Genomic DNA, 60,982 nt, shown 5'->3' with positions numbered 1-60,982 from the left:
ATATGAGAAAATAACTAATAATATCTAACTAATCTCAGTCACTCAGTCATGTCCGACTGTTTGCAACTCCATGGACTGCAGCACACCAGGCTCCCCTGTCCATCACCATCTCCTGGAGCTTGCTCAAATTCATGTCCATTGAGTCGGTGATGTCATCCAACCATCTCATCCTCTGTTGCCCCCTTCTCCTTTTGCCCTCAATCTTTCCCAGCATCAGGGTCTTTTCCAATGAGTCGGCTCTTCAGAGGCTTCAGCTTCAGCATCAGTCCTTCCAATGAATATTCAGGATTGGACCCAGAATATACCAACAATCTGGAGAAGGCACTGGCAACCCACTCTGGTACTCTTGCCTGGAAAATCCCATGGATGGAAGAGCCTGGTAGGCTGTAGTCCATGGGGTTGCTAAGAGTCGGACACGACTGAAGCAACTTAGCAGCAGCAGCACACCAACAATCGTCAGGAATCTTTTGAAACAAGGGAAACTGAGAAGAGTTGCTACCTACCGGTGTTTCCCAAGGTTCTGGCCTGCCTGGCTTCACATTCCAGCTTCTCTGACTTTCTGGCCGTTTGGCTTGGGCAAGTTACTTCACCTCTGTGCCTCTAGGGTTGTTCCTTGCTGTACCTTGAGAGAGAATTGCTGTGCAGATGGGATGAGGTCGGTAGGCCAGGTAAGTGCTAATAGTTGATTGCCAAAATAAATGAACGTAGGACGCTGAGAGGTGGGAGCCCGGGCCCAGCAGGACCTGTCCCTCTCCTCTAGGCTGCCTCCCGCCCAGTGTCCTGCCACACCCCGGGAGAAGGGAGGGGCTCCGGCCTCACCTGTCACGGCCACTCACCCGCCCGCCACCCCGCCTCCCAGAGCCTCCGGAAGGCAGAGTAAATCCTGGGCGGGGTTTTCGGCCACAGGTACTGGAAGGTTCGGGGCGATTCTGATAGAGGCGCCGACCCCGAGGGAAGGGTGTGCGCTGAGCTGCTGAGACAGCCACCTTACGTCCAGCCACGACCAGGTAAGAGATGGAGTCGGGGAGTTCTCTCCGCGCGCGCGCGCGCGCGCACACACCCACCCACTCGAGACTTGATCCCAGGGATCCAGCGGCAAGTGGAGACTCGGGCTCTCCACTCCTTGACCTCTGATCCCCTCTGGGCTGCACCCCCACCTCAGGGCCTCGGCAAACCGGGCATCCACCCCCGACAGCCCAGGCACCCACCACCCCTGCCCCAGCACGCCGGCTGCCTGATCTTTCCGTCAGTCCCCAAGCCGGCCGCCCTCCTCAGCTCCCTTCACCTCCCTTGCTGGCAGATCTGATACTTGACCCTGTAAGGTGTAGTTCGGGCGGAGGCAAAAAGGAGAGACGACCTCAACGGAAGTGGGTTACCTTTATTCAGGCAAGGAGGGGCGACAGTCGGCCTAACGACCAGGCAGAGCGCAAGAGGGATCCGGGAGGCTTCATATTTAAGGGGAGGTTTGTGGAAGCGATAAGGGAAACGTTGGTCAGGTGGGATGTTTTGGGTATTCTTTAGTTGAGATGGCATTAGTTGGGCAGGGGGTGATAAGTCTCTGGCAGATGGTTTCTGAACACGGAGTGGTAAGCCCCAGATAGATACAACCGGCCTGGAGCATCAGGGCGGGACCTAAAGTTCAGTTTTGTTTTCTCCGATTCAGTAAGGGTCTTTGTTGTTTTCTTTTCTAGGCCCAAAGACTCCTTCAGAGCCCCCATACCCTCCATCACCCCCGCTCTCCCTTCCCCACCCAAGGCTACCTGCCGCTTCCCTCCCTCCCTCCCGTCACCTGTTTTCCAGAAAGCAGCCCGAGAATGAACGGCCAGGACGGGCCGCAGTGACTGCTCCCCCACCTCCGGGAGGCACAGAGGGCAAGACCCTGGTCGGAGACCCCGGGTTGCGGCCCCGCCCCGGCCCGGGAGGTGGCCGTATCCCCGGCTCCCTAGCTCTATCCTGAGTCCGCGCTTCCATTCTAGGCTGGACCTAAAGTCGGGGATATCAAAACGGTAGCCCCACATGTTTGTCTTAAGCTCTTTCCCAGCGCTGTGATCATGGGGTGAATTTCAGGGAGAGGTTTGGCGAAGCTGCAGGAATGCGGCGAAGCTGCCCACGCCCAGCGTAAGTGTGGAGGGCGTCCTGCGGCTGAGCGGGCACAGAGGTGGGTACCCAAGCCGACCTGGGGGAGGAGGCAGGAAGGGGCGGGGCTTTCGGAGCTGACGGAGCCGGACATGCAAATTACAGGGTGAGCTCTGGTGTGAGGACAGATGCAGGCGAGGAGGGGAGGCTGCGGCCAGACTCCCAGAGCGGAGTGGATGAGGCCAGGCCTGGGACAGAGAGGCGTGGACGAGAACGAGAACATTTAAAAGGAGTCATGGGCAGATTTTGGCGATCTCGCTTTTCTGAGAGACCTGGAGGCTGGATTCCCCCTGCAAAGTTGGGGTTCCGTTCAGTTCCTATCCTACTGCAACCCCCAAAGGGATGACCGCTCCCAGGGGTCCCCCCTCTCATCCCTCCCTGAAGGGTGTGATGCAGCTGTAAGGACGGAGGGCAGATAAGGAGATAGACTTCCTGACCTCAGAGGGCTGGAGGAAAAGGCAGGCTCCTCCCACTTGCCTTGGATCATGACTTTGCCCAGGACTCCAGCTGCCAGGTTTTTCCCTTCGGAAGCGCACCCCCGAGGACCCGAAGACATGCGGAAGGGGTACGTGGCGGGCCTTCTTTCCGAGTCTCCTCCGCTCCCCACGGCTTTTTTGTTTTTGGTTGCCGCTGGGTCTTCCTTGATGCTCCTCGGCTTTCTCTAGTTGCCGTAAGCAGAGGCTACATTTCACTGGGGTGTAAGGCTTCTCATTGGTTGGCTTCTCTTGTTTCGGTTCCTGGGCTCTACAGCAACGCCTCAGTAGTTGTGGTGCACAAGCTGAGTTGCACGTGGCATGTGAAATCTACCCTGACACAGGATCAAACCCGTGTCCTCTGCACTGGCAGGTGGATTCTTAACCATTGGACCCCCAGGGAAGTCCTCAACTCTTATTTTTTTTTTTTTTAATCAAACTTCAATCATGGCAGGTGAATCACAGACACACTCACTCAGTCTCTGGAATAACAGCCCCCAGAGCCAGCTCCATCCATTGTCTCTGTATCTGACCAATGCAGCTACTTTGTTGGTCTCAGAATTCCTAGCCTCTGATGAAACTGATTCCTCCCCTAGGGCTGTCCTCATCACAGTCATGTCTGACTTCTCCCAATGCTGTGTGTGATCTGTGGTCTAAATGCTAGATTTGACCATGACTCCTGCATCCAAAGGGGCTTCCCAGGTGGTGCTAGTGGTAAAGAACCCGCCTGCCAGTGCAAGAGATGCAAGAGACGTGGGTTCGATCCCTGGATTCAGATGATCCCCTGGGGGAGGGCATGGCAACCCGCTCCAGTAGTCTTGCCTGGAGAATCCCATGGACAGAGGAGCCTGGCAGGTTACAGTCCATAAGGTTGCAAAGAGTTGGACACAACTGAAGCGACTTACTATGCAAACATACACACAACCAATAGGAAAGGTGGAAACCTTTCTGGGTCGCTTGCCCAGAATCCATACAGAACAGCACGTTTTGCTTCATATGTGATCATATAAAAAATGTACCACATGTGTATATGTGCCAGGGACTGTTTTCATCCTCAGAGAAGTGAAGCCACTTGTCCAGAATCACAGCTAATGACTTTAGGAGCCTGAGATCAATAGCCTGCAGCTGGAGGGTGTACAGCTAACCACAGAGAGATGTGGTTACCGAGTCAAGTACGTTGACTGAAGGCTTCAGGTTCAGTGGCCTTATCTGGAGCTTGTGGGCAATAAGGCTGAGACTCTCATGAGCAAAAGCTGAACTTTGAAATGAACCTTTTAAAACATTTTATCTCATTTTTGATAGTGCTGGATCCTTGTTGCTGCACACTGGCTTTCTCTAGTTGCAGCAAGGGCAGAGGGAGCTACTCTTCGCTGTGGCACATGGGCTTCTCATTGCAGTGGCTTCTCTTGTTACAGAGCATTGCTTCTAGAACACCAGCTCAGTGGTTGCAGTGCATGGGCTCCATATGTGGAATCTTCCCGGACCAGGAATCGAACCTGTGTTCCCTGCATTGGTAGGTGGATTCTTATCCACTGTACCACCAGGGAAGTCCTTTGAAATGAACCTTACTCAGTAAACCTAGGCTCCCTAGCTCCTCTGTTTCAATGCAAAAGGGGCTAGAGGAGGTTGTACCACTCAGACATCTATTTCTGGCTGCGTTCAACACCTGGGGATTCCCAAAGAGCCCACACCCCCAGCCGAGTTGGTTTGATTCAAATCCAGGCATCTAGTTGACAAGCCTGAGTCTCTTCTGGAAAGTGAACCCTCCAGCAATCTTACTGGACTCAGAGGGTTTCAGTGCCATGAATCAGAAGCAAGGCTGTGGCTTCATTAGGTCCTGTGATAATTTTTCTCAGCCATAATAAACCCCAAAGGACAAAGTCTGCTTGGCTTCTGGCAGCTTCCCAGCGTCAATCAGGCCACACCTAACTTGATTTAACCCCAGTGTTCTCTTCTTAGTGGCCGTTTTAAAAATATTAATTTATTTATGGCTGCACTGAATCTTGTTGCTGTGTGCAGGCTTTCTCTAGTTGCAGCGAGCAAAGGCTACTCCCTAGTTGAGGTGCGTGGACTTCTCCCTCCAGTGGCTTCACTTGTAGTGGGGCACAGGCTCTAGAGCTCAGGCTCAGTAGTTACGGCACACGGGCTTAGTTGCTCCTTGGCACATGGGATCTTCCTGAACCAGGGATCAAACCCATGTCCCCCACATTGGCAGCAAGATTCTTATCCACCGAGCCACCAGGGGAAGCCCCCTTAATGGCCACTTGATTCAGCAGTTGGCCCAGGAACACAAGCCCTAGACCAAATCAAATAGAAACTTCTATCTCTAAGCTACTGTGGTGCACAGCCTCCGGGATATGCTGTGGTTAAAGCTTGCTCAGGAGAAAGAGATGTACTTTAATCTGGGTGGGAACTCCGTGTTCACAGAGAAGGAAGAAGGAAGTCTTTGAAAGAGAACAGAAAGCTGTCGTTCCCAGGACTCTTCCCAGACACTGGCATTCCCGTTCACTCAGAGTCCACACCTGCTCAAACAGTGGTCAGACCCGGATTTTCCCTGGGGCAATGTGTGTTGGCCCAGCCTAGACTGTGGAAGGACAAAGTCCATCAGTCTTTCTAGATGTGATCTTAGCAATGATAAGGTGTTCACTGTGAAGACATTACTTAATTACATCCTTACTGGCTTCTAGCCACAAAATGGGGAGTCGGAATCAAGTCCTTTCCTTGGTCTTCTTTCCTTACAGCTGCTTTTTCAAATGTTCAGCAGCCATACCTTCAAAGTCGCATCCTTTGGGGGAGGCATCTTTGATTTGTTTGAAATAATCTCAGCCAACAGCTTAATTAACTGCTTCTCTTTACAAACCACCGAGTCAAGGTGTATGATCCAGGATGGGGAATTCTCAGTGCCCTGGAACTCCTCGAATGAGGTTGCAGGAGCATGTGGCATGAGAGGATAGTCATGTCCCAGGTCTCCAGTGGTTCCCTGGGACTGGCCACCAACTGAGGGTCTTTGGCTTTCCACGGGAAGGAATTCAAGAGCGAAGCACAGAAAAGTGAAAGCAAGTTTATTCAGAGAGATACACAGTTCATGAGCTTCCCAGGTGGGATGAATGGTAAAGAACCCACCTGCCAATGCAGGAGACGTAAGACATGGGTTCATTCCCTGGGTTGGGAAGATCCCCTGGAGGAGGGCATGGCAACCCACTCCAGGATTCTTGTCCAGGAGAATCCCTTGGACAGAGGAGCCTGGCGGGCTACAGTCCATAGGGTCACAAAGAGTTGGATACGTCTGAAGCAAGTTAGCACGCACACACACATCCTTTAGGCAGAATATGGACCATCTCAGAAAGTGAGAGCCACCCAGAGATATGGGGTGGTTAGTTTTTACAAGCTGGGATGTTTCACAGGCTAAGAAGTGGAAAGATTATTCCAACTATCTTGGAGAAGGGAGAGAGAGTTCCAGGAACTGGGTCATTGCCCACTTTTTGACTGTATATAGTCAGTCTCAGAACTGTCATGGCGCCCATGGGTGTGTCATTTAGCATATGTTTCCCTGGTGGCTCAGACAGTAAGCGTATGCCTGTAATGAGGGGGACCCAGGTTCAATCCCTGGGTCGGGAAGATTCCCTGGAGAAGGAAATGGCAACCCACTCCAGTATTCTTGCCTGGAGAATTCCATGGATTGAGGAGCCTGGTAGGCTGCAGTCCACGGGGTCGCAAAGAGTCGGACAGAACTGAGCGACTTCACTTCACTTCATTATTCCAATGAGCATATAATGAGGCTCAAGGTCTACTGGAAGTCGAATCTTCTGCCATCTTGGACCTAATTGGTTCTCACCAGTTCTTGTTGCATCCTGTTTTTCTCAAAGTCTGTGTCATTCTTCAAGGGTGTGTCCTGCCCTCTTCCCTCCTATCTCAATACCAGAGTGAGTCCCGTGTATTTTCAGAAGGTCCGTCTGACGCAACCACCCTACTCCTGGAACTAACTTCTGTTGTAACCAGGATTGAAAAGAACAGGTTGTATAGTTGTTCAAATATTAGCAAATTTTCTAGAATTTCTTTTTTTTTAATTTATTTACTTTTTAATTTTTGGCTCTGCTGGGTCTTTGTTGCTGCATGCAAGATTTCTCTTGTTGCAACAAGCACGGACTGCTCTCCAGTTGTTATGCGTGGGCTTCTCATCGTGCTGGCTTCTCTTGTTTCAGAGCATGGGCTCAGGTAGTTGTGGGACACAGGCTTAGTTGCCCCACGGCATGTGGGATCTTCCTGAACTAGGGATCAAACCCATGCCCTCTGCATTGCAAGACAGATTCTTAACCACTGGACCACCAGGGAAGTCCTTTCTGGGATCTCTTGACCAGTAGTTGAAGTTCCTTTGAGATGCCTGCATGTCTCTTCAGCTATCCTCTGGTTACTGGCTCCTTGTGCCCCAGCCTGCATCTGATAAGTCCAGCCACACCAATCCGTACTCTCCCTTTCCAAACCGCCTGCTGTGGTTTCATAGTATGAACATTGGGTCTTTGTTCCCATTTCCTAGCCTGGCGGGCTGCAGTCCAAGGGGTCACAAAGAGTCAGACATGACTGAGCATGCACACACACTTGTATACTCACAGTCAATAAACATCCACATTTCAACATACAATTTGTATAGGCATAGTGTATGCATATGCTCACACATACACATGTGGTATTTGTTCATAACCACCCTCACACTGCATATATAATACACACTCAGTATGTACACAATACAAATATCACTCAGATATCTTGAGTTTGGTACCAGAACCACAACAATAAAGCAAATATTGCAACAACATAAGTTGTTGGTGTGGTTTTGCTTTCCCGGTGCATATGAAAGTTGAATTTACCCTATACTGTAGTCTACTAGTGTGCAATAGCTTTATGTCTTAAAAAACAAACCCAGTGTACGTAACTTAATTAAAAAACAGGTGATTGCTAAAAAAATGCTCACCATCATCTGACAATCTGGGGTTGCTGCAAACCTTCAATTTGTAAAAAAAATACAGTAATCATGAAGCGCAATAGAATCAACTGTGCCTCTATATATACAGCCATACAATACAATACAACATACGTTCGTATGCACACAATTTCACAGACCATAAGTACACAGTGTAAAGATACCATATACACTCATGAAACGCACATGCCATGGGTGTATATACACACAATGCAAATACATGTGTAAACATGCACCTGTGAGTCCAATGGAAACACAATCATGTAACACACACTCCAGAGATATATCTGCATACATGTACATGAGCACTCACACTTACGTCCATGCACACGTAGAGCCAATCCACAAGCACATATTGCCCACAATGTCTGCAAACACAGCTGTGCCGCCAGCTTCATGTACAACCCCAGGGCCTCCCTCCCCGCAGCTAACCGGTTCCCTGCTCTCCCTCCCCAGACAGCCATGCTCAGCACGCAGACATTTTTCTTCTTCCCCACGGCCCCCTTCGTCCTCTTTGTCTTCACGGCTTCCACCATATTTCACCTCCATCAGAGGCTAGAGAAGATGCAACCCACGTGGGAGTTAGAGGCACTGGAGCCAGCAACTACGGAGACCCCCTGGCGTCCCCAGCCGAGGCCCCAGCTGAAGGGCATGTTCACCATCAACGCCATAGGCCGCCTGGGCAACCAGATGGGGGAGTACGCCACCCTGTACGCCCTGGCCAAGATGAACGGGCGCGCCGCCTTCATCCCACCCCAGATGCACAGCACGCTGGCCCCCATCTTCCGAATCACACTCCCGGTCCTGCACGACGCCACGGCCAGGAGCGTCCCCTGGAAGAACTACCACCTGAACGACTGGATGGAGGAGCAGTACCGCCACATCCCAGGGGAGTACGTGCGCCTCACCGGCTACCCCTGCTCCTGGACCTTCTACCACCACCTCCGCGCCGAGATCCTCCAGGAGTTCACCCTGCACGCCCACGTGCGTGAGGAGGCCCAGAACTTCCTGCGGGGTCTGCGGGTGAATGGCAGCCGGCCGAGCACATACGTGGGCGTCCACGTGCGCCGAGGGGACTACGTCCACGTCATGCCCAACGTGTGGAAGGGCGTGGTGGCTGACCGGCGATACCTAGAGCAGGCCCTGGACTGGTTCCGAGCTCGCTACAGCGCCCCCATCTTTGTGGTCTCCAGCAACGGCATGGCCTGGTGTCGGGAAAACATCAACGCCTCCCGTGGCGACGTGGTCTTTGCCGGCAATGGCAACGAGGGCTCGCCCGCCAAGGATTTTGCCTTGCTCACGCAGTGTAATCACACCATCATGACCATTGGGACGTTCGGGATCTGGGCCGCCTACCTCGCAGGTGGAGAGACCATCTACCTAGCCAATTATACCCTCCCAGACTCTCCCTTCCTCAAAGTCTTTAAGCCAGAGGCAGCCTTCCTGCCAGAGTGGATTGGGATCCCTGCTGACCTGTCCCCGCTCCTCAAGCACTGATGTTGGCTGGTTCTTGGCACCCCATTCTCCATTTTGGACTCCTCCAAGTTCAGTTCTGGGGTGTGAGGGGCACATTGTTACATGTTCCAGGGGGGCTTCCCTCTTGTACCATAATGCTTCAGGCTGCAAGCTTGAAGTCCCAACTAACTTGTTTAAATAACATATTCACAAGTCTTACACAGCATGAGCAGAGACGGCAGGTCTCCAGGGTTAATTCAGCAGCTCAACAGGTCATCAGCAACCCCAGTACCATCCATCTTGTTGAGCTTCCATAATGTCTTAAATCAGCTCCCATATGGTCCTTTTGGTCCCAAGAGGGCTGTCACATACCCAGGTGTTGTACAGATATCCTCTTTCCAAGGCAGTAAAAAGAAGTTTGTTTTTATCTTGTGTCCCCTTTGAATAGTGTGGGAAACATTCCAAATCTCCCTGCAACTGGTCCCAGGTCTCATTGACCAGAAGGGTGTCACATGCCCTCTGACCCCTTATAAGGCATGGTGAATTAGACCCTGGGTTGACTTAGCTTCAGATCAATAAATCATTACTCCCTGCAGCTGTGGAATCAATGGTCCTCCTCTGAAGGACATTGTGGCTTGCAGTAAGAAAATTGGGGTGCTCTTACCAAGGAAGAAGGAAGGAATGTCTGCAGGGTGCAAAACAGGGAAGCCTTGAATAATTGTACAGCTTGGTCACTGCACAAAGGCATTTGTCCAAGGAGGCAGGTGGGGCTTGCATAGAGCCCGTGGTCTGCTCTCCAAGCCACGTGTCGCTGGGACCATGTCCACCCAGCAGGCTCACTTTTTTCTAGAAGTTAGTCTCCTCAGAGTGGGGACCTTTCGTCCAATTTTCATAAGAGGGCTGTATTGGCTAGTAGTTGGAATCCAAGCCCACATGCCCCACCTCTGCAACCCTGGCTTCCAGTGCTTACCATCCCTATTGTTAAGAACTCATAGACCAGTGTGGCTCAATGAAGTTGACGAGAGTCCATTCATCCTTTTAGTAAATGCCTGTCGTGATGAACCCAACAGGATCCCTGCTCTCAAGGGCTGTGTTGACAAAACATGATGGCTTAAAGTGACAGCGGTTAATTCTTTTCCACCGGTCAGTGGGTCAGCTGGGTGAGTCTCTGTTGCATGCAACACTGGCTGAGGTCTCTTATGAAGCTGCATTTCTGTGGTGCTCATTCGGAGTATCCTGCAGGACAGGATAGCTCAGACTCCCTCGCAACATGGCTTTCAAGTTGTTTGCTGACACATTTGCTGTGGGAGTCCTCAGGTATCCTCATCATGTAGAAAGTAGAGCTATCTGAAGCTGCCATGCCGTGAGGAAGTCCAAACACAATGGGAGGCCCCACAGAGATGCTCCTATTAACAGTCATAGCTGAGCCAAGCTTCATCCCAGCCCAGGCATCAGAAATGTGAGTGTAGAAGCCACCAGTTGTTCCAGTCAACCTCACATTTCCGGCAAGCCAGCTCAGTCTCCTGACAACCTGTTGCAGAGTCAGGCCATATCTGAATTCCTGATTCACAGATTCTATGAGTGTAATAATATTCTGATTGTATGCCAGTGAAGTATTAGGATGATCTGTTGGGCAGTCATAAGTAACTGAGTAACAAACTAAGTAGATCATTCTCTGTATTTGCAAAATCTTTTATGACTTGGCATGAAATAGGCCAACATGAACTTCTCCACCTGACTGGAGAGCCCACATGCAAAGGTCCTGTGGCAGAGGGGAGTCTAGTGAAATGAGACTGGTGTGACTGGAGTGCATGGAGACAGATATAAATGGAGAAGTTAGCAGGGTGGGACTGTGAAATGCCTCATCGACCAGGATAATAAGGACTCTGAGTTTTATTCCAAGACCAATGGGAAGCCATCAAAGGGCTTTCATTAGAGGCATGATATGATCTGATTTGGGGCTTCCCAGGTGCCTTAGTGGTAAAAGAATCCGCTTGCCAATCCAGGAATAGAAAGAGATGCAGGTTCAATCCCTGGGTCAGGAAAATCCTCTAAAGGAGGAAATGGCAACCCACTCCAGTATTCTTGCCTGGAGAATCCCATGGTCAGAGGAGCCTGGTAGGTTACAGCCCATAGGGTCACAAAGAGCTGGACAGCACTGAGCACATGCACTCGTGCACACATACGATCTGATTTGCTGTGTGGACATATCTGTCCTCTGTGTGGAGGTAAGAATATAGGGGCAAGGGTGGAGAAAAAAGAGACCAGTCAGAAGGTTACTGTAACAGTCCCAGCACCCTAAGATGGTGGACCAAGGAGGCAATGTGACATAGAAGTCTCATTTCAAGACTCCTAGTGTCTCTCTGCCACAGTCTGACATTCCCGAGAAAGATGATCCGATAGCTCAATCGGATTGATATTTGAGTCAGGCATCCGCCATGAGTCAATTACCTGAGGCCGGCCACTGTGTTCGTAAGGGGGTTGGTTCAAAAAAAGGTAATGAAGGAATACCCTAAGAACTGGGAATATGCTCCCAAAATGGATACATAGGGAAGAAAAGGTTTGCCACTCACATTTTGGTGACGAAGCAAGTTATGTAGTCATACCCAGTTTCAAAGAGGTGTTGAGAAAAGATTAATCAGTGGATCTAAGAAAGAAATGAAAAATCGTATTCAAGACAAATTTGAGGATTATCCCAGGTGGTTCTGCTGCTGCTGCTGCTAAGTCGCTTCCGTTGTGTCCGACTCTGTGCGACCCCATGGACTGCAGCCTACCAGGCTCCTCCTTCCATGGGATTTTCAGGTAAGAGCACTGGAGTGGATTGCCACTGCCTTCTCCCCAGGTGGCTTTAGTGGTAAAGAACCCACCTGCTAATGCAGGAGACATAAGAGACGAGGGTTTGATCCCTGGGTCAGGAAGATCCCCTGCAGGAGGGCGTGGCAACCCACTCCTGTATTCTTGCCTGGAGAATCCCATGGACAGAGGAGCCTGGTGGGCTACAGTCCACAGAGCCAGACACGACTGAAGTGATTCAGTACTTAACCCAAGAAGAGCATCTCAGAAAAGTCTGAGAACTGTTTCATTGGTTAGAAATCAGGCATAGTTATATAAGCTGATTTTTGGTTCTTTTTTTTTTTTTTTTGAGTCAGTGGATTGTACACCAGATGACATGTTATTGACAGTTTATATAATCCAGATCTAAGAGTCATTCCTGGGTCATCCAGGGTCATGTGACCCCTTATAAGATCAAGAAGGAATGTTATCTTTCAAAGAGTTGTCTCGACGTTGCTGGGAGAACGTGGCCCCTCATGGTTGAGCAGGTATTCCTGCCCACTGGGGAGGTTTGGTCGATGGGTAATAGACACATGATGCACAGTGTGGGGAGAGGGGAGGTCAAAGGGCAGAGAAGCATCTTTCTGTTTAAATTTTTCTTGTCTTGCCATAAAACATGTGTTTTATGTGGCCAGAGGGTGAGCTAGAGCAACCTGCCCACATGCCTCAGGTTCATGCACGGCTCCAATGGACGACTACCTCACATCCCCTTGCAGGCCCCTGCGGTCTCTCTGGGTGGTGCTCTTGGGACCCCTTTCTTGTGGCTTGGTACCCATGGAATGGAAGGCCACACTACTTTACTCAGCTGATAAGTTTCTTGATCATTCTATTGAAGGAGTCCCCTTTCAAATTTCCAGCCTTATTTTATACAGCTTGAGTGGGTGGTGATCACTAGACCACGGTTTGCTATTTAAAAAAAAATAAATTCAATGTTCATTTATTAATTTTGCATTCTCTATTTTCTTCACAGACATCTAAAAATGAATTTGTGGGGGGTCATATTTTACCTGCTTCTAAATTAAAACAACATCGCAGTGGGTCATCGTTTCCAAAAACAGCCATGACCACGTCTCCCCCTGAATTTCAGCTGCCCCCAAAGCCTTGCCCTGCCTGTCCCCACCTCAGTAAATGGCACTGTCTGTTTACTTTAACCAAACACTTAAACTTACTCTTGATTTTTTTCTTTCACAGTTAATAGAACAGCAAGTTGTCAGTTTTCCCTTGAAAATGTACCCTGAATCTGATCTTCTTTTTTTTCTTAATCATCACCATTCCATCTTGGTGGAAGTCACCACCATCTCCACCTGAACATGTGTAGAAGTCTCTCTAAAAACAAGCTAAACAGGGACTTCCCTGGTAGTCCAGTGGTTACAACTCTGGCACTTAAAAAAAAAGATTTATTTTCACGTTTGCAATATCCACATTTCACAAGGCTCACATGCAGAGTATGTAAACAGTGCCTATAAGTCAGTAAGAAAAAGACAATTACTTCATTAGAAAACATGGGCCAAAAAAATTGAAGAGATGGTTTGAAAACGATGATTAACAAGTGTCAGTTAGCACATGAAGATATGTGTTCAAGTTGCTTATTTTCTTTCCACCTCAGTTACTGTCCCGAGGTCTGCCCTCGACTGCTTCATTTTACAGTTCATCCTCTCCACCCCATAGCCTGCTCCGCTCACTTCAGATCCTGGAGGGAGACTGTATGGGGCAGGATATTAGGACGGGAGGTATTTCTCCTGGGATGTTTCCTCACTGCTACATCTTCTATCATTACCTATGAAATTATTCTGACCCCCCTAATTCTACATTTCTGCTTTTTAACCCACTCAGTTTGTGGTACTTTGCTACAGCAACCCTAGGAGACTAATTCAGTATCGTGCTGGAGAAGACTCTTGAGAGTCCCTTGGACTGCAAGGAGATCAAACCAGTCAATCCTAAAGGAAATCAACCCTGAACACTCATTGGAAGGAGTGGTGCTGAAGCTCCAATATGTTGGCTACCTGATTCGAAGAACTGACTCATTGGAAAAGACCCTGATGCTGGGAAAGATTGAGGGCAGGAGGAGAAGGGGGTGACAGAGGATGAGATAGTTGGATGGCATCAGCGACTCAATGGACATGAGTTTGAGCAAACTCTGGGAGATGGTAGAGGACAGGGAAATCTGGTATGCTGCAGCCCATGGGGGTGGCAAAGAATTGGACACGACTTGGCGACTGAACAACAGCAAGATAGTAGGGAGGGGAGAGAGTTGTTTCTAGTGGTTTTATGGAGTTTCTTCAGTTAACCAAGCTTCAGTAAAAGGTTGGTTTTGCCCTATCTGTTCAATTTAATTAATTATGTTCATGGTTATGGGGTATTTTTTTCTAAGAATTAGCATTCCCTGGGGGTTCTATCCATGGCTCATTTTTCTCCCTGGGTGATTTCATAGTTTCATAGCTGTATTTTGATGACTCTCACATTTTTATTTTAGGGCCAGAAACATCCCTTTAGACCAAAAGAAAACAAAGTTTAATAATAGAATTACTTTAAGAATTCCAGGGAATTCCCTGGGTGTCCGCTGGTTAACTGCAGGGGGCATGGGTTCGATCTCTTGTCAAGGAACTAAAACTCCACATATGCCTCACAGCACAGCCAAAGGAAAAAAAAATGGAAAAATTCCAAAAGCAGAGCGCTGAGAAAAGGAGGCTCTGCTGCTGCTGCTAAGTCGCTTCAGTCGTGTCCGACTCTGTGCGACCCCAGAGACGGCAGCCCTCCAGGCTCCCCCATCCCTGGGATTCTCCAGGCAAGAACACTGGAGTGGATTGCCATTTCCTTCTCCAATGCAGGGAAGTAAAAAGTGAAGTCGCTCAGTCGTGTCCGACTCCTAGCGACCCCATGGACTGCTCTACCAGATGTTAAAAACTAACGTCACGCCTCAATAAATAAAACAGTGTGATCCCAGTGCATGGAAAACAGATGAAAGGAACTGCTTGGAAAGGTCAGAGATGGATAGAAATCCACTGGGGAATTTAATGCAGGTTGAGAATAGCATTACAAATTAGTGACTGAAAAATGGCTTCTTAACAAACAATGACGACACATAAAGAGGAGAAAAAGCAAGCTCATAAAAAGAAAACTTACAAAATATAGAATTTAAAAATGAAAGTATAAAATGTAAAAAGATCATGTGTCATTTTTTATTCAAATATGGAATCATATGAACTTGAGCAACTTGCTGTTCTTTATAAATCTGCTATGTAAAGGGGGCTTCCCTGGGGGCTCAGTGGTAAAAGAATCTGCTTGTCAGTCCAGGAGTGAAAGGAGATGTGGATTCTATCCCTGGGTTGGGAAGATCCCTTGGAGAAGGAAATGGCAACCTGCTCCAGTATTGTTGCCTGGAAAATCCCATGGACAGAGAAGCCGGGCGGGCTACAGTCCATGGGGTCGCCAAGAGTCGGGCACAACTGAGCGACTGAACGCACGTTTTCCACTGTGTGGAAGCAGCATTTTTCCAGTCCCTTTGGTACTTGCAGAAAATGCTATTGTATTCATCAACTGTGGCACATCCATACTCTTACTGAAGGTTTTAAGGGTGTTTGTTATTTTTTGCTTTTACAAATAATGCTGGGGAGAATATCCTTGTCATTTGCCATTTTTGGCTGTAGTGTGAAAAATCTTCATGCATGTGTATTAATACTTCTTTTTAGGGATATATTTTTAGAATTGAAATTTCTGGGTCGTGGAGTGTGCATTTAAAATCAATTGTGCTGCATAACTTGTAGGAAAAAAAAAAGTTCTGTCCCAGCCCAATCTCCCACAGTCTTGCCAAAGTTGGATATTACTATCTTTTAAATCTTTCTCTGATTTTTTTTTTTTTTTTTTCCTTTGCTGAATATTTGCTTTGCAGCTTGGAGGCTTTCCCTAGTTGCTGTCCATGGGCTTTAGAGCACATGGGCTCAGAGCAAGCATGCAAGTTGTTGCGGCTGCTTAGCTGCCCAGCAGCAGGAGAGATCCTAGTTTGTTGATCAGGGATCAAACCCACATTCTCTGTATTGGAAGGCAGATTCTTAATCACAGGACCACTAGGGGAGTCCCTCTTCAGTTTCTTTGGCAGGGATGGGGGGCAGGGCACGGAAATGGCATCTTTTTCAATTATATTTCTCTTTGAGTGAGATCTCTTTTAGTCTTTTTATCACTTCTCCTGAGCTTTGAAGTCAGTCTACTAAGCAAGATTCTCAGATTCTCAAACTCAATAGGCCAAGGTGAATTCAGTAATTCTTCATTTTGCTCCCCTTAAGCTATTTTTCTTTCTTATCTTTTCTCATCAGCTACCCCAAGCCCTCTGCGTCAACCCAACCCTGGGTTGTAATTCTTTTCTTTTCTTTATTTGCCACCTTCTGTCAGTTACAAAGTCCTGATGGTTATTTTTTTAATTCTAACATCGTACATGTGAAACATTCATAAAATGTATAGTTTAAAGAATAACAGAGCAGAAACCTCTATCCAGCTTAAGGCCAGATGTTTCTGGGGACCCCACGACCACTCTCAGGTTCGATGATTTGCTGGAATGACTCATAGGACTCAGCAAAGCCATTAGACTCATGTTTCTGTTTTATTACTGTGAAAAGATGGGGCTTTCCAGATGGTGCTGCTGCTGCTGCTAAGTCGCTTCAGTCATGTCCGACTCTGTGCGACCCCATAGATGGAAGCCCACCAGGCTCCCTGGTCCCTGGGATTCTCCAGGCAAGAATACTGGAGTGGGTTGGCATTTCCTTCTCCAATGCAGGAAAGTGAAAAGGGAAAGGGAAGTCGCTCAGTCGTGTCTGACTCTTAGGGACCCCATGGACCACAGCCTACCAGGCTCCTCCATCCATGGGATTTTCCAGGCAAGAGTACTGGAGTGGGGTGCCATTGCCTTCTCCGCCAGATGGTGCTAGTTAGTGGTAAAGGACCCTCCTGCCAGTGCAGGAGACACAGGAGATGCGGGTTTGATTCCTCGGCCAGTAAGATTCCCCTGGAGAAGGGCCTGGCAACCCACTCCGGTATTCTTCCCTGAAGAATCCCATGGAGAGAGGAGTCTGGCAGGCTATAGTCTATGGGGTCTCAAAGAATTGTGCATGGCAAGTGACCTTGTATGCATGCATGCACAGTGAAAAGATACAAATTAAAATCAGCAGAGGCAAAAGGGACACAGAGTAGAGTCCAGGAGAGACCAGGTGGAAGATTCTAGGGGTCTCTCCCAGTGGTGTCATATGAACAGCACTTAATTCTTCTGGCAACCACATGTGATAACACACAGTGCTAAGCATTGCCAAACAGAGAAGCTCCTGCAAGCCTCGGTGTCCAGGATTTTTACCGTGGGTCGGTCACGTAGGCATGTCTGGATGCTTGTGTGACTGACCTCAGCTACTCAGTCTCCCAGCACCACCAGAAGTCAAGCTGATGCAGTGCAGTCCAAGCCCCCAAGTAAACAAAGGCACTCTTGTTAGGTAGGACAAGCCAAGGGCTTTGAGGTTATGTGCCAGGAGCCAGTCATGGGTCAGTCCTCTCTTTGGAATACACGGGGTTTGAGCATCCCAAGACTGCTGAGTTCACCCTTTAACGCACAGCTGGGATGCTATCAGAAAGCCTCTCTCCCCTACTGCAGCTAATGGTGATTCTCAGTTTTGCTGGCATATTTCTATCTTTCTTTATCCTTTTACCATCTCTAGGTGGATCTGTAAACACAATCATTTTGTTCTACTTGGTTTGTGTTTTTTTTTTTTCGCCGTGCCACTTGGCATGTGAGATCTCCATTCCCCAACCAGGGATCAATATCCCCTGCATAGGAAGTGTGGAGTCTTAACCACTGTCCCTGGCTTGGTCTTTATTTCCCAGTTTTAGTGAAACACAGTTTATAGACCATAATAGTCACTCACTTGATAGCAGCATTATTCATTATACCCAAAAAGTAAAAACAACTAAAATGTCCATCAACTCCTGAAGGGATAAACAAAATACAGTGGTTCCTTAAAATGGCATATTATTCATTCATAAAAAGGAGCGAAATTCTGTAGCCAAAAGTGGGGGTCTGGCTGCTTACTGCTCAAAAGCTAAGAGGCAAAGTTTGTGGAAAGGAAAGTCAGCGTTATTTTGGATGATGGTAACTGGGCAGGGAGGGTGGACTTCTGTTCAAAGGCTGATCCCCACCACCACCCACTCCACCATGCCTTCGCAACCAGTGGGAAAGAGGTTTTATAGACCGAAGGAGGAGGCTACATGCAGAAATGTCACAGACAGCTCTGGCAGTCATCTTGAAATTGGTCATGTGGTGATATGATCAGCGTCATCCTGATTGTTTTAAATACAGTTAATCTTCAGTTCCAGGGTCAGTTTTTTCCCATTTCCTTGAGGCCAGTTCTCAGAATTGTAGCAGCTCATGTCCTGGCTACTGTCTGGTCATCATTTAGTTAATTTCTTCAACCCAGTGCAGATTTCAATATCTACAAGACAGTTCACAAGACATGGCTCAGAATATTATCTATTGCATAGCCCTTGAAGAGGAACTAAGGGTCCTTGACTCTGCTTACTAACTAAATTGTTATTTTTTCATCCTGTGGGACCGTTTTTCTTTGCTTCTGCATTTTCTCCCTTCTCTGATTAAATTAATTCTTTGATTAAAGTTTTTCCTGAAGACACGGTGGGGAAGAACCATGGGATCCTGCTCTGTTTTTCTTTGCTTCTGCATTTTCTCCCTTCTCTGATTAAATTAATTCTTTGCTTAAAGTTTTTCCTGAAGACATGGTGGGGAAGAACCATGGGATCCTGCTCTGTTTCAATACTGTACCTGCTAAAACATGTGCCAGCCTTGGAAACATTATGCTGAGTGAACGAAGCTGAACACATGCACCACTAATGATTCCATGCATATGAAATGTCCAGAACAGGCAAATCCAGAGAGACAAAAAGTAGATTAGGAGTTGCCTAGTGGGAGGAGGCTTCCCCTGTGGCTCAGATGGTAAAGAGCCTGCCTGCAATGCAGAAGACCCAGGTTCGATCCCTGGGTCAGGAGGATTCCCTGGAGGAGGGCACGTCTACCCACTCCAGTGTTCTTGCCTGGAGAATTCCATGGACAGAGGAGCCTGGTGGGCTGCAGTCCATGGGATCCCAAAGAGTCAGGTGCTACTGAGTGACTAACTTCACACACACACACACACACACACAGTGGGGGTAAGTTTGGGAGGAAATGGGCAGTGACTGCTAACGGGTATACGGTTTTCTTTGCGGTGATGACAACATTCTGATATTGACTGTGGTGCTGGATCGGCAACTCTGTGAATATCCTAAAAAGCAACCACTGATCTGCTTCTGTGACCGATCCAAACTTGGGTCTGCTTGCCCATGTGCAGTAAAGACATTCTGCTGACACTGGGTTGTGGTGAAGGAAAGCACAGCATTTACTGCAGGCGCCAAGCAAGGAGTCCAGGCAGCTGGTGCTTAAAAGACCCAAACGTCCCCGGGGCTTTTAGGGGAAGATTTTTAAAGATCGGACCAGAAGGGTGGTTGTGGGGTGTGTAATCAGCTCTTGGACATTCTTCTGATTGGTGGGTGGTAAGGTAATCAGAAGTCAACATCATCAGCTTTCTGGTTCCAACCAGTCTGTGGTCTGCAAACTTGTGGGCAGCATATAATTAACGTCTTTCACCTGGTGGGGGTTTCAGTATCTGCAAAACGGCTCAAAGGATGACTCAGAATATTATATACAGCCCTTGCGGAGGAACTAAAGGTCTTTGACTTAAATTATTTATTTTGTTTTTTGGCTATACTAGATATTTGTTGCTGTGCGTGGGCTTTCTCTAGTTGAGAGCAGGGGCTATTCATTGTGGTGGGCAGGCTTCTTGTTGCAGAGCACGGTCTCTGGAACTTCAGTAGTGGAAGCACGTGGGCTCAGTTGTTGTGGTGTACAGGACTAGTTGCCCCCTGGCATGTGGGATCCTCTCGGCCCAGGGATGGAACCTGTGTCCTCTGCATTGGCAGGTGGATTCTTAACTACTGGACCACCAGGGAAGTCCAACAATCGCTGACACTTAATGAGCACTTATTGTATGCCAGCCTTGTTCTAAGCACTTTACACAAGTTAACTTGGTTATTCCTCACACCAACCCCACAAAGTACTATTGTCTTTGTTCCCATTATATGGATGAAGAAACTGAGGCACGGAGAGTTTGAATGGCTTGCTCTAGGCCATGAAGTTAGTGATGGAGAGATAAGTCCACTCAGGTGGATTTGATCTCAGAGATGAGACTCTCAACCACCATGGCACCTGCCGCTGTGTCAACCCACTCCTGGGTGTGTTTCCCAGAGAAATTCTCCCACGGGTCCCTAAGGGGCTGTGCTTGACGATGACGATGAGGGAGATGACGATGAGGGAGAGGAGGATGAGTGATGGAGATGGAGAGGGTGAGGGTGAGGATGACGGTCTCGGGTGGTTGGTGGAGCTGGAAGCTGGGGGGTGGCCACCACTGGTGCAACAGAAAGAAAAAATAAGGTGGAGGTAAAAGGCAGTCTAGAAGTCAGCATTGGAAGCAGCCAACTAGATATGTGGTAACAGAGAGGGGAGGGAAAAAGAGACAGGGAGAAAGGGGTGGGGTGGAAAGAGAAGAAGAAGAATTTATTTTTTAAAGGAATTCCCTGGTGGTCCTGTGGTTAGGACTCTGGACTTTCAAAGCCAAGGGAGTGGGTCTAATCCCTGATTAGGCAACTATGATCCCACAAGCTGCACCACCAGAAGAAAAGAAAGAAGAGAGAGAGAGAAATACATACCTATATATATGTATATTCTTCTCCAGTCTACCCAATGAATATGCATGTACCCTTCTGGGGAATATGTCTATAAGCTAAATTGGTAATTTGGGTAGTTTGTCAAACATTGGGCTTCCCTGGTAGCTCAGACAGTAAAGAATCTTCCTGCAATGCAGGAGATCTGGGTTTGATCCCTGGGTTGAGAAGATCCCCTGGAGAAGGGAATGGCTACCCCAAGTATATTCTTGGTCTTTTTCATGCTTCCATTGAGATCATGAAAAGGCAGCATGGTGGGATACCCCTCCCCCTAATCTGACCTCATCCTCCCCCCAGCTCCCCCATAGGTCCAGCCCTCATTTCTCCCGCCCCCTTGGGGGAGGCCTAGTACTCTCTTCAGGGGCAGGAAGAAGCGGCTGAAACTGTTGGGGGAGGTACATCTTCACTGGGCAGGCACCATAGTAACCATCTGGTGAGTTATTTTATGACAGGCGGTCCTGGTAAGGAACACGGAACTAATAAACCACTGCCAACCAGAAGAGTTTGGGAGAGGTCAAAAGGAAACCCCATGTGTACTACCGCCTGGCAGAATCCTTCTTGCTGACATCCATCTTGGTTGAGCAATGCGCGCACCACCAGGAAGGACTCTATGAGTTGGAATGATCAGACAAAGAGAACCCAGAGACTAATCCCATCACCATAAAACCCTGAGACTGCAAGTCACATGGCAGAGCAGTTCTCACCCTTTCCAATAAAATCTCTTGTTTTGTCAACACAAATTGTCCGTGTGTTTCCTTGGACAATTCATTTCTCAGTGTCAGACAAGAGCCCACTCTCGAGCCCTGGAAGGGGTCCCCCTTCCTGCAACAAAATTTCTGGAGAAGGGCTGGGGGACAGGCAGAGGAGAAGACAGGACCCAAGCCCGTCCCTCCGGTTCTGGATTCACACCTGCACACCCCACCCATTCCTGGGTCTGTCTGTCCCATCTTCACCTTCCAGACAGTTGCTTAGCTAGCTGCCCCTAGCCTCGGCTCTTCTCTGGGACTGCACACAGGACCTGCAGGGTCTCAGCCCAGTGCTGCCCTCCTCTGGACGTAGGAGAGATGGGGACAGGGTGAAGAGGACCCAGGGGCAGGCAGAGGTGGGAACAGAGGCACAGAAGTGTCAGAAGGGAAACAGAAACAAAGGAAGACCCCTTCCCCAGGGCTGACTCTATCCCTTTCCCAGCAACATTCAGCCTGACATAAAGGATCCTGCAAGACCCAGCCGCCACCCACATCTGTAGTCCCAGATTCTGCCATAGCACAGACATCCACTTTTTATTCCAGGAACCCTGACCTCACATGTTTCCCCAGGTAACAGCACCCTTCGCACCTTCAAGCCTTAGTGTGTTCTTCACCCTCAACAAGGATGCTGTCCTCCAAGGGATTCCTATCTCTTCCTCAATCCTCTTAGTCTTAGCAAAAAATGTTTCCTCTGACCACCCTGTCCCATTCCCCTGTAAATTCTGGTACTTTCTAGGATTCATGCCCCTCCTACCCCATTGTCATGAAAATACTTATCACCCTGCACTGGGACTCTCTCTTTTCAAATGTCTGAGCTTCACCAGAGCAGAGATTGAGGCGCTTTGATTTTTCAACCCTGAGGGCACAGGCTGTGAATTTCTGAATCCAATTTCAAACCCCACTCCAACACCTCCTGTCTGTGTGATCCTGGGCAGGTCACTCTCCTTCTCTGATATTTAATTATTTCCTCTGGAAAGTGAGGTGAAAATTCCACCTGATGGGTTTGGAAGACACCAAAGATTCCCTTTCCCTCATGGTAATGAGCATTTGTTCCCTTCCATTTTTATCTTGAATCTTCAATATTCGCTGGAGTTTACACACTTTGAGGCACTAGAATTGTTGATCAGCAACTAGTTAATGGTGGTTAACATTTATCAGTGTATGTCACTTGCCAGGTCTGGTTTCTCGACAGTCTCAGTGAACTCTCTCAGTCACACTGGGCTGTAGGAACGAATAAAGAAACTTACATAACAGTGACAAGGGAAGTCACGACTCTAGGCACTGTAACACATAACCAATCCACAGCATATTCTCACTTGTAGTGGGTGGACACTGTTGTTGGCCTGCCCAAGTTCCCTCAGATTCCTCTTACCAGTTCTGTGCACCCAAGACTCAGCCTCTGAGTGTTTTATGCATTAATCTTGCCTTTTTATTTTCTGTATTTCTGGAGCTTTGACATCTGGGGCTTTGCTGATGGAGGGACTGCCCTCCCAGGGCTGGCCAATCCCTAGAGGTAAGAAAGGACTTACACCTAAGCATGCTGTTCACATGCAAACCAACCAACCCAGTGCCTGTACCTCAAACCACTTCTTGTATGGATCTCTATATTTCAGGCCACTATTCATTTGCCCCTCCAAGGCCAAGTTCCAGGTAACTGGGGACAACTCTTACACCCCAAAGCCTGCTGATGTTATTCAAACTAGACAATCCTGAGCTTACAGATCCGTGGCACATCTGTTATTTCCTAAGGAAACCACAATAAAGACTCTCGGGTCCAAGTTTCTCCTCTTCTTCTCTACCTCCTGACTGACCCTGGTGTTTCTCCATATAGCCCTGCATAGCTTGGCAATGCCCCCTGCCTTTGGGACCTATGAAAATAACATGTTTCTTCACTGACAATTGTCTCCTGATCTATTGGCCTCACCATACCTGAATAATAATAAAACCTATATTTTAAAACAGTTTGCTGCTAACAGCTTACCCTGCAACTTTGTTTCCAGGACTGCTGGTGTGCTCAAGGTGCCTGGGAGTTTATCTCATGCCCCCTTCTTGTGACCTGTGGCCCACGATTGCCTTAGAGGCATATAGTGGCAAGTCTCCAAAGATAGCTCCCAATGACCATGCCCCTGAAATTCACACATTTGTGTAGTATTATTTCATATTAAGCCTGGCCTGCCCCGACTTACATTAAGGAGTAGAATGTGGTGGAAGCGACACTGTGCCAGTTCCAAGTTTAGTCTTTAAAAAATTGGAAGTTTCTGTTTCCTTCCCTAAGGAATGCTCACTTTGGAGAGCTCTGAGCTACCAAGGAAGGGGTCCAGCTCCCTGTTGGAGAAAGAAACCACGTGGAGAGGGAGAGCAGTGAAGCTACAAGGAGACTGTGAGAAGTCCGGATATCCCACGGTCCAGTAGAGTCATGCCTCCTAGCCATCCCTACCAAGGGGGCAGACGCAGCTGAGTGCGCCATCTCAGATGTTATGGCCCAGCTGGGCCCTAAGATGACTGTGGCTTTAGTTGATGCTGTATGGCACCAAAGAACCATGTCACTGAGCCCAGTCAATCCATGGAATTGTGAACAATTACAGACTAGTTCCAGGTGGCGCTAGTGGTAAAGAACCCACCTGCCAATGCAGGAGACACAAGAGAAGCAGTTTCCATCCCTGGGTCAGGAAGATCCCCTGGAGAAGGAAATGGCAGCCCACTCTAGTATTCTTGCCTGGAAAACCCCTTGGCCAGAGGAACCTGGTGGGCCACAGGCCATGGAGTTGCAGAGTTGGACAAGACTGAAGAGGCTTAACACACATGGAATTGAGAACAATCTAAATCTTGGGGTGGTTTGTTAGTCAGCAATAATAAACCCAAGCAGGAATTTCCATTTGCCTCAGAGGCCCAGTTCCCTTTGCTTCAAGGTGGGAACAGTTCTACAACTTGATTTATCCTCCAGAGCTCCCCACGGGATCAGGCTGAGGTTGGGACTTCACCTGACATCATACCCTTGCTAGTCTTCTTCCCCATCCCTGTTCTGTTTCGTCTATTCCTTTATTGTTTTCTCCTGGGAGCATGTCTTTACTAAATCATGGACACAAGGATCTTGTCTCAGATTCTGCTTCTAAGAGAATCTGACCTCAGATTCATGATACATCTGATTTTTCTCATCTCCAGTCAGAAGCCAAGGGTCTGGCAGACTATTCTCTCTCCCCACTCATCCCTGTATCCCTGTTGCATCCAAAAAAGCAGAGACCACCTTCCAGGCTCCCCAGCAACAGGCAGCCATCTAGTCGGTGAGATGTGGGGGTGATAATGTGGAACAAAAACATCCATGAGGTCTCTGAAGGAAGCATCAAGCAGCTTGTTTGTCCCAGTCAGCAGCAAATGAAACCTCTTTGCTCCCAACAACACAAGCACAGAGGGGATCATATGGAGGTCAGGCAGAAGTTAGGAGGTTGGCATGTCCGAAACAGTGGAGGGGCCAGGTGTAGACGAGAGTTATGTCTGTGGTGGGAGAGGCTCTGCTAGTTGTTCCAACCGCCTCTGCACCCCGGGGGGGGGGGCGCCCCCCCCCCCACCCCACCCCCTCCCCTGCCAACACACAGAGCCTATCTCTGTGATCTCTCCATCCCCACCAGTTCACAGTCCCTGGAAACCCCAAAATCCATCACCATGGATCCTCCAGCAGGTCCCACAGCCTGGTGCCACTGGAATCAGATAAGTCAGCAGAGAAAATGCTGGCGGCTGGGGGGCCACAGCCCAGCGAGGGACCCCCACTCAGAGCCTCCAGCCAATCCAAGGAGTCCGTTGGGCCCCTGAGAGAGGGGGACGGGGAATTCGTGGGGGACGGAAGTGAGGAAGAGAAGACAGAAGAGAGGCCTTCAGAGTCCGGGGAGGGGGACAACATGTCGAAGGAGCCGGGGAAGTCCAAGGGGATGGCGGGCAGCGGGTCTGCAGGGGAAGAAATGCAGCGTGAGCTTAGGAAGGCAGAGGTGCGGACCCTAGCTCCCTATTTGTCCTTTCCAGGAGTCTAGGTCCCCAGACCACTCCTCCCTAAGACCCAGGAATCCAGAACCTTGGACCCCGTCCCCCTTTTCCTCAAATCTAGGAGTTCGGCTCTTACCCTCAGATTCCACCTGATCCTCCAGGATGTCATCAATGCCCCGGTTCGGAAGCAGCTGCGGACAGGGAGCAGCAGCGTGAACCTGGGACTCCAGCCTGATCCTGTCTGAGACCCTAGGCCCGCTCTCTCTCACCTGCGCTCTGCGGATCGCTTCCTGCAGCTCCTCCTCCAGGGTCAGGGATGTTGAGGCCGGTGCTGAGGAAGGGACTGGCACTGGAGCTGGAGTTGGAGCCTGAGCCGTCGTCGCAACCGGAACCGGAGCCGAAGCCGAAGCAGTCACCAGGGTTTCCGAGGCACGTGGAGGAGGCGGCGAACGAGATGTTGGACTGAGCTTGAACTGGAACCGCAAAGGGTAGTTTCTATAAGCCGCGCCCACTAGGGGATCAACCCCACACACTCGCCACCTGTGGTTCCACCCCCTGGCCTGCGCCCCGCCCCTCACCCATTGACCCACCCATCTTCCACGCCCCTTCTTTCATTGGCTTCCCTTCTCCTAAGATCCTCCCCCTTGGCTCTTAACCACGCCCCCACACTTTATTGGCTGTTCTTTTCTGGGCTTGCCGTCCCATCACGCTTTGACTTCTCTTCACTGGTCCACGCACGCAGCCCCGCCCTTACCGAGCACGCACTCCGGGCGGCTCCCAAAGTCTTGGGCCTGAAGCGAGGCCAGGGGGCGCCCGCTGCACTGTCCTCGCGCCGAGCCTTCGGCCGTTCGCGGGGCGGGGCGCCGCCGCGCATGCGCTCCAGAAGCATTGACTTGGTCCCCGACACTGGGAGGCCACGCAGCCGCAGTTGCTGCCGGAGCTCTGAGACCTAGGGTGGGAGGCGGGGAGAGGACGTGCTAGGCGGGCTCCGGACGCAGCTGGCGGTTTACTGGGGCTGAACATTTGGAACCAGAGAGAGGACAAACTGGGGACCCGGATCTCCAACGGCTGTAGGGTTAGACTTCTGAACCTCAGAACTGCCCAAACTCACCGTCAGCTCCTCCAGTTTGAGGGTCTGAAGTTCCAACTTATGTGGCAGGGTCGAGGGGCTGGGGACTCCTGGTGAGGAGGGAGTGAGAGGTGTGGGCTTCATCCTGGCGATAGTTTTGAGGGGGAAACAGAGATTAGAAGGAGCAGAGAGAGAAAAGGCATTCTGGAGTCCTCAAAGACATGGATTCATGAAGATGCGGGAAAGTGAGAGACCCGAGTTATGGGTCTCTGAGCGGGAAAGCATGGGAGGCTATTTCCCATGCATGGGAGAAGAGGAACTGAGGGGAGAGGGTCAGACTCTTGGGTAGAAGGTCAGGATTCCCGAGAACTGAAGGAAGAGGGGGCTGAGGACCTGAACTCTTGGGTCCTGGGGGAGGAGAAAGCTGGGGGCCTGAACTTCCCGGAGAACAAGAATGGGGGTCATACCTAGGAGGTGGCGGCTGTGAGGTTGTCCCTTCCCACAGAGGCGGTCCAGGGGGATCCAAGGGCGACCCTTCAACCTGGGAGTCTGCCCTGCACCCTTGTCTTGGCTCTGGGGGTATGTATTGGTGGTATGTCAAGTTCCCCTTGGGCTTGGGCTCCCTCCAGTGTTGGGAGGTCTTGGGAGACTCCTGAAAGAGCAGGTATGATGTCATATGCTTCTGCTCCGTTCCTGCTCTCCTGTCCCAGAGCCCCATCCAAAGTATGGGGTCAGCTTGTTACCATCACAGAGAAGCACAATGGACAGCAGCAAGGAGGACCAAGGCTAGACTCTCAGGGGGACTTCCTTTCACTCTGATAGAGACTCACCTTCTTCAGGGACCTCCAAGGGCAGGCTTTCGGCTCAGGAAGAAGGACTTCAGGGTTGAAGAGGAAAGGGGCTGGGCCCAATGCGGAGGCAGGGGCCAGAGCCAGAGCCGGATCTGGAGCTGAGATCCATGGATCAGGATCCAAGACTGGAGAGGCGGTGAAGGACCCTGAGAGGGCTGCAGGCAGCAAGCCAGGCAGGGAGAAACAAGGCTGTGTGGGAAGGAGGGCCCTGGAGGCCCCAGCCCCCAACTGCAGAAGGACATGTGAGGAGTGAAAACCAAGTGGTGGGAGCTAAGTGCCAGGATTCCTGGATCGAAGGGCAGAAGCACAAGGGATCCAGACTTTTACATTCTCAAGAAAGGCAAGAATCTCATCCTCAGCCATCAAGGGGTGTGGTAAGAGGATCCCAGATTTCTGAGGTTTTGCTGAGAGAAGGGTGGAGCCAGCACTCTGGGTTCTTGGGGAGAGAGAGAAGCTGAAAGTCACATCCTGAGATTTGCATGTGTGCCAAGTGTGGAGTCTGGGATGCCTGTATTCTCCCAAGAAACAGGATCTGGATTCATGCATTTCACTGGAGTGGGAAAAGCCCAAGGGCAGGAAGAGAAGCTCCTAGCCAGTGGAGCAGCTGGGGATCTGTACCCGTGGGTCCTGGGGAAGGACAGGAGGGGACCACAGTGAATCCTGGGGCGTAGAGACTGGGCTCAGGAACCAAAGCAAGATATGTGGCAGCTGCCCCCCCAGGGTGCCCTAAGGGAAGTGGGGCCACCATTCCCTCCCTTGCAGGGCCCACACTTACTTGGGTCCTGATACCGCCTGTGGATCCGAAGTTGAAGGACTGTGGAAGGAGTGGGAGGAGAGAGGCGGGAAGGGAGTGTCCAAGAGCCTGGCCTGGCAGGCGAGTGTGAGCTGCAGTTGTTGGCGGGACATATGTGTCCAGCCCCCATACACACCCCATGCAGGCGGGTGGGCAGGCAGCCTGCTCCCTTCCCGGGCCTCCTGCCTGCTCCCTGCCAGCACGGCAGCGAAGGCCAGGGCTGTTCTAGGGCGGGGAGCCAGCCAGCATGCAGGCAGGAGGCAGCCTGCCCCCTAACCTGCCCCCTTCGCAAGCCTGCACCAACCCTATCCTCTGCCCAACTGCCATCTTAGTATCTGTGCTTCGTTGCCTCCTTTTATCTGCGCATCCCGCTTTGCACATGCCCACTCCCTACTTCTCAGCCTCCCTTCAGTCACCCCTTTTGCACACCAACCTCTAAACACGTATTTACCTGGGTTCCAGTCTTGCACTTACACCACTTTTATACACTAGTGCCCTTTGCTACTCTTCACCCTTGCCTCACCATACTGGCACACACCCCGCCACATTAACACACTTGGTTGTCCACTAGGGATTTCACCCCCAGTTTTGGAACCAGGATCTCTCTTTGCACGTTTCTTTGTGCACATGTACTCTTGCACACTCCTTGCTCTCTGGTTCCTGGTGTCTTTGTATCCACCCAATCACAGAAGCAGATTCCTCTGCACCCTCAAACATGCTCTGTTTACCCCGGACTTGGCCTGCAGGTGTACACCCACTTGCACACTTTCCACCTGAGCTGGGACCGAAATGCCACCTTTGACACTTTCAAGGCTAGAGAGTTCACTATCCCCTCGCCCGCGGTTCCACTCTGAAGTCCCCACTGTGGACACTTGTCTGCTTTGAGCACTTGTCACTTTAAGCCCCTGTTCCTCTGCAGTCCTAGGTCCTCTGCACACCCACCCCTGGCCGCCCACTCCCAACTCTTCACGTGAGCATTGCATCAGCTATTTGCACACTCACTGTCGACCATAACTCCACCCCTTTGCTGGGGCCTCCCTTCTACACAAATAATGTTTTGCATGGAAAACACATGCCTCTTGGGGATCACCTCCGCACATCGCCCCGCGGTGCATACTCCCAGGTTGAGAATATATGCCCAGGACCAGGAGGCTCCCTTCCCAACGTGCACAAAAAGAAATCTCTCACCAGATCGGAACTTGGACCGAATGATTTGGGAGCGCTGGGAGGAAGCCGCCAGGGTCATTGCCAAGGCTGGGATGGGGACCTGGACTGGGTTGGGGGGCGGGGGAGGCAGGGTCAGAGTGGAGGTCAGGAGGCGTCCCCTGTGTGTGAACGCAGGGAAAGGGCCTGAGGGATCTAGAGAAGGAAGCGGCCTCGGGCCACAGCTTCTGGGTCCTGGGGGTGGAGGGGACTGGGGGCCCAGACTCCTGAGTGTGAAAGAGGACACGCCGAGGGCCCAAATTCCTGGAGCCTGGGGAAAGAAGCACCTGAGGCCTGGGACTCCTGGGTCCTAAGAAGGAGGGCCCTGGTGGCCTGGACTCCGGGTCTATGAAAGGAGATGGAGAGAAAAGGGGAAGAAGGGCAGGAACTCTAAGGGGCCTAGAATCCAATAGCCTTGATCAAGGGGAAGCGAGGATCCGACAGGTTCCTAGGGAGTGGAAGGGTCTCTGACACTTGCATTTGAGAAGGGTGCGGAGGCGTGGGTGGGCGTCAGCCATCACGGTTTGTGGGGAAGGGACTGGGATCACAGAGGTGACAGAAGAGTTAAGACCGGTTCCCCTCCCAGCCCCTATCCCAGGGGCCTCTCACCAGGTGGACTCGGCGCAGCGGTGCTCTGGTGTGGGTCGAGTCCGGTGGTCAAGGCTGGAGGCCGCAGGCTCCGCCCTACCAGTCTGGGACCGCCTCGGACCCCACCCTTTTGGGGGCGTGTCGGGAGCGGTGCAGGCGGGGGGTTAGGGGCGGGGTAGACAGGAGCCCTTCCTGGCATCCTGAGAAGGGGAGGGAGCATGGGCTGGGAGGGGCTGGGGCGGGGCGGACCTCGGGGTTCCCGGCTCGCTCCTCCTCTGCGTCCTGGGGCTGCGGGGTCGGACTGGGCAGCGGCAGGCAGACTGACAGCGGCAGGTGCCAAGAGAGGAGCTCGGGGTGAGCAGCAGCGGCAGGTGGTCTTGTCCCGGCACTGCAGACAGGTGCCACCTGTCGCTTACTTTTTCCCTGACGCAGCAGCAGGAGTCGGATTCGGGGGTTGGGGGGGGGGAGTTCAAACTGGAGCCCCAACCTGCTGGGTCTGAGGGAGGAGGGGACTGCATAGCTAAATTCCTGGGTTTGAAGGAAAAGAGGCAGAGGCTTGAACTCCTGGGCCCAAGAGAAGAGTGGGTTGGGGGCCCAGATTTTCGGATGTGAGGGAGGAGGGACTCAAGAACAGGGACAAGAGGGATTGAGACTCATCAGGGTGCCCGACAGGCACAAAGGTCCAAAAGGGGCTTGGAAACCCAGACTCCTGGGTCGGAGGGAAGAGGCTGGAGTATGGGCTATGGGGGTCGAAGGGAGCGTTGGCTGTTTCCCACTGGCAGGACTGATCTTTAGCTGAACAAGTTTAGCGCTCCGTCCTGAGGTGTGTGGGAGGTCCCAGCACCTGGATTGGATTACAGGAAAGAGGGCAAGCTGAGGCCGTGGCTATAAATACCTCGTGGATTGGGCAGGAGCCCAATGCTCCAGGCAAGGGCCCTGGTGACTTATGTCACAAAAAATCATCACCACTACCAATCCGGAGTCTTAACAAGCGAGGCGTTGCCAATACCACAGATGCCTTTATTGTTCCTGGCACTCAAATCCCAAACCCATCTTCCCACTGTCCCATCCTCTGCTACCCCCAAATTCAAACTCCTAGCATTCCACGCGGAGAAAAACTACAACTCCCAGAAAGCTCTGCGCTCAGGCGGGCTCTAGAGGTTAGAAGCCGATGAATTTTCAAGGTTCGCGCGCTCATTTGCTATTGGTTCTCAAGGAGGCGTGGCCACTGGAGGTCCATGGCGATGATTGGCCGGTAGTTCCTGCTGCTCAAGATCCCAGAGAAGGCGGCGGAGTCTGCGAAGTTCACGGTGCAGAGCATCATCTGTCACAGGTCCCGTGAGGCTGAGGCGCGAGCTACCCAAGGGCAGGATGAGGGGAGGATGGGAAGAGAAGCTTTCGAAGATGTCCCCTAAGAGATGGAAGAACACAGAGTTAAATTCTGAAAATGGGCATGAGGCAGCAATGTCAGGGAGGGCCGAGGCTGCCTCACGCCGGAAGGAAAAACTTAACACCCAGCAACTCCTGGGAGCAGGGTCCCCTCGAAAGAGACTCTTGGAGTCCCCAAGCATCATGGGAATTATAATTCAGACTGAAAGGCCACCAAGGGCCATGTACTTGGGTTCTTGAATCCACGAGGATGAAAGGAGAAAGGGCTGGGAACCTTGTTTCACGGATTCCTTAGAGTTGAGGGGCCTGGAGCCTGGCCTCTTAGGTGACGGAAGTAGTCTATGGGGGCAAAGAGGCTGGAGGCCTGATCCCTAGGAAAAATAAGGAGCTGGGGGCTTGATCTCCTGTATCCTGTGGGAGAATCCTATATCCTGGAATCCAGCACTTAAATCCTTAGATCCAGGGGGAGGAGAGAGCTAGGAAGGAGGGCTTGGGGCTATGGACTCCTAGGTCCTGAGGACAGAAGAAAGCTGACCACCCTGATGCCTCTGTCCATTTTTCTCCTCACCTGTGTCCACAGCATCTCGCTCTGCAGGGGGAGGATCCCAGGCAGGTGGAGGCCCGCGGCCAGGTCCCAGCTGGTAGTGGCTGAGCAGATGGTGCAGCTGAGCAGGGGTCAGTGTAGGGTGGTCAGTTCGTAGGCTGCTCCATGAAGCCTGGTAGGAAGACAAGGTGAGAAACCTACAGTCATTATGGGACAGCTGAGAAATCCTAAGTGGAAGGCCCTCCACAGGGGGTGTGGATGTACTGGGTAGAAACTGGTATCTCTGCAATGTCTTCCAAGACACTGTGAGGCCTGGCTATCACCAAAGTGAAGGTGGGAAAGGGCCTACTCTCGACTTTAAAAAAGAAAAATGTGATTTGCTTCAGAATACACAAGGAAGTAGAAGTAGGCAGTTGTGGAGAAGAAACAAATCGACCATTAGTTTATGTTATTGTGTGCATATATGTTCATTCGACTGTGGCTACTTTTTGAATCTGTTTGAAAATTTTGTGTACCTAACCTAGATCTAGGCAACAGAATCATCAATGTGATTAAAAACAGAGACTGAACCCAGATTGCCTGGCAACTTATTACCTTCTGGCAAACCATGGTGCCTCAGTTTCCTCACCTGTAAATTAGAGAACAGGAACTACCCAACAGGGTTGTTATGAGGATTCAAAAAGGCAAGATTGTAAAGTACTCAGAACTCTGACTGGTACTTATTAAGTACTCTATAAAAGTTTGATAAAGTAAATGAAATTAAGCGACCTAGCCTGCCTGATTCTATTTTTGTCTGAACAAAATTGTCAGTTAAAAACCTTTCACAAGGCTTAATTAGCATTCAATGAGAAGGGCTAAACACAGTATCGCACATTTAATTTATGTTCAATGAATGCTTTAAATGTCACATTTCTTGGTTCCATACCAGACTTCCTGAATCAGCATGTCTAAGGGAGGGGACCCTGGAAACTATTAATGACTCCCACTGGGATTCAGATGTAGCCAAATTCAGACACTGGTGTGGGTGGCTTCCTTCTAGCTGCCAATGCAGCATCCACGGTGTCTGAGCTGGGACAGGGAAGAACACAGAACCCAAGGGGAAGCTGAATGCAGAGAATGGGTGAGTGGGGTTGGGGACTCAGAGATCAGGGGTCAGGAGTCACCTTGAGCAGGGAGGTGCGAGGCACACAAAGCAGGTTCACAGCTATGGAGAGTTTCCGGAAGAACTCAGTGGCAATGTCACCCAGCCCAGCCCCCTGAAGCCAGTCCAAGACAAGATCCAGGTTGGTTCGGATTTGGACAGCTCGGGACCACTGATAGAAAGGTCGGCCTTGACCTGTGGGGGAAGGGTATGAGAAGCAATGGGTGCATGGACCTTGCCCTCCTGCCTCCCAGACCTTTCCTGTCCTTCAGTTTGGGATCTGGAGCACGCTCTCCAGAGTCCCTAAGGATGAGGCCTGAGCATGTGATGTCTCAGTGGTTCCTGTCTCTGCCTCCCAGCCCCTTTCCAGTCCATCCCTCACCTCGTTCCATCAGCGAGTTGAGAAGGGATGCATTGGAGAAGAAGAACAAGTAGCCAAAAGTCTGAGATACAAGGTCTGGGTGCAACTCGCACTGGCTGGTCAGTTCCAGGGCTGCTTGAAACACACCCAGGGTAGGTCTCAACCCTGGAGGCATGGCCCCCAACTCAGCACCAGGCCCCGGCAACTCGGCTCCAGCTGTGAACGGGTTACTATCCAGCAGAGCAGGCAGCGTTGAATACAGAGTCTGAGGAGATAGATGCAAGCAAGAGATTGGACTACAACTCCCTGGAAGCTTCAGGGTAGTGGAGCATGAAGATACCAGGGAGCTCCACCAAAGGCTTCTGGGAATTGTAGTCCATTCTACTTTCAACATGCTAAAGGTCTCCAATAAGCAAATTCCTCCTTTCCAAATGCGTTCCTAGCATTCATCAGGCCTGGGATACCTCAAGTTTAAGAAAGGCTTTCCAGAAGTGTCTTGGGTATTTTAAGACCACCTCTGGTACCTTACAGGACCTGTAGTTGTCAACAGAGACAGCTCAAGGAGAACAAAGGACATCGAACAAAGAGGCTCCCTTCAGTCAAAGATTTATTTATCCAGAATTCCCGAAGGAAAGGAAAAGAATGGAGAGTCAGGAAGTGGGAGCGGGGTGGCAGTTAGCCAGTGGAAAGTGAGATCAGGCCAAGGACAGGAAATGAGGTCAGAGCCAAAGAAGAAAGAAACCCACACTTGGCAGGGATGTACAGGAAGTAAAGCCTTGGAGGAAAGAGCTTCACAAATCAAGGCTTCTCAAGAAATACGGAGATTATCTGTCCCAAAAGATCTCCTTTCATTTCACAGATAAGGAATCAGGCTTATCATAAGTCAGAAACCCTGAGAATTACAACAAGCAGTGTTAAGTTCAAGAGTGGTGGCAGGGGACTGGGGCAGAAAGCAGGTCCTGCAGGACGGGCACTCCAGGGAGAAAAAGGTTTGTGACTCAGAGAAGGGAGTGAAGGGAATCCCCTGGTAGTCCAATGACTAGGACTCTGCGCTTTCACTGCTGAGGGTATGGGTTCAGTCCATGGTTGGGGAACTAAGATCCCACAAGCTAAACATTATGGGAAAAAAAAAAAAACTATTAAAAAAGTTTTCAAGGAAAAGAAAAAACATTTTTTTTCTTTTTTAAAGAAAAGGGAATGAACTCAAAGCTATAGAAAGTGAGGTTAGCAAACACAGAAAGGCCTGCTTAAAGAGGTTTAGTTTAAATGACAGTGCCTATTCTATTTAATATCTATCTATCATCTATCAAACTTATCAATGACTTAAGAGTGGACTTAGAAAATAGGAGCTTGAGAAAGCAGTAATGGTGATATAGCCAGACAGCAAAGTCAGCCGATCAAGAGAGGGTAGTGGCAGAGACAAGAAGTCAGAAAGGCAGGAAGTGATGTAATCTCAAACAGGAAGCAGTCTCAGAACAGCAAAGTAGGGGCGTGGCCTGTGGGGACATGGGAAGTGATGTCAGAGAAGCAGGAAATCTTGTTAGGTCAAATAGGAAGTGACAACAGAGCAATGTGATACAGTTCAAACAGGAAGTGATGCCATGCCAAACAGGAGGCATACCTTGGTGAGGTAGTAGACAGACTGCTGGAAGGTACACATGATGACCTCATCCAGGAGGGCCATTGCCTCATCACATAATTCCAAGTCATTGCAGAGTTGTGGGTCTGAAGACAGGCATAGGAGTGAGAAGGAGAACCAGAGGGTGCCAGGCAGAAACCCAGGTCCCCAGGTGCAGGGAATGGCTGGGGGTTTGGACAAACATAGGCCTGGGTCAGGGCTCACCTTCCTGGTCGGCCTCCTTCTCCATCTCTAGCACCTTCTCCTGCACAAAGCTCAGTAGCTCTGTGGTGTTGGCCATCCACAGCATGAGTGGCCTCAACTCCACAGACACAGTCTCAGGGGTCAAGGGCACCTCAGGAACCCCCTCAGGGTGGCTGGGAACAGGGGAAAGGGCCTGTAATCATTGCCCAGCCCCCACCATAATGTCCAAACCCAGAGATCTGGGTCTAACTGGGGACAGAGTCCAACCCTCATTTCACAGTTAGAAAAGTTGAGTCCCAAAGAAACTTGCAGTAAAACATGCATGGAAAAGTGAACATAGAGCTGGCTGCAAATCCTCCTGACCGCTACATCCCTCTCGACCCTTCTCCCCAGAGTTTCTCTTACTTTTCTGGCTGACGGTCTCCAATTTCCTTAATCTTTTCCTGTGGAACAGTAAGATCAGAATCAAGGTGAGGGGGATGAGGAAGAGAGGCCATGAGTTAATGCCCTGGTTTTCCTTTTGACAGAGACTCTACTTTTCAAACAGGGTCTAATCTGTACAGCAGAAACTAACATAACATTGTAAATCAACTATATTCCAAAAAAATGTAATGAACTCTGATCCTCAAGCTTCAGAATAATCAGTTCTCTTCTTACCTTTTAAAACACACACTCCTATGATTATAAGTGGTCTGTTTCCCCTTAGGTCTACTTCTGCTCAAGTGGAGTTTCTTCTTACCCCTCAAAATTTCCTAAACCTTTTCTCTAGGGCTCAGCTCAATAGGACGCAACTCACCTCCCCCCAACACACACACACTCTAAATGGTTTCTCCCTAGCATATCCATTTGTTGGTCCTATGGGTTTGCTCTCCTCAGGCTCCAAGAATGATCTCGCCCACTATGGCGCCAAGCTTCAGGCCCAATGGGCTCCCCACCTCACTTCTCATAATGGTCTCTTTGAACTTTGCACCCAATGTGATCTCTAACCCCACTCCATCTCACAGAACGGTTTCTCCCATCATCTCACACCTGCAAAGATAGGTACTACTGTACTGCCTTCTCTTCAAGCACTGTGGATGAAACCACGATTACCAGCATCCCGTGGGGCCCTTGGCCCAAGCCCCACCCCCCACGCTCCTGAGGCATCCTGGGAGATGTAGTTTTGTTCTGCCAAACTACGAAACTAAGGTTTGAGATGGCAAGAGGAGGCTGGGGCGAGGACTCGGGGCGCAGAAGAGTCTGGACTGCGGTTGGGGGAGCTCACCCAGACAGTCTCCTTGATAAGACGGGCCAGACGACCCAGCAGGCGCGGCAGGTGGCCCAGCTCCAGCTCCCGAGCTGAATGCTGCACACAAAGCGCCAACAGCGTGGCCGGTCCCAATGGTGGCAGGTCCCCGGCGCCAGCGGCCGCAGTGCGCACGATCTCGCCCAGCAGCGCCTCTTCTTCGCGGGGTCGGAAGCGCAGCACGGGTTCTCGGCCGTCCAGGTAGGCCGCCAGCGCCTCGCCGCGTTCCTGCAGGCCACGACCGCACAGGCGGCAAGAGAAGGCCCAGCCGGGGCCCGGCGGTGTGGCCCCGGGGCGTGCGGGGAGCCACGGTGGTCGCGCCGGCCCCGAGCCGCCAGCGCGGGGGTCCTTATACATGAACAGGAAGTGCTCGCCCAGCCCCAGCAGGTCTCCCGGATGCAGCTCGGCCTCCCGCAGCAATAGGCACCCATTGTGCGTGACCGGGGCTCCCCGGGATGGGCGCACCATCGCCGGGGGCTCAGGACCCGCGCGCACTGTGCAGTGACGCGGCAGGATGTCCGGGGCGTTGAGAAAGGTGTCCACATACGGGGCTGGGGACCCACCGCGGGCCGACGAGTTCCCACCTCGGCCAAACACGTGCTGCTCCCGCGTCATCACATACACCACGAAGTCCTGGAGGAAAGTGAAGCTGCACTAAAGGATACTACCCCGCGAGAAATGGACGTTCCCAAGGAGATACCTTTCCCACAATCGACTCTCCCGTCAACCACATCTCTTGAATGAGCACTTCCAAGGAGATCTCCTGGGATCCCAGAGAACTCACTAATTACCTCCCATCTCCCATAAGTGGACTCTTCAAAGGCACGTCCTATGGTGAACTGTCCCATAAGTCCATCCTGAAGACTGGATAGGAGGAAATCCCTTTCTTTACAGGGTCTCTACCATTTCCCTCCCTCAGAGAGGGAGATCTTTTTCCAATGGCTTCACCCATCTTCTCACCTCCTCTGAAAGGACTCCTTCAAGGCAATCCCTTGATTCTCCCATAACATTCAGCCCAAAGAATGGGTGCTTACAAGGACACCACGTCCCCATTACTAAAACTCCCACTACACTCACCCTCAGTGGCCCTTCCCAAGGAAACCTTCTTTCTCCTAGGAACTCTCCCATTTCCCTACTCCTGGTCCTGAATGCCCTTCATGCCACCCCTGTGATGGAGGCTTTCAAAGACATTTCCCCTTCCAATCATAGCTGCTCTGTTTTCCCAAAGCAAGGATACCTTTAAAGAGACTTCCCCCTCAAACAAAGGTTTCTTCCATTGTCTCCAGCCCATGAATATACACTTCCAAAGAGACCCACTTTCTATAATGGACTCTCATTTTTTTTTCCCACCCCATGATGAATTCACTTCCAAGGACACATAATTCTACAGTAGACTCACTTGTTCCCCACTCCCCCTGCCCCCATGATGAAGCATTCCAAGGGCACTCTTATCCCCATCAGTGGTTGCTCTCAATGTTACCATCCCCCATCTCCATATAGTGGCTCTTTAAGTAACCTCATCTTATAAATGGATGTTTTCAAAGAGACCGTCTTATAATGGAGTGGCCCATTTCATCCACTAAATGAAGAGGTGGATTCCAGAAGACCTATTCCTAAAAAAGACTCTCCTATCTGCAGCCTATAAAAATGGAAGCACTCAGTCTGACACCCTTCCTAAAGTAGACCCACTGTTCCTCATTCACATTTGAGAAAATAGGCATCCCAATAGTCATAAACCCCCTCCTACACTGAACTCTCCCATTACCCCCACTTCATAAATGCTCATTTCTAAACCCCCTTACTAGGTTTCCCTGGTGGCTCAGTGCTAAAGAATCTGCCTGCCAATGCAGGAGACACAGGTTCAGTCCCTGATCGGGGAAGATCCCACCTGCAGTGGAACAACTAAGCCCATGGGCCTATTGGGCTTGTGCTCAACAATTGAGCTTATGCTCTAGAGCCTGTGAGCCACAACTACTGAAGCCTGCCAGCCCTAGAGCTGGTGCTCTGCCACAAGAAAAGCCATCGCAATGAGAAGCTCTTGCACCGCAACTAGAGAGGAGCCCCCGCTCGCCACAACTAGAGAAAGCCTGTGTGAAGCAACGAAGACCCAGCACAGCCAAAAAAAATAAATAAATAAACTTTAAAATATGTATATATTTTAAATCCCCTTACTACAATATATTGTTTCATCTACCTCTCAAGAAAAATGGGTCTTTCCAGTCTGACCACCTTCTGAAGGTAAAACCTCCCACTCTTCCCTGTCTGGAGGATCAGGAATGGTTCAAAATACACGAACCCCCTTTTTACAAGAGGCTTTCCTGTTCCTTAACTGCCAAAGGGCTTCTTCCACTGCACTTAAAATGAACTCTCAGATTACAGACACCCATGGATAGAACTCTTATTCCTGTTCCCAAGGAATGGATACTTCCAATGAAGTCTCTTACAAAGAAATTTCTCATGAATCCTACCTGAAGAAATGAACATTTCCAGTGTTTTTCTCTCTTCCCATAACCTACTTTCTTATACTCTCAGAATAGATCTTTCCAATTTGACCACCTTTCCACAATAGAGCCTCCAATTTGCCAACCCTGCCTGGAGCAATAAGCTCTTGCAATATATACACACCCTGTTCTACAAGGAACTTGCCTTGTCCTGTTGCCCCAACAAGGAGTGAATTCCTCCAATGGAAGTTCCTTGAATAGTTGTAACCTCTCACCCATATATACAGCCAAATGACCTAACCCAATTGGATCCTTCTCTGAGAGTAAAAATGGAACTGTTCAATAAACTCCACTGCCTTCCAGAAGAGGCTTTCCCATTAGTCCCAGGGGTACCCTGGCTGTACCACTATTACCCAAAGGTGGACTAAAGCATAAGAATGATTCTCCTAAATGTCACTCTTCGTGCCCCATGGACTGTAGCCTGCCAGGCTCCTCTGTCCATGGGATTCTCCAGGCAAGAATACTGGAGTGGGTAGCCATTCCCTTCTCCAGGGGATCTTCCCATCCCAAGGATCAAATGCAGGTCTCCTGCACTGCGGGCAGATTCTTTACCATCTGAGCCACCAGGGAAGCCCTAATCATCATCATCATTACACACACACACACACACACACAAATATTTTCTTTCTTTTTTTTTTTTTACAAATATTTTCAATAATACATTTCTTTAATAACTTAGCACTGACTCCCCACTGCTAACCCTTTCTTCCTCTCTGCTCCCCAACACTCAAACCGGTTCTCCTATCACCATTCAAATATGTAAAATAGAAGAACCAGTACCACTGGCCCCCATCTACAATGGTCAAAATTCTTCCAGAGTAAACCATCAACTTTAAAAAGTGATGTAATCCACTTCTTCCAAGACCATATAGGCTTACCCAGAACAAGATTCCATGTATCAGTCAAATTAGCTCCCTCCCCAGGAGATACTCTTCCATTACTCCTCCTCAAGAAACAGAAGCTTTCCAAGAGGATCATTCTAACATAGGCTCTCCTGGGAATTCCTTGGTAGTCTAGTGGTTAGGATTCAGGCTTGCATGGCCAAGTCCCAAGTTCAATCCCTGGTCAGGTAACTAAGATCCGGCAAGCAGCGTGGTGTGGCCAATAAAAATAAAACAGGCTCTCCCAATCTTTTCTGGTGGGAGACAGTGCTTTCCCCTAACTTTGAACGGAATGAGTCATCGCCTACTTATCCCTCCAATGAAATCCTTCTCCGAGATCTATCTGGACCCTCCCACTCTCTTCTTTGATATTATTTCCTCCTCTAGAACCTGACTGGAACCATATGTGTGCATGCTAACTCGCTACAGTCGTGTCAGACTCTTTGCAGTCCTGTGGACTGCTGCCTGCCGGGCTCCTCTGTCCATGGGGATTCTCCCGGCAAGAATACTGGAGTGCGTTGCCACGCCCTCCTTCAGGGAACCTTCCCTACCCGGGGATCGAACCCGTGTCTCTTACGTCCCCTGGTCTCCTGCATTGGCAGATGGGTTCTTCACCACTTGCCAGCACTACCGTCCAACAAACCTGAGGCTAACGCGACCCATGGAATTCTGGGAGTTGTAGTTTTGTCGCCCATTCAACCAAAGGGTGGGATATAGGTTTCTCTCTGTAGGTTAGGCTGCGCTTACCTGGGCGTCCTGGTAGCCCTGCAGCAGCAGGAAATAGGGGCGGTTGCTGGGGGCCTGGATGAGGCACTGCGTCAACTGATCGAAGTCGCCGGGGTCTACAGGTCCGATTTGGGCGTCGGCTGCCCCTGGGGCCATGCTAAGTGCCTGCTGCCTGCGCTCCTGCTGCCGCCGCCGCCGACCTTGCAGACTGAGCTCCGATACGCTCCGCCGCAGGGACAGGTTTTCCGAGCGCTCCTTGCCCCCGGACCCAGCCGGGGTCCCTGACCCAGATCCCGGGCCGGGACTGGCCAGCGCCGCCCCACCGGAGGCCGCCCGGGAGCGGTTCTTCTGTGGCCGCCACGAGGGGGCGCCTGTGCCTGCGGAGAGAGATGGAGAGCGACGAGACTTGAGACTGGAAAGACAAAGGGAGAGACAGGCTTAGAGAGCTAGAGATTATAGACAGTTGGCTGCAAAGTGAGGCTGCTTCCCACATTTAGATTTTTGCATATGCTGTTCCCGGTGCCTGGAACACACTTCCTGCCTGAGTCCTGCCTATCTTGTAATTTCAACTAATAAATTCATTTATTCTTTCAGTTGGAATTTTTTGAACACGTACTATATGCCAGGCACTGTTCTAGGTGTTCGGAACTTCGCGATGAACTGAGAAGATCCTGCACCAAGGAAGAGAAATCACTTCCTCTTGAACACCTTTTCTTGACATTCCAAGTCGAAGCAAAGAAGAGCCGTGCTGGACACTATGAACTTTGTCATACACAGCACACTGACACCTAACTGATACCCAGTGGAAATGAGCTGAATGGGTGAATTGATGTGTTTCTCACTGGGCTGTAGAACCTAGGAGATGGGAACTTCACTTGTCAGTGTCCCCATTATACTCCCCAAGGGCCCCAGGTAATGTGTGGCTCACAGAAGGTGTCCAATGAATGCTTTTGGTGGGGGGGAAGGTGGAATAACGATGATTATAACTGCCATTCTTTACTTAGCAACTACCATGTGCCAGCTGGTTTTGCTTAGTCGCCAAGTCGTGTCTGATTCTTTGTGAACCCATAGGCTGTAACCAATCAGGCTCCTTTGTCCATGGGATTTCCCAGGCAAGAATATTGGTCGTGGTGGTTTAGGTGCTAAGCCGTGTCTGACTCTTGCTCCTCCATGGACTGTAGCCTGCCAGGCTCCTCTAACCGTGGGATTCTCCAGACAAGAGTGGGTTGCCACTTCCTTCTCCAGGGGATCTTACCGACCCAGGGATTGAACCTGCGTCTCCTGCAGTAGCAGGTGGATTCTTCACCGTAGAGCCAAATGCTAAGCCCCCAGGTAGCCTGGTCTTCCGCCAATACAAATACCTCTTCATTTCTAGTGCACTGCCCTCAAGCCCCCTCTCACGTTTGCAGCCAATCTAGCCTAAAGTCATCTGCTCCAAGGCCCACCCTTCTGAGGATCCACCCATTCTTAGGCCGCGATCTAATAACTCATTTCCTCATTTTCCAAGCCTATCGTCCTTCTAGCCTCCATCCATATAGGCCCTGTCTCTCACGAACCAACTCAGCCTTCTAGTGAGAGGCCACCTGCCATGAGGACCACTCACCCGCCGCGCACAATATCTCTGCCTTCCTATCACTCGATTCCGCTGCCGGGTCCCAGCATCGCAGGCTCCGTCCATCAACTATGCACCTATCCCAAGGGCGACGTCCCCCGGCCTAGCCCATCTGGCTGACTTAGACCCTGCCCCAGCTTCGTCTTTCACTGAACAGTGCTTTAAGTGAAGTCGCTCAGTCGTGTCCGACACTTCTCGACCCCATGGACTGTAGCCCGCCAGGCTCCTCAGTCCATGGGATTTTCCAGGCAAGAGTACTGGAGTGGGTTGCCATTTCCTTCTCCAGGGGATCTTCCCAACCCAGGGATCGAACCTGAGTCTCCCGCAATGCAGGCAGACGCTTTACCGTCTGAGCCACCAGGGAAGCCCAATCCCTCATCCTTTCCCGCAGACCCCGCCCCAGCCCGCCCCAGCCCGCCCCACCAGCTCCTCAGGCCCCGCCCACCACGACCCCGCCCCCACCCCGCCCCATCAGCTCCTCAGGCCCCCCGCCCACCACGACTCCGCCCCCAGCCTCAGCCAGCCCTCCGCAGGCCCCGCCCCCAGAGTCCGCTCACCATCGCCGTCCGCCGCTCCGAAGGCCTCCTGCTCCAGGCGGCGCGCCTCCTCGCGGCCGCGCAGCTCGAAACGCCGCGCCCAGCCTGGCCGCGCCCGCCACAGCTCCTGCACCAGCAGCGGGCGCTCCGAGTCTCCCAGCACGCGCAGGTGCTCCGCCCGCCACTCGCCGCTGCCCACGGCGCCCGCCGCGGGCCGACCCAGGGCGTCGCACAGCGCGAAGGCGTCCACGCAGCTGCTCTCTCCGGGGCCGCTGCCGGGGCTGCCGGCCAACCCGTAGCGCTCTAGCGCCTCGGCCACCAGCTCGCGCGCGGTGGAGCGCGCCGTGGCCAGCACGCTCTTGTAGTTGGCGCCCGAAGCCAACCCGGCGCCAAAGATCTTGAGGACCCCCGGGGGCGCCGTGGCGCGTGTGGCCAGTGGAGGCTCGGGGGCCACACCCGCCGCCAGCTCCGGCAACTTCTTCTCGCTGGCCCAGCGCTGCGCGGCCCCCGGGGTCCCAGGGCCTCCCGCGCCACCGGACCCCGTGGTTCCGGTGCCCGAGCCCCGAAAGAGCTGAGAGATGCGTTTGGCACGGCTCCCTGAGGCTCCCCCGGCTGCCTTGACCGCACCCACTCGCCGCAGCTCCACGTGCGGCGGAGGCGGGGGCAGCGGCTCGCTACTGCGGCTCCCCGTGTCCGAAGACGACGACCTGGGAGCCCGCCGGGGAGGCCCGAAAGACATGCAGAGACGGGGATGGGGGTTAGAGAAAGAGGGAGGTGGGCAGAGACCCGGGTGCGGAGGGGGGACCGAGATCCGGAGAGGGAGGGACAGACACCCAAAGATAGTGGGGGACAGATACCCACCGATGGGCGAGAGACGCGGGGTGTATGGAGATGGGGTGGGGTGGGTTGGGGGTGGGCACAGGCCAGAGGCAAAGAGAGAGGGAGAGAAAATAAATAAATAAATAAAGGCGAGTCCCGCAGAAGGAAATTCCAAGAGGTGAGCAGGGACGGGAGGAAGGAAGGTGAATCAAACCGCTACTTCTTCTGTTCGGGTCCCCCTGTCCACCCGGCCTAAACCCATCTCCAGGCCCAGAACTCCCCTCGCCCGACCCTATACCACTGGGCCTCACTGTCTGCCCACTGCCCACCATCTCACTTGCCCATTCAGGACAGGAACTGGAGCCAGCTCTTTCCGGGTCCCTGGCATTACCCAGTGCAGGGACTGGGCCATAAACAGGGGCAGGTGGGAAGCAGGTGGGGCAGGGGCTGGTGTCGTGAGGAGGTGGGCACTTACTTGACAGAGGCGGCGCTGGGCCAGCGTCGCCCCAGCTTGGCCAGCTGCTTCCGGGGAGAATTGATCCACAGGCCCACTGGGAGATGGAGCTTCCCGAAGCGGGGGCTTCCGCCCTCCTTCCGTTCGCCAGACAGCATGGCCCTAAGGGAGTGTGGGGAGGACCCCAGTTCCCGAGGTCTCCAGAGGTAGGGATGGGATGGAGGGGGACCTGGACTCCTGAGTCAGAGGGAGGAGGGGTGAGGGGTTCAGACTCCAGAGTCTGGTTGGAGGAGGGGATGGGAGCCCGGATTGTGGTTGCTGGGATGGAGGGTGGCTGGGGACTGACTCCTAGGTCTGAGGAAGGGAGGAGGCGACTGGACTCCTGGGTCCCCAGGCTCTTACCCTGCTTCGGGTCCCGCCAGCACCTGGGGGCCCTGTCTCCGCTTGCCCTGGTTGGCTCTTGACCCCGCGGCTCCCGTTCAGCCTTTGCCTCTGCCCCAGCTCCCAGCACTGGGTGGGGGACAGGAAAAGGCAAGAGGAAACCGGCAGGAAGAGCGGGGAGGGGGCGTCCTGTGAGGGGACCGGGCCTGGGGGAGGAGATCTGGGGAAGGCTGGCCCTGCCCCACTCCTTGATTCTGGAATCACATCGCCGCCAGTTGGCCCCTTCCAGGCCCCACAGGGCCCAGGGGTCCCACCCCTCCTTTCTCGGACAGAAGACCATCCCCAAACTTCTCTTGGGGGTGGGGGGAGACCAAAAGTTAGAATCAGTCCGAGGGAGTGAGTCAGATACTTGGACCACCAGATAAATATTTATTTTTCTCCTGGATTCTTTTATCTTTTCCTTTGAAACCCCCGAGTCCTAAGCAGCTCGACTGCCAGAGCTGAACCGGGACTTTATGAAATCGACCACTTTGCCAGACCGAGAGAAAAGGATCCTGATGGGAGTACACAGAGCGGAAACAGGTTAGGTCCTCAGTGAGGACCACCCCTCCCAGCCTCCCTAGGTTTGATCTTATTCTAGCAGTGATCCAAGCTTCGCCCTCCTTAGGTGAGCCCGGCTCCCAAAGGCAGCGTTCCTCAGCGTTCCTCGGCTCGCAGCCCCCCGCCTGCATTGGGTAGCGGGAAACCCCGCCTCTCACTCCAAGCCCTGCCTTCTTCAGTGGGCGGCTCACGCGGTTAGAACGCAGACTGTGAGCACCACTAAGCCCCAGATCAGCACCCCGAACAGGCGTCTTCTCAGCAGTTGCTCCGGCTTCGGAGTCTGTGGCTCGACGGTTGTGTGGGGGAGATCCAAAGCCACCTCTCCCAGGGCCGTCTCATCCTGAGTCTCGGTGTTTGGTGACGGTATCTCCTCCTGGATTCTCTTGGGCAATACTGACAGAGGAGGGGTAAGAAGAGATCCTGGGAGAGCGCCAAGGTCCTGCCAAAACCAAGGCAAGTTCTCCCCGCGGCAGGCCGCCCCAGGACCCAGGCCCTCCGGGACATAATCACGCCTCCAACTGCTTGAAGCCGGGACACACCCAGAGGGGCGCCCTGGCCGGGTGACCAGGAGCCTTACTCGGGGCAGGAAGCCACACCCCGACAGGAAGTTATGCCCATAGGCCACGCCCCTGAAGCAAGCCACCTGCCTAGAACCGGGCGCCCCAGAAACTCAGGACCCTGAATCCCACTTCTCTCAACTCCGCAACACTGACCTGTGACGTGAAAATAGATGATCGTGGCTGGACTGGATTGTATGGAACCCAGCTCGCAGCGATAGGTACCTGCATCTTTTGGACGCACCATGGTCTTGGTCAGGACGGGCTCCTTCCCCTTGGACACCAAGGTCTCAGAATTGTTCTTCCAAACCTAGACCCAAGCTCAAGGGGTCACAGAGGCCTGGGGAATTCAGGGATTAGGGGAGTACAGGGGTGAGACGATCATGGGGCTTCAGTGGGGAGGTGGGAGTCCCAGGGGATAAAAGGAAGTCAGACTTGGTCGGTCGTAGGTCATGGGCATTGTGGATGCGGGCCTGTGGATACAGGGGCTAGGGGTACTCATACAAGCCTGATGGACTTGGAGTTCAAGGGTAACGGGAGTTGGAGGGTCCCACCCTGTAAAAGCTGTAATCGGTCAGGCCTTGAGAGATTTTATGCCAGTTGAGCTCACAGTCCAGGATCATGTCTTCCATTTGATGGACCTTGACTTCGCGCTCTGGGAATAGGGGGTTACTGTGGGGTGCTCTCTCAAGATTCTGGGCCCTCTACCAACCCCCTCCCACTTGGTCTCGCCCCGCCTAGCCTCCTGGTCTGGCTCCAGTCTCCACCCTCTTTAGACTCGGTCTCTCCTCTGGCTCCGCCCCTCTGGCGCCAACCCCTCCGGCTGGGCCCCCTCTCTCACCTCCGCAATTCTTAGACTTTCGACAAGTGTGAACCTGCTTCTGGCAGGTACTGCACCAGATGAGAGGCTGCAACATCAAACCTGAAAGGGCAAGATCGAGGCTGTGTTCTCCCAACTAAGAGGCGGGGCTAAAAGGAGGGCAGGGCCAAGGGCTGGGGCGGAATCAGCCGAATCTCCAAGGAGGTCAGTCAGGGGCTGGAACATAGCCCTGTAGAAAGTCGGCTCTAACTAGGCTCAGTAAAGAGTGCAAAAACTATATGACCTTTTCCCCCAAGAAGTCCAAGAAATATTGGAGACCCAGGAACCTCTCGACGGGAAGAATGAGACACAGACCCAAAAGAGAGACCGGGTATTCACAGGGCAGGGATGAGGGATGGGCGACCATTTCCCATAATCGAGACTTACCACATTTGTTGGGACAAAAAGCTGCCTCGGAAGAAACAATAAAAAGAGAAAGAGACAATAAGATTTCTAAGTTAAAGGGGATGAGAGAAGGGGTGAAGGAACAGGCTAGGGCTGGGGCTCTTGCATTCGAGAAAGGAAAGACATGGGGATCTGGATCCTTGGGTCTAAGGGTGCAGGGGGTTGGGAGAGCTGACGGATCTGAGAAGCACAAGGCGGGGGACAAGGACTCTAGGACTGCGAAAGGAGAAGCCTGTGGTGCCAGACTCCCATCTTCTCTCACCCTCTTTTTGAAACTGAGCAGCGTAGCTGGCAAAGGTGTTTTTTGCCAGGTGCAACATCCATAACATCTCCTTCACGAAGAGCTCACCTGGGAAGAAGCAGGCAGACTGCAGAATACTCCCCACCCCCACCCTCCTGCCCCTCCCAGATGTGAGGTACCCGACGTTGGCCTCTGCCTGCAGAGCCTGGAATTCAGCTTTCCGGTCTTCTCAGGTTAGGACAATAAAAATGTAAAGACCACTTAACAGAATACTGGCTCCAGAGTCCGGTACCACCAGACCAGGGGTCACCAGCAGTCACTTCCCTGAGTTTCTGGAAGCCCTCTCTGGCCCGCTCTGAACATTTACCTTTTGCATCACTATCTGTGATGCGTTTCATATCCTTCAGCAAACTCCAGGATGCCTTTTCCAGTGTGGCCTCATCTGGGAGGGGGGGGGGGGGAGAGATAACCCCCAGATTCCAAGCATTACTGTTTCATCCGCTCACCTAGTCTTAGAAACTACAGTACCCATGGGGCCAGTGGACAAGGGTAGGTCTGGTAAAAGGGTTACCCCACCCCGTTGCCTTCTGGGAGTTGTAGTTTTATTACATAAAATTGCAGGATAAAAGGTAGGGAAACTATTTGCCAGCACTTGGGGAACCCCAGAATCTGCATCCCAGCCTTTTCCATTCCCGAACCTAGGAGATTGTGCCTTCAGTCCTTTCTCTCCAGCACCTCCCAGCGACCCTAGCCCCAGAACCCTTCCTTTCCCAGGATCCAGGAGTCCATCTCCGCTCTCACCGACAACCCCCATATAGGAGTCCTCGTCAAACGGCAGGTCCTTGAAATCTTCCACTGCCTGCTTTATCTTTTCCATCACTTTTTTCTGATGGTTGGCCTCCAGGTGGCCAGGCAGGTAATCCATCTCCAAGGAGTTTAGCGCCTCCCTGACCTTTGGATCACAAATGACACAGCCCCTGGTAGGAAACAGGCAGCCGGCCAGAGTCGCCACCAGGAGGGGAAGCCCCCACGGCCCCATTGCGACCAGAGCGCGCAGTCCGTGCCGAATTCCGAGGAGGGTCTTCTTAACCCCACCCGAGAAGGTGAACGCTAAATGGAGAGAAGCCTTTCCCCGAGACTAACGGAACCCCAATTGGCAGGGCGTACACTTCTCATTAGAGAACCGAGGAGTTTTGAAGCACTCTACCCCCGACCTTGACTCCAGACTGTTGTACCCTCGAACACTAGGGTTCGCTGAAGAGCCCACGTTCTGAGAGCTTTTAGTGAGAATGACCAAGCCACGTCCTTCCAACTCTAATCTTTTCCCACGACTAAAATTAAGAATTTTGTTGGGGGTGAGGGTAAGGTTGGTTGCGTGGTAGAGAAAGCTCTTGATTGGGGTCACAGTCACGGTTTGTCCCTTACTAGGAACGCCCACAACCTCCTCCTCCCGGCTACCCACTTGAGGCCCCAGATTCCCAAGAGAGAGTCCCTGGAGTTTCCTTGGCCCCGCCCAGAATCCCAACTCTTAGTCTGATTGGATCGCGACAAAGGGAAGGCCCCACCAATCGCTCCATGATGTCACAGCTGCCTTTTCAGACTAGAACTTTCCCAGCATCTACCGAAGGGGAAGATCCCTGTCGACTCTGATTTCCGGAGCCAAGGAAAGGGCTTCAAGCCTTCAGTCTCTTCCCCTCTCAGGGGCCCGACTCAGGCTTTGGGATAGATGCCCACGACCCTTTGGAAACCCTGTCGTCGAGCCACGAAAACGTAGGAAAAGATCCTTTCTAGCCCTAGGACTACACTTCCCAGAAGGCCCCGGGTGTCTCCCTAGCTGATTACCGCAGCCGACCCCATAGCTTTATGGGAAATGTAGTTCAAGAATTATAATCTTTGTTCACGCCCCACCCCGCCTTCTCTCTCCAGCCTGTGGGGCTGGATACCAGGGTCCCAGGGGAAAGAGATCTGGGGGCCAATGTAGAGAGTCTCCGAGGAAGGGATTGGGTCTCTGAGACCACAAATCACACAAGTAGGGCACCCCCAAAGAAGGAACTCATGTCCCAAGAAATGAGAAGTCCCCGGAAGTTCCACACCTTTACTCCTACTCACACACCCTCATGCACACAAGTCTCCAAAAAACCTGCAGAGATGTGTTGGTGGTGTGGATTTTAATTCATACATCGCTGTCTCCCACCTACGGTAGTCGAGTCCGGGACTGGGGTCGAGTCCCCAAAACCCCCTGAGAAAACTACAAAAGGTCTCAAAATCTCAGACAACTCTGTAATAAAGGTATCCACCTTCATTTCTTTCAAAAAGCCTCATGGAAGTTCTAAAAATCTGAGTCAATAATTCTCTGAGACTCCCCTGGTGGTCCAGTGGTTAATACTTTGAGCTTCAAATGCAGGGGTTGCGGGTTCCATCCCTAGCTGAGGAACTAAGATCCCCCATGCTGTCCTGAATGGCCCCAAACCCCCCATTCTCTTGTCCAGACCCTGTGCGACTGCCTGGGTTGGAGACCTGTCTGGAGTCTGCATACCTTCTGATTCTTTCATCCTACACTTGTCCAAAGCCAGACTAAGAGGTTCTGTGAATTCAGGGACAGAGGGTGGCTGGCAAGGGACACAATGCCCACTGTTTTCTGCAAGCCCAGAAGGCACCCTTATGCCAGCGGTGTGCTGTGCGTGCTCAGTCACTCAGTCATGTCCAACTCTTTGCGACCCCTTGGACTGTGGCCCACCAGGCTCCTCTGTTCATGGAATTCTCCAGGCAAGAATACTGGAGTGCATTGCAATTTCCTCCTCCAGGAGATCTTCCTGACTCAGGGACGGAACCCAAGTCTTCTGCGTCTGCTGCATTGGCAAGCAGATTCTTTACCACTAGCCACCTCAGTAAATCAACTCCAGCACCCCCAGCAGCCCAGCTATGGAGGAGGAAACTTCCTTAGTACTGAACTTGGAGCCAACGTGTGCACGTCTAGCTTTGGCAGTTTTGGAGCTTTTTTTTTTTAAGTGTCCGGATATTTTTGCAGAGCCTTACTCCTTAGGCTGAAGCATTCAGCACCATCTCTTCCCCCTCCCATCTCATACTTTAGCATATCTGTGGTTTTTCAGGGGCTGAAATGTTAAGTAAAGTTCCACCTTGCTCACACACTGTCCCGGCTACAGGTAAGTTTGTCTTCCATCAACCTTTCCAGCAGTGGTGAGCTGTTGCTCTACTGGTTGTATATGGCTCCCCACTCCAGTACTCTTGCCTGGGAAATCCCATGGACGGAGGAGCCTGGTGGGCTACAGCCCATGGGGTCATGAAGAGTTGGATACGACTGAGTGAATTCACTTTCACTTTTCGCTTTCATGCCCTGGAGGAGGAAATGGCAGCCCACTCCAGTATTCTTGCCTGGAGAATCCCGGGGACGGGGGAGCCTGGTGGGCTGCCATCTATGGGGTCGCACAGAGTCGGAGACAACTGAAGTGACGTAGCAGCAGTAGCAGCTTGCTGAGGTTACCTGGAATTCTAGAATCCCATCCCCTCTGGAAGGGCCCTGCAGGGTTCTTTATAGGCATTAGAGTTGACCCTCTCCAGAAAACATCTCCCCACCCCTCTAGAATCATTCCAGAACCACAGAAGGGGAGTTGGTGGGTGCTTTCTGTAGAACACCCATGAGTCCCTTCAGTCTTGCTGACCCAGAGAAGAGAACTATCTCTTCTCAAAAAAGGCCAGGATCGTCAACACTGGAATTGTGAATTCCCTGTTACTGGGGGCAATGATCTAGAAGTACTCTGGCTATGGCCTGGGAAGAACAGACGGGCACTGTGCCTTCTAGAACTGCCACGAACTTTTCCAGACATCACCACCCACCATGCAAAAGTTTTCCATTGATTCTAGAATGTTCTAGCAGTGGCAGAAAACACCCATGCCCCTTTTCTCCAAGTCTAGCCAACTAGAATGACTCTAGAAATGGGTGTCCACCACCTGCAGGACCACAAGCTTCTCTAGAATCTTCTGGGCTTCCAGAGATGCATACTATTGGCCCTATGTGGATCAGGCTATTTCAGAAAGTCTCCCTGTTCCTCAAGACTCAGCCTTCATTTGGAGCGGAGACAAGTCCGCATTAATGCCCACCCACTCGGGCAGGAAGGCAGCCTCAGGTTTAAAGATCTTCAGGAAGCTGGAATCAGGCAGGGTGAAGTTGGCCAGGTAGACGGTGTCTCCACCAGCCAGGTAGGCGGCCCAGAAGCCAAAGGTGCCAATGGTCATTATAGTGTGGTTGCATTGTGTGAGCAGCGCAAAGTCTTTGTGGGGCGAACCCTCCTGCCCATCTCCAGCAAAGATCACGTCCCCCCGGGAGGTGTCAATGTTTTCCCGGCACCACTCCATGCCGTTGCTAGTGACCACAAAGATGGGGGCTTTGTGCCGGGCCCGGAACCAGTCCATAGCCTGTTGGAGGTAAGCACGGTCCCCCACCACACCCTTCCAGTGGAGAGGCATCACTTGTAGATAGTCCCCGCGGCGCACGTGGACACCCACGAAGGTGCTCGGACGGTCCCCGGTGCGGGGGAGGCGGAGCCCACTCAGCGAACGCTGCGCCTTCTGCCGCAGATGATCGTGTAGGGTGAACTCGCTGCGGATCTGCTCCCGGAGGTGATGGAAGAAGGTCCAGGAGCAAGGGAAGCCCGTGAGCTTCAACCAGGGCTCCTTCAAGTGGGCGTACTCCTCCGACATCCAGTCATGAAGCTCCAGCTCCTGCCAGGGAGCGTGTCTGTCCACCTCGGGCGCCAGCACAGGCAGTGTGATGCGGAACACGGGGGCCAGGACGGCGTGCATGGAGGGCTGGATGAAGGCCTGGCGGCCATTGAGCTGGGCCAGGGCCAGCAGTGTGGCGTACTGCCCCATCTGGTTCCCAAATCGGCCTTTGGGGTCGACAGTCCAAGTTCCTGAGAAGGAGGCAGGATGCTTAGGACAGGAAAAGGTGGCATTGGTGTTCGTTGGTGTGCCCGACAGGCAAAGGATGGCCACGGGGGAGGTCACCCGACTACGGTCTGGACACAGCAGGAACAGGTCTAAGCCACTGTGAAAGAGGTTTTGGTGGACGAGGAGGAAGAAGACGCAGGCAAAAACACAGGCTAGCAGGAAGATCAGACAGAGGTGACGACGGCTGGGAGCCCACATGGCTGCAGGACAAGAAGAGTAGATGAGGAGATATTAGAGCCTGAGAATGACTATCGGGGAAGAGAGGGCTGAGGGAACCAGGAAACAATGAGTTTGGGCTCCTGGGCTTGAGGGTAAAAGGAATCCGGGCTCTTGGATCTGAGTGAGGAGGAGCTAAGGGCTTGGAATTTCCAGGAATGGAAGATGGTGAAAATTAGCGGTTTCCAAAATGAGAGTGATCCAGGAACCACCAGCTTGTCCCCATGTCAGGAAATCTCAGTGTCTCGGGTGCCCTGACGACTCCTTTCTGGGTGCACCTGTGTGTGAGGGGCAGAGGCCACCACAGAGGTGACAGGAGGCGACCATCAAGTAGAACGTGAGAGGCCAGAGGCCCAGGCCTGGAGAGGGTGGACCTTGATTCCTGGAGGAGCAGGAGTTGGGGGGCCGGGGGTGGAGGAGACTCCCAGGTGCCATAGGGGGTTAGAGGTTGGGGGTGCACCTCTTGGGTCTGAGGGATTCCTGGGTCCGAGGCATCTGCATTTCTCACTCACCTGAGCTCCTGGCGAGTGGCGGCCCACAGCCGGCTTGGGCTTGAATGGAGCGCTCCGGCGGCAAGTGCAGACCACATCCCGCTGGGGGCCCCCCTCCGCCCCGCTCCTTGGAAACCTGGACTCCAGGTTCCCAGACCCGACGGGCCTCCCTCTCCGCGCCTCCTCCCGCGACCGGCTGCGAAGGTTCCGGGAGGAGAGAGGTAGGAGAGTGGGCGCGGCTCCGAGAATCACAGCCTTCGCCCTTCCCCGGCCCGGCTGGTAGCTGAGAGAGGCAGCGCCCCGCCCCATCCCTGGCGCCGAGCCCCGGCTCCGCTGGTCCGGAACCGCAGCCCCCGCCTCCTGCCCTCCCGGGACCCGGAGAACCTGCGCCTCAGCCCGCTCCCCCCCCCCCCCCCCCCCAGCTCCAGGCAGCCTACCTGGCCTCCCTAGCAGCCGCATCTTTTCGTGGACAGTGAGATCTAGCTTGCAACTGCCATGCTAGATCCGGATGCTCCGGTCCGTCGACTTCTCCCTCTTCCACTCCGGTGTCTGTGGATGCTCCGAGTCCGGCCACGCCCGGGCGTCTGGAGCTGGCCTGGGCATCCTGGTGCCGGCGGCGAGGGCGATCCTCGGCACCCTGCCGCGTGCTCCCCCCGGGAGTTGTGGTGGGTGCGTGGGTGCAGAACCTGGTCGCCAGGCTGTTCCACGCGCGGATGCAAAGCCTCCTCCAGCTCTCAGGATCCCGGCGTGAGAGCCTCCGGCCCGAACGTGTCCCCACGCCCCCCAGTGGCCGCTGATCCCGCCCCCGCCCCTCTGCACTCGCAAATTCCAGAGTCCCAGGCTGTCCTTTAGAGGGAATCAGTATCCGGCGCCTGACTTTCTACTTTCTAGAAGGGCATGTCCCGCCTCTCCCGAGGTCAGGAGTGGAGAAAGCAGAAGTAGAATAGAGTTTCTCCTCCCTGCCTGCCTCAGAGGTCGCAGCAGGCCTCTTCAAGAAACAAACGCTGGGCTAGTTCTGCAGACCTGAAGCCATTTCCCCTGTCGTCGGTTGCTCCCCACCTGTGCCCATCCCACCCGTGGCCCGAGTAGTCTGACTATTGCCATTCAAGAAATCAAAGATCCAGGGATTGGACTTGACTCTCCAGAGATGTGATCATAATTTCTCCAGATCCAGGACTCCCCAGCCCCCAGCCCCCTCCTCAGACTGAGAAATCTGGGCCCTCCAGTCACTCTCAGTCAGATCTGGTGTTCAGACTCTAGTACCCTCGTTGCTGTTGCTCAGTTGCTGAGGCCTGTGCGACCCCATGGACTGTAGCCCGCCAGGCTCCTCTGTCCACGGGACCTCCCAGGCAAGAGTACTGGAGTGGGTTGCCATTTCCTCCCCCAGGGAATCTGCCAGACCCAGGGATCAAACCCGGCTCGCCTGCGTCTCCTGCACCGGCAGGCCAATTCTTTACCACAGAGCCACCTGAGAGGTGGTCTTTACCAGGGACCTTGCACCCTTCGGTTCCAGGAAATTGCTCACCCCCTCATTCCCCTTGGGATCTTGGGTCTAACTTCCCCCTGAATAGCCTGGGTCATTTGCCAACTCTGAGTCAAAGACTCTCACCATCCCCCCCACTTCCCCAGGCTATTCTGAGGGCACCTGTCTGATCCTGGGTAGCGTCTGTGGTGAAAGAAACATCAGGATTGCATCAGGACCCAGGAGGAGGAGGAGGCTGGGATGTTTCGGGACATGAATGCCTGGGCTGCAGTTACTCAGGAGCTTGTCTTGTAATTTCCAGATCATGACACTTGTTTCCTTGAGGAGGACGCTTTGATCCTGTGGAGCTAGCTGCTTTCCTGATGATCAGCAAGCTTCAGAAAACCCAGAACTTCAGGTGAGATGCGGAAATTCCAGTTGTGGGGCACGATCTGCCTCAGTTAGCCAGAAAGGCGGGTCCCGGTTCCCTTCCTGCTCAGGCTGCAGAGTCAAGGTCCCCAGCCTCTTCCTTCCTTGGACCCAGGAGTCTGAAACCCCAGCTCCCTCCTTCCTCAGGCCAAACAGTCTGGGCCCTCTAGCTGCTTTCACCCAGGTCCCAGTTCATCAGATTTCTATCCCCCTGGTGCCTCACATGGTGGAGGCCAGGCCCCCAGCTGGAAGGACCCCCGATTGCATCATCTGTCCAGGTTGACCTGGACACCGTGGAATCCTAGCATCTGCCAAGTGGGTCAAATATCACGGGTCAGGCGTCGGGAAGGTGATGGGGCGGGTCTGTCTGGATATAAATTCCGGAGTGTCTGCATCCATCCCAAGAGATCTGGGTGTCCGGTCAGCTGTGAGTCCATGTGCAAGGGGACCCAGGCTACTGAAGCAGCCATCTGAGAACCTGCTCTCCTGGGCAACCGGACTCCGAAACAGGATCTAGACCATTCAGCTCTTCAAACCCCAGACCCCAGACCTCACCTGAGGAGGTGAACCACTGATGGGCTGGGACGAGGCCAAGTTCATGCACTTGGGACTGTGGGTCCCTGTGCTGGCTGTCCTCCTGCTAGGAACCTGCCGGGCGCATCCCATTCCAGACTCCAGCCCCCTCCTCCAGTTTGGGGGCCAAGTCCGCCAGCGGTACCTCTACACGGATGATGCCCAGGAGACAGAGGCCCACCTGGAGATCAGGGCCGATGGCACAGTGGTGGGGGCGGCCCGCCAGAGTCCCGAAAGTGAGTATGTGTGTGGGGAGGTAGGGCTTGATCCTGAAGCAGTAGGGAATTGGGGCCCGGACTCCTGAGTCTGGGGGAGGAGGGGGAAAGGCCTTCTGAGCCCCTGACCACTTTCTCCCCTCAGGTCTCTTGGAGCTGAAAGCCCTGAAGCCAGGAGTCATTCAGATCTTGGGAGTTAAAACATCCAGGTTCCTGTGCCAGGGGCCAGATGGGAAGCTGTACGGATCGGTGAGTTTCCAGGATCCCCGTCCTTGCCCGCCACCCATCCTCACAATCTGAGGGACCAGGTTGCACCTTTGAGGTTGGTCAGGCTTGGTTTGATGTTCTCCGCATGCCGCAAACCTGGCCACAATCCCCAGAGGAGGGCCCTGTGGTCATCAGCGTTCACGAGAAGAAACTGAGGCTCTGGCAAGGCGACCACCGGCCCCAAGTCACAAGGCCCGTGAATGACAATGACCCCAGGAGGCCAAGCCTTGTGACTCCTAACCTGAGCTACCACACGGGTTCCCACAGGCCTGGCTCATGCTGGGCGAAGGGTCGCTCCGGGAATCGATGGCCTGTAAAGTGAATATGACCTTGGGTGCTAGCCAGATGCCCCTGCCAGGACTTAGAGAGCCTCCTCTGATCCCTGGGCTGGAATATTCTCTGTGAGGTGGGGGGCGGGGAAGTGCGTGGGTCTCGCAGCGCCACCTAGGGGTTAAGGAGGGACCTGCCTCCGTGGTTTTGAGTCTGGGAGGAAGGGGCTGGGGAGACCTCGACGATAAAGCTGAGAAAAGAGGGGTTTCCCCCAGCTCCCCAGCAGTCCTGGGACTGGGGGGCCTGGACTCCTGAGTCTGGGAGAGGTTGGGGCTGGGGGTCCTACAGAAGCAAGGGGGTATCAGAACCCCCCACATTTCTGACCTGACTCTCATCCCCGCAGCTGCACTTTGACCCCAAAGCCTGCAGCTTCCGGGAGCTGCTTCTTGAAGATGGGTACAATGTCTACCAGTCGGAGACCCTGGGCCTTCCACTCCGCCTGCCCCCGCAGCGCTCGTCCAACAGGGACCCGGCCCCGCGGGGACCTGCTCGCTTCCTGCCGCTGCCAGGCCTGCCCCCGGCGCCTCCGGATCCTCCAGGGATCTTGGCCCCCGAGCCTCCCGACGTGGGCTCCTCGGATCCCCTGAGTATGGTGGGACCCTCGTATGGCCGAAGCCCCAGCTACACTTCTTGAAGACGTCCGCTGTGTAGTACTGGGTCTCCTCTTTATTTATTGCATTATTTATCTTATTTATTTTTTAATTTTTCTTACTTGAGATAATAAAGAGTCTGAGAGGAGGATCAGAGTGAATTGTGTGTTTGAGGGAGAAAATGGGAGTCTGCTTCCGCGTCTCGCCTTGTCCCTCCATTGCCAGCCACGTTATGAGAAGGTCCCAGCCTTTCTGCACCCCTTCCCAGGCTGACCCTCAGTGTTTGGCTCTACTAAGGCGTCCCCAGAGACTCTGGACTATCCTTGCCCTTTGACAGGACAGTATTTGTTATTCTTCCCTCACCCCTCTCCCTGACCCCAACCACGTGTTTGTGTTGTGGAACTATTTCTCTGTGGTAACTCAATAGTGGGGACATTTTTTAAAATGGCACAAGCGGACCCACAGCCTTATGGGAGATGTAGTTTGGGGGGTTCATTTAGCATTAGGAATGGTCCTCAGGGCTGGGGCAAGGACTCTTGCATTCTGGAGATACAATCGTTGCTAGGAAGGCCCTTTTGGGTCTTGAGGATTCAGAGGGCTGGACATTTGGACACCTGGATCCCAGGAGAGCAGGGGAATCTGGGCATCGTGGTCTGAGAGAGGAGGGACTGGAGATTGAGAGTCCTGGATCTCAGAAAAAGGACTTGAGAATCTAAATGCTTCCATCCAGGTGCTTATGGACCTTGGAGAGGAATGACTGTCCCAGAATCCAGTCTCAATGAGCAAGTTGCCCATCCCCACTTCCTTTCCACCATCTGGATTTCCATATTGCTCTTCAAGCTATTTTCCGGTTGGGAAAGATGTGAAGACAAAAGTTTCGACTACACTTCCTAGGACCATCCCTAGTGGTAAATGAACCCCAAAAAAACTACATCTCCCATGAGGGTGTGGGTCTGCTTGTGCCATTTTTTAAAATGTCCCGTTATTGAGTTACCACAGAGAAATAGTTCCACAACACAAACAGGTGTTTGGGGTCAGGGAGAGGAGTGAGGGAAGAATAACAAATACTGTCCTGTCAAAGGGCAAGGATAGTCCAGAGTCTCTGGGGACGCCTTAGTGGAGCCAAACACTGAGGGTCAGCCGGGGAAGGGGTGAAGAAAGGCTGGGTCAGCTTTGGTGGGGTCCCAGGTTTCTGACCAATCACTGCAGCCTCACAGGAGTTATGGTCTTGAAGCATGAAAGTGTTAGTCATGCAGTCGTGTCTGATTCTTTGTAACCCCATGGACTGCAGCCCCACCCACCCCTACCTCACCCCCACCGCAACCCCACCACCCCAGGCTCCTCTGTCTATGGGATTTCCCAGGCAAGATACTAGAGTGAATTGCCATTTCCTCCTCCAAGGGATCTTCCTGACCCAGGGATTGAAACTACATCTCACGCGTCTCCTGCATTGCAGACAGATTCTTTACACTCTGAGCCATCAGGAAAGCCCCTCTCGTGAAAGTACATTGAAAAATTAGCTTTAAAATATAAAAACAAATTAATGTTTTATAGACCATGGGAAAAATAATTTTCAGCAAAGTACAAAAATTTAAAGCATTCCTTTCTTTAATTTTGTAATTCTTTACTGTGGAATAGCTCAGAATGTCAATTCTGTTTTAAATAACAGAATTGATAACTGAGCAAGGAAATGTAATTTGGATTATAAAATTCTTGCTCTAATAAAAATTCCTTAAACAGTGAAAAAAAAAATCGCTTTGTAGGGAGTGGGGTGGCCCCGGATAACTTTCCTAGCCTCACTGTTCTCAGAGTTCACTCTTTGCTGTTTCCATAGAGTATGAAAAAATATAACCTTTCAGCACAGTCACGCCGCCAATATTTCAAAGAGAGAGCTATACCTCCTCTGTTTACTTCCCCACCTGTACCTGAACCTTCTCTCTCCTTTGGAGTTCCTGCCAAAATCAATTTGGATTTTGCTTCCATTAGTTTTCACAAGAATGGAGCTTTGTCCAAGTACTCAAAAGAAAACTATTATCACTACAATAGCACTCATACTGCAAGATATAAATGTATCAAACTAACAGATTGTATACCTTAAATTTATACAATGTTATCTGTCAGTAGATTTCAAGGGTAATTTTTTTTTAAACTATGGAGCTTTGTTCTTCCAGAAGAGATTCCCTTGAGTAATTCTGTGATCTCTGAGGACCCAGACCACCCCAGCATCTTTCAACCTTCCCATAGCATCCAATATCTAACTACTAATTGGAATATGTGAAGCTGCGGACGTGCGTGTACACACACACACACTGCTGTTCTCAGATTACCTCACCAAGTTCTCAGCCAAGAGGGCAACTTCTTCTCTAGGGGTGAGAACTGGTGGGAAATTTCCAATTTTGTGTTGTTTGTATGGGGTTTCTAGTGTGTTTCAGAACCTTCCACAGTTTATTGTGATCCACGCAGTCAAAGGCTTTGGCATAGTCAATAAAGCAGAAATAGATGTTTTTCTGGAACTCTCTTGCTTTTTCCATGATCCAGTGGATGTTGGCAATTTGATCTCTGGTTCCTCTGCCTTTTCTAAAACCAGTTTGAACATCAGGGAGTTCATGGTTCACGTATTGCTGAAGCCTGGCTTGGAGAATTTTGAGCATTACTTTACTAGCGTGTGAGATGAGTGCAATTGTGCGGTAGTTTGAGCACTCTTTTGCATTTCCTTTCTTTGGAACTGGAATAAAAACTGACCTTTTCCAGTCCTGTGGCCACTGCTGAGTTTTCCAAATTTGCTGGCATATTGAGTGCAGCACTTTCACAGCATCATCTTTCAGGATTTGAAATAGCTCAGCTGGAATTCCATCACCTCCACTAGCTTTGTATGTAGTGATGCTTTCTAAGGCCCACTTGACTTCACTTTCCAAGAAGTCTGGCTCTAGATTAGTGATCACATCATCATGATTATCTGGGTCGTGAAGATCTTTTTTGTACAGTTCTTCAGTGTATTCTTGCAACCTCTTCTTAATATCTTCTGCTTCTGTTAGGTCCATACCATTTCTGATGGGAATACCAGACCACCTGACCTGCCTCTTGAGAAAGCTGTATGCAGGTCAGGAAGCAACAGTTAGAACTGGACATGGAACAACAGACTGGTTCCAAATAGGAAAAAGAGTCAAGGCTGTATATTGTCACCTTGCTTATTTAACTTCTATGCAGAGTACATCACGAGAAACGCTGGACTGGAAGAAACACAAGCTGGAATCAAGAGTGCCAGGAGAACTATCAATAACCTCAGATATGCAGATGAAACCACCCTTATGGCAGAAAGTGAAGAGGAGCTAAAAAGCCTCTTGATGAAAGTGAAAGAGGAGAGTGAAAAAGTTGGCTTAAAGCTCAACATTCAGAAAATGAAGATCATGGCATCTGGTCCCATCAGTTCATGGCAAATAGATGGGGAAACAGTGGAAACAGTGTCAGACTTTATTTTGGGGGGCTTCAAAATCACTGCAGATGGTGATTGCAGCCATGAAATTAAAAGACGCTTACTCCTTGGAAGAAAAGTTATGACCAACCTAGATAGCATATTCAAAAGCAGAGACATTACTTTGCCGACTAAGGTCCGTCTAGTCAAGGCTATGGTTTTTCCTGTGGTCATGTATGGATGTGAGAGTTGGACTGTGAAGAAGGCTGAACGCCGAAGAATTGATGCTGTTGAACTGTGGTGTTGGAGAAGACTCTTGAGAGTCCCTTGGACTGCAAGGAGATCCAACCAGTCCATTCTGAAGGAGATCAGCCCTGGGATTTCTTTGGAAGGAATGATGCTAAAGCTGAAACTCCAGTACTTTGGCCACCTCATGAGAAGAGTTGACTCATTGGAAAAGACTCTGATGCTGGGAGGGATTGGGGGCAGGAGGAGAAGGGGACGACAGAGGATGAGATGGCTGGATGGCATCATGGACTCAATGGATGTGAATCTGAGTGAACTCCGGGAGTTGGTGATGGACAGGGAGGCCTGGCGTTCTGTGATTCATGGGGTCGCAAAGAGTCGGACACGACTGAGCGACTGAACTGAACTGGAGTGTGTTTGTTTTTGTTTGTGGCAGTGCTGTTGTGGCAGACGGGCTCAGTAGTCACAGCCCGGGGGCTTAACTGCCCCACGGCATATAGGGTCTTTATTTCCCAACCAGGAACTGAACCTACATCCCCTGCGTTGGAATAATGTGGATTCTTTTTTTTTTTTAATTTGTATTTATTTATATTTTTGGTTGTGTTGGGTCTTCATTGCTGTGTGCAAGTTTTCTCTAGTTGCAGCGAACAGGGGCTGCTCATCATTGGGGTGCACGAGCCTCTCATTTTGCTGACTCCTCTTGTTGCACAGCACGGGGTCTATGGCACATGAGCTCAGTTGCCCCACAGCAGGTGGAATCTTCCCGAACCA

General features: G+C 51.9%; 6 protein-coding genes across 15 annotated transcripts; 2 read left to right on the top strand and 4 right to left on the bottom strand.

Moving 5' to 3' along the window:
- The first annotated feature begins 824 nt into the window (after window positions 1-824).
- FUT2 (fucosyltransferase 2) lies at window positions 825-10,722 on the top strand. Of its 2 annotated transcripts, XM_040252366.1 has the most exons (3): window positions 825-1,007; window positions 1,692-2,158; window positions 8,044-10,722. In XM_040252366.1, the coding sequence occupies exon 3, from the start codon at window positions 8,050-8,052 to the stop codon at window positions 9,082-9,084; it is 1,035 nt and encodes a 344-aa protein (XP_040108300.1). In that variant the 5' UTR covers window positions 825-1,007; window positions 1,692-2,158; window positions 8,044-8,049; the 3' UTR covers window positions 9,085-10,722. The 2 variants fall into 2 exon arrangements, with proteins under 2 accessions (XP_040108300.1, XP_040108301.1); XM_040252367.1 differs by lacking the exon at window positions 1,692-2,158.
- A 14,022-nt stretch (window positions 10,723-24,744) lies between these two features.
- On the bottom strand, window positions 24,745-30,016 carry MAMSTR (MEF2 activating motif and SAP domain containing transcriptional regulator). Of its 4 annotated transcripts, XM_040252358.1 has the most exons (10): window positions 29,920-30,015; window positions 29,296-29,379; window positions 28,090-28,128; window positions 27,294-27,469; window positions 26,931-27,115; window positions 26,506-26,608; window positions 26,149-26,343; window positions 25,664-25,867; window positions 25,531-25,585; window positions 24,996-25,358 (listed from the first exon to the last, which is right to left on the bottom strand). In XM_040252358.1, exons 2-10 carry the CDS (start codon window positions 29,351-29,353, stop codon window positions 25,075-25,077), a joined length of 1,299 nt encoding a protein of 432 aa, XP_040108292.1. In that variant the 5' UTR covers window positions 29,354-29,379; window positions 29,920-30,015; the 3' UTR covers window positions 24,996-25,074. The 4 variants fall into 4 exon arrangements, with proteins under 4 accessions (XP_040108290.1, XP_040108289.1, XP_040108292.1 ...); XM_040252356.1 differs by having other exon boundaries at window positions 24,745-25,358; window positions 25,531-25,867; window positions 29,920-30,016; XM_040252357.1 differs by lacking the exon at window positions 29,920-30,015 and having other exon boundaries at window positions 28,090-29,378.
- Window positions 30,017-30,882: 866 nt separating this feature from the next.
- On the bottom strand, window positions 30,883-44,481 carry RASIP1 (Ras interacting protein 1). 2 transcript variants are annotated; one of them, XM_040252353.1, is made up of 12 exons: window positions 44,372-44,481; window positions 43,991-44,131; window positions 42,718-43,403; window positions 40,570-40,925; window positions 36,420-37,073; window positions 35,561-35,598; window positions 35,177-35,328; window positions 34,955-35,058; window positions 33,355-33,598; window positions 32,995-33,167; window positions 31,856-32,003; window positions 30,883-31,309 (listed from the first exon to the last, which is right to left on the bottom strand). In XM_040252353.1, exons 2-12 carry the CDS (start codon window positions 44,125-44,127, stop codon window positions 31,110-31,112), a joined length of 2,892 nt encoding a protein of 963 aa, XP_040108287.1. In that variant the 5' UTR covers window positions 44,128-44,131; window positions 44,372-44,481; the 3' UTR covers window positions 30,883-31,109. The 2 variants fall into 2 exon arrangements, with proteins under 2 accessions (XP_040108287.1, XP_040108288.1); XM_040252354.1 differs by having other exon boundaries at window positions 43,991-44,463.
- A 281-nt stretch (window positions 44,482-44,762) lies between these two features.
- IZUMO1 (izumo sperm-egg fusion 1) lies at window positions 44,763-50,302 on the bottom strand. Of its 4 annotated transcripts, XM_040252362.1 has the most exons (9): window positions 47,814-50,302; window positions 47,380-47,454; window positions 47,034-47,120; window positions 46,754-46,774; window positions 46,349-46,429; window positions 46,062-46,162; window positions 45,664-45,817; window positions 45,142-45,343; window positions 44,763-44,904 (listed from the first exon to the last, which is right to left on the bottom strand). In XM_040252362.1, the coding sequence occupies exons 1-9, from the start codon at window positions 48,049-48,051 to the stop codon at window positions 44,829-44,831; spliced, it is 1,035 nt and encodes a 344-aa protein (XP_040108296.1). In that variant the 5' UTR covers window positions 48,052-50,302; the 3' UTR covers window positions 44,763-44,828. The 4 variants fall into 4 exon arrangements, with proteins under 4 accessions (XP_040108296.1, XP_040108297.1, XP_040108299.1 ...); XM_040252363.1 differs by lacking the exon at window positions 46,754-46,774; XM_040252365.1 differs by lacking the exon at window positions 47,034-47,120.
- A 124-nt stretch (window positions 50,303-50,426) lies between these two features.
- Window positions 50,427-52,889, bottom strand: FUT1 (fucosyltransferase 1 (H blood group)). Of its 2 annotated transcripts, none has more exons than XM_040252361.1 (2): window positions 52,709-52,889; window positions 50,427-52,180 (listed from the first exon to the last, which is right to left on the bottom strand). In XM_040252361.1, the coding sequence occupies exon 2, from the start codon at window positions 52,176-52,178 to the stop codon at window positions 51,081-51,083; it is 1,098 nt and encodes a 365-aa protein (XP_040108295.1). In that variant the 5' UTR covers window positions 52,179-52,180; window positions 52,709-52,889; the 3' UTR covers window positions 50,427-51,080. The 2 variants fall into 2 exon arrangements, with proteins under 2 accessions (XP_040108295.1, XP_040108293.1); XM_040252359.1 differs by having other exon boundaries at window positions 50,427-52,077.
- A 2,006-nt stretch (window positions 52,890-54,895) lies between these two features.
- On the top strand, window positions 54,896-56,704 carry FGF21 (fibroblast growth factor 21). The gene is made up of 3 exons (XM_040252352.1): window positions 54,896-55,387; window positions 55,512-55,615; window positions 56,307-56,704. The coding sequence occupies exons 1-3, from the start codon at window positions 55,153-55,155 to the stop codon at window positions 56,595-56,597; spliced, it is 630 nt and encodes a 209-aa protein (XP_040108286.1). The 5' UTR covers window positions 54,896-55,152; the 3' UTR covers window positions 56,598-56,704.
- The last annotated feature ends 4,278 nt before the right edge of the window (window positions 56,705-60,982 follow it).

The sequence above is a fragment of the Oryx dammah genome, unplaced genomic scaffold (genome assembly GCF_014754425.2).
Source record: "Oryx dammah isolate SB20612 unplaced genomic scaffold, SCBI_Odam_1.1 HiC_scaffold_13, whole genome shotgun sequence".
In the NCBI taxonomy this organism is placed as follows: domain Eukaryota; kingdom Metazoa; phylum Chordata; class Mammalia; order Artiodactyla; family Bovidae; genus Oryx; species Oryx dammah.
This window is presented reverse-complemented; position numbering and strand designations above follow the sequence as displayed.

Coding starts and splice junctions, on each gene's coding strand:
- FUT2 (XM_040252367.1), top strand. CDS start 8,050: ATGCTCAGCACGCAGACATTTTTCTTCTTCCCCACGGCCCCCTTCGTC.
- MAMSTR (XM_040252355.1), bottom strand. CDS start 28,237: ATGGGGGCTGGACACATATGTCCCGCCAACAACTGCAGCTCACACTCG. Junction 27,116..27,293: donor CTTGGAGGTCCCTGAAGAAG/GTGAGTCTCTAT, acceptor CTGCTCTTTCAG/GAGTCTCCCAAGACCTCCCA. Junction 25,359..25,530: donor GGATCAGGTGGAATCTGAGG/GTAAGAGCCGAA, acceptor CTTCCCCTGCAG/ACCCGCTGCCCGCCATCCCC.
- RASIP1 (XM_040252353.1), bottom strand. CDS start 44,127: ATGCTGTCTGGCGAACGGAAGGAGGGCGGAAGCCCCCGCTTCGGGAAG. Junction 35,059..35,176: donor GAAGGAGGCCGACCAGGAAG/GTGAGCCCTGAC, acceptor GCCTGTCTTCAG/ACCCACAACTCTGCAATGAC. Junction 32,004..32,994: donor CTCGCACCTCCCTGCTCAAG/GTGACTCCTGAC, acceptor TCTTCCTACCAG/GCTTCATGGAGCAGCCTACG.
- IZUMO1 (XM_040252362.1), bottom strand. CDS start 48,051: ATGGGGCCGTGGGGGCTTCCCCTCCTGGTGGCGACTCTGGCCGGCTGC. Junction 46,430..46,753: donor TTTTTGTCCCAACAAATGTG/GTAAGTCTCGAT, acceptor TTGCCCTTTCAG/GTTTGATGTTGCAGCCTCTC. Junction 45,344..45,663: donor CATCTATTTTCACGTCACAG/GTCAGTGTTGCG, acceptor CTCCTCTGTCAG/TATTGCCCAAGAGAATCCAG.
- FUT1 (XM_040252361.1), bottom strand. CDS start 52,178: ATGTGGGCTCCCAGCCGTCGTCACCTCTGTCTGATCTTCCTGCTAGCC.
- FGF21 (XM_040252352.1), top strand. CDS start 55,153: ATGGGCTGGGACGAGGCCAAGTTCATGCACTTGGGACTGTGGGTCCCT. Junction 55,388..55,511: donor GGCCCGCCAGAGTCCCGAAA/GTGAGTATGTGT, acceptor TTCTCCCCTCAG/GTCTCTTGGAGCTGAAAGCC. Junction 55,616..56,306: donor ATGGGAAGCTGTACGGATCG/GTGAGTTTCCAG, acceptor TCATCCCCGCAG/CTGCACTTTGACCCCAAAGC.